Below are 72,089 nucleotides of genomic sequence, written 5' to 3' on the forward strand. Positions count from 1 at the left end.
ATTACCTTCTCTTGAATCAGCATTTCTGTATATGTAGTTTATGTGCATAACAAAGTCATCACAAAAAAGGGTGTTGAAAACAAAATGTTTGCTACATTGTAAGTAATATTTCTAAAGAAAGACAATCCTTAAGATGAAGTAAATGGTCCAATATAGTTACTGATATACCTCAATATAAGTATGATTGATTTGTTATGTATAAGATTTAAAATGATGGAAGCAAAGTCAATCGACCTCCAAGAACTCTAGCATACCTGTGAATTGACATGACTATAAAGCTAAAGTGATCAAGGAGAAATACAGGATGATTGGAGAAAGACATTTAGGTTGCGTTTGGTAGTTGGCAATCTATCCAAATTGCTGGTATTTTAATGTGGCTATCTAGATTGCCACATTTGATACACTTTTTGGGTTGGTAATCCATATTGCCTTGGCAATCCAGATTATCTCTCATGAGATAATCTGGATTACCAAGGGGACGGATGACTATTCAAATTACCACTACTTTGGTAATTTGTAATAAAGTTTCGGGACGAAACTGCCCTCCTCCCCTCCCCCTCCTCCCCGTGCGGTGCCACCCATCGCTCGCCCATGCCTCCTCCCCAACCCAGCCTCCTGCGATCGCGCCGCCCGCCGCTGCTCTGCGCTCTCGACCACTCCTCTGGCGGTAGGGCTACCTCCTACACTGCCTTCATGGCCCTTGCCGTCATCCTTCCCACCACCACCTCCCTCTCCATCCGTCCCCTGCCCTCCACTGCCGCAATCCCCTTGTACCAACTGGTCCAGCTCCCAAAGTCGGGCCTCGCTACCATCTCTTTCCTGACCCTTGCCGCCTTCTTCCGTCGACACAATCTCCGGTGGGATGGGTGAGGGCGGTGGGGCAGGTGGGTGAGGGTGGTGATGGAGGCGGTCGCGAGGGGCGTGGGATGCGGGTTCGTCGGGGGACCGGGGAGCGGTGCCCAAGGCGCGACGGCCTGGGGGCGGTGCCGAACAGTCGGGGGTGGGGGGAGAGGGGAGGGGGGTTCGGAGTGTAGTGTGCAGGGGAAGGAGAAGGAAGGAGAAAAAATTAAATAAAAAAAAATAATAATAATAAGTATTAAAAAATAATAATTTTTTTTCATATAATAATTTTTATTATTAAAAAATTTAAATAAATAGTTTAAAATGCTAAACTAATAATTTGATTTAAGGGTATTTTGAAAATTTGATGTTACATTATCAGTAATCTAATTGTCATACCAAACATGTCAATCAAAATTCTCAATAATTTTACTGCAACATTACCTGCGTGTACTAAATACAGTAATTAATATTACTGGCAATCTATCCTAATTGCAGGTAATCCGGATTAAGATTGCTTGGCAATGCACCAAACACAACCTTAATACTTTTGGCGAATGGATTTATATGGTAGTCACGAAATCCAACATTGCATTTGTGATCGGCATAGCTAGCTGATCCACAAAATCATCTAATGCTATACATCTTGATCCAGCCTTGTGCTATACATGGTACCCTATGAATTCTTCGGAATGTAGAATCTTCAAAATGAAAAAAGCATGCTAAACACATTAAATTGATGCTAAGATGCCATTTGAATGGCTCTCTAGTTCAAAACTTACTACAGTTGCTTGCTGCACATTTATGAGTACGTATATGGATAGCTAAAGCGATGCAGTTGCTAGATATATTGCCAAATGTAAGTATTTTGTTGTAGCTCACCCCACAGGTGACTTGATGTAGTTGAAGTCTCTCATCATAGTAATTAGTTCTTTAACAGAACCAGTGATCCTGCAACATTACAATTATTTTAACTTGGCTCCTTGTATTGCTCTCTACTCATAATGTTACGCCTCCTAGGAATCTTCTTATATAAATACATGCAGGAGCCAGCTCCTTGGGACATGATTCTCTAAGAGGCCAGCCACCGCTCTCTAAGGATTCAGATTTCAGAGAGTGCAGTAATTTCTCTTAACATAGTACTGATTAGGCCTGCAGCGTTCACTTAGAATCTGATTTTAAAGAGATTTTGCAGGAAGCTTTAATTTTGGACTCTGTACAATATATCACATTCTTAGCCTTTATGTGACTTTTGTCTGAATCACAAATTTCAATCTTGTTTGTGATAGTGGTCATCATCATGTACATTTAGTACATTTAAGATTGCTAGTCAGAGTCCCAAATAATATTAAATATGCCACGAAGCAAGTAAATCTAACATGATGACAAGTAAATAGAAACTTTTGTTTGCACATGACAGGGTACTGGTCAAAAAACCATCCAAATTTGATCCTAGTGCATATTAACCCATTAACTAGCTTTCACTTTCAAATATATAACATGCTACAAGAATATTACTTAATGTAGCATCTCAAATAAGAAAATGTCACCTTAGGAAGCCCAGGTTCATCACCCATTAGTTGAAGAAAAAAAAAAATATATAATCGTAACTGATTATCCAACCCTAGAGTCGCTTTCCAATATCTAAATTAGATTCATGCATCAATCAAAGATGACCACTGATTGCTATTTCTCCTGCTAATCATAAATTTGTTTTTGCAAGAAAGGAGAAATACTTCAACCAAATTTTGCATATTTCAGAAGTATGTATGCAAATGCATATATAGTAGTATTTTCAAATGAGACAGACACAGAGAAAAAGCAAATAAAAATAACTTGAAAAACAGCCATTGTTAAGGAATTTGAAAAGCACAATAAATACATCACAATCAACCTTCAGGTTTTCTGTGTTTGATGAACACTCAGAGTTGCTCTGCTTCCTGTTGTCATCTTCCAAATTGGAGCTGTTACAATGTCCAGCTGATACTGATTTGGTTAGCATTAGTGCATCAACAGCATAAAGCACATCAGACCAATTAAAGATTGTTTTGCTAACATAGTTATCACTATAAGAAATGTATGGAAAAAAGCTATTCAAGGAAGAAATAAACAAAATATTTCAGGAGAGTTGATGAAATCAAAAAAAAGAAAGACCATACCAAGTAGTCTTAAATATTTGAATGCTAAGGAGACATCCAGAAATTATAGATTATTTGATAGAAATTCAGGAGGCATCTTAATACAAGGACTTTGCAAAACCCTCTAACTTTCAAGTTCTAGATATGCATTAACAAACACTAGCAGATAACAGACACCCTTGAACCAATAAGAATAAAAACAACCTCAATGCCTTAAATTGTGGTTAGTAATAAATCTCCAATTTAGAAGAATACTAAGTTTTGATCATTTTAGTATATTATTAAGAAGTACTAGGAAGAGTCCTCTGATTTATATTTGCAGTTTTCATATGAAAAATATTTGGTAGCCATCAAAGATAAAAATTTCCAAATTATAGTGTTTAAACTACCACATGCATAATAATAGAAGCAAAAGCACTTACAGATGTAACTATGATCCAACTACCTGTATTCCAAGCATTTAGAATTAACATTTGATACCATCCTTATATTTAGCTTCTACCTCAAGGCACATTAGTTTTAAAGGCTTTTTTAAAACTTTCCCATCAATTTTACCTAGGCAACAATATGTCCTTCTCTCCTCTTTCTCAATTCTTCAATATAAACCCAAGGACCTTATCAAGGCTTAATTGCACATTCACATACCAACTTATCAAATTCTCCATCACTTCAAATTTATGGTCATGACTTCTATTCTACCTAAGTTATATTAGCTCCTTCTATCCTTTTTTAACCATCTAACATACATCCAAGGTCATGGCCTCGTTAAGAGCAACGAAGATCTCCACTACTCATGCACCGACCAGTTAAGTCCTCTTAACCCAGGCAATTGAACCCATCTCTCCCATCAAACGAGGCCTTGAGTGGCATTGGCCAAGACTCAATCAGCGAAGAATGGTTGATTGTGCAAAGAATGCTATATGCAAGACGTTTCACAAACAAAAGGCCCACTTTTAAGCATATGGAAGAATCAACTGGATGCATCTCAATCCACCAACTGCACAACGAATGTGAAGTTCTCCTTGTTGATTCATTATTTGTATCTTATCATAGAAAACTTTTCATTCATGAGGTTGCAAAGAAGGTGCGACAAAACTTCCGATAGGGGAACCAAAAGAAACTATTAAAAAACCAAAAAAGAAAAAGAAGAAAATCATTAAAGAACTCTTGGGAAAGCCAGTGAGCACAGAAACCACAAAAAATCCGGAAGGACAAGAAACTACTCGTACATTGGAACGGTCAGGACCCATCTCTCCTTAGAATAAGCTACACAAAATCAAATTCCTTGCGGCTAAAAAAAGAAAAAAGAAAAACCGGTGGTAGCGAAGAGTAACGAACTAACCTCTACTTCTGGAGCTGCTTCTACCGTTGGGCGTGCGGCGAGAAAAGGCGGGAGGGAGTGCTGACGAGAGGAAGACGGGGCAACTGCTGCCCATCTCTACTCTCTCTCTCTCTCTCTCTTCTGGAAACCGGCCACAAGGAGGTTGCGGGTCGCGACTTCATCCAAAATCTACGAGATATTCCGAACCCATCGTATTAGCTTTTTTCCACCAAACAGCAGCATCGTTTGCTTACGCTCTAGCACGCCGGCACGTGTCCAAGATAAGACTTGGATTTGAGAAAGAAGAGTATCCAATATTTCGCTAGGTTGGCAACTTGTCCGACCAAGTGTTATGCCTAAGCCTTGCTAAATTAATGTTCTTTCGGCTCCATCTCATCTACGTCTGGAGGATCCTGCCAAGAGGCCCAACAAATAAATTGTGATGAGAAGCACATTAGCTTCAAATAGCATAGCTGGCGCGAGTAATTTTTTATATATCATATGCGGTGTATAAAAAATACATCATTTTATTTGATTCGACTATGTAATCATCATTTTCAAATATACATTTAATACCCATAATTTTATTTTTTCATTTAAAATTTGGAATAACGAAAATATTTTTTATCTTCTGAAGAAATTATGACATCCTATGGCCATATTATGACATCCTCTAATCAAATTATGACTTCTTGTTTATAATTTGATCAAAAAATATCATAAAAAAAAAAGAGAAATATTTTTATCATTTAAAAATTTTATAAATTTTTAATAATGAAAATGCTTCTCTCTTTATAACTTTTGAAAAAAATTATGACTTTCTATATACAGGAAGTCATAATTTGACCACAAGATATTATATCATAGGATGTCATAAGTTTTTCGGAACAGAAGAAATATTTTTGTCATTCAAAAATTTAAACAAAAAAATAAAATTGCAGGTATTAAATATACTATTAAATACGCATTAAAAAATAGTAACTACATACTTTAAAGTGATAGGATAATGCGCTCCACATTATTTTTATTGCACTACATATGATGCACAAAGACCTTCTCCCGGCTGGCAATTGATAGAAGCCACAAGCATTACAATAGGTAACTAGCCTCCAAGTCCCCTCAACCCTGAACCAAATGCAAATGAATAAGCTTAAGCTTAAGCCTAGTTAATAAAGCTATGATGAACACGAAAACCCTGGTGGCCTTGACGCATATCACTAGGCACATTGCTCCCAATCAATGTTTTCCCCTTGCCAAACTATTTGTGTATTCCTATGAACGAGAAGATAATTTAAATGTCAAACATAAATCCTATGTTCTCTCTCTCTCTCCGCAATGTTTTTCCCTCTCATTTTGGCCCATAACTGGGTGAAATTGAGATTATGAGCACGGCAAGCAAGCAACTAAGAAGCCCAACAACAACAAGAGGATGTTGTGTAATAACATTTCCAAGCTTACGTGAAATATATATAAATCGGCAATCACACACAAGAATTTACAAACTTCCCTAAAGGCATCATATGCGAAAACCAGTCAGACTTTTAACTGAGGTTATAAAATTATCCAGAAAGTAGCACTCATGGAACCAGAGTTGCTTCCATGAGATAATTTTCTCCCTTCAAATTTACTAAATAAAAGGGCAAAGAAGGACAAGGTAGAGAGGCATGAATATTTTCTCTGAAGTAGACTCCGAGAGAAGAAATTTCAAACTGGTGCATACTCAACACAATCAGAACTACTCACACATCACGTTGCGCCCCAATGTAGTGCGAAGGTTTCGCATAACAAAACCTTAAGAGATATTCACAAAATTCTACATTCTTCTCATCACTCCTTCAGAATTAAGCTAAGCAAAGTATCCTACAAAAATGAGGGCAAAAAACAAAAAAAGAAAAAAAACACTAAGCAAAGTACTAGTAGATTTGTACGTCCAAGAATGTCAGCTTGGAAACGTATTATTACAGCAAATGGCCTCAAAGCAGTGATGCAGCTCCACCTCTCTGGAGTAGGATAGCAGATTAGGAACAATGGATTTCCTTTTTTATTTTACTGCCTGCCCAAGCCCCCCACCCCCCAAAAAAACAATGAAAAGAAGCAAATAGGTTCTCCTGCAGCGGTAAATTTTAAAAGGCGTCTTGACTTAAAATACAAAGCTACACGATAAGATTGCATTCTGTTTAGGTGACCCGCAGGATTTTAAAAAAACATATAACATAGCTTACATCCATAGTCTCAGTAAAGCTACATTTCCTTGTGTACATCATCAGTCAGTCTTTCCATAGAAATTACTTCGGTCACACTCACTCAACACAATACAGCGGGTAGGAGGGCATCATGCCTTTTAACTATTATATGCAACGCAAAGATGTTCCAGGAAACAAAACCAACCAAAGGATGCAAGTTCACTGGGCAGCAGCGACCAGAGCAGAACGAGCATTTGTGAATGTAGAGATGAGCGATCCAAGCTGTAATTTATCATTGCATGCAAAACTTAATCTATACCTGAAACCAAATACAGTATAAATAGTTAAACAATAGGGAACAACCATCAACATTGTCGCATTAGCTAAAGGAATAAGAAAGTAATACTCCTGAACTAAATGCAGTTTCTGAAACTCATAGAGAATGCCAAACATTAAAACTTCAGATTCTAATGTCCAGGAAGCACAGATATTCCCTTTCTTTTGGTCCTAAATGGTAAAAATGCTTCACACAACCAACAACAAGTCAAACTGAAAGGCTTGGTGCGCTTCTTGAGTACTAAGCTAGTTACCTTGATTGCCGCACTTAAAAGTTGTGACTTTTTTATGCAGTGTTCTACCATCCATGTATGAACCTATGGGAATTCGCAAGACAAACCAGGATTGGCCGTTGCTATAAGTTAATTGACAAGATTTCCAAGTAAACCTTTTCAAACATAACTACCTTCAGTTCATCAAGAGAAGCAGTTATTTGAAATATATTGATATAAATATTTGGCTTTAGATTTAGCAGTTACTTCCTGTGCACAAATTTCATGTACTGGCTATTTGGGAAATGATGCGATCTTTAATTGAAACTGATATAAGGAATTATTACTGCATTACAAGTTTTAATAAGGTAATCTCAAGAAGCTTATGGATACCAACAGAAATATCAGTAAAAAATAATGTACCAGCATAGGAGAAGATGGGCACCATGATTAAACTTAAAATATAAAAGCAAAAGAAAGAAGTGTGTATTCATGCATCTACGGCGTACCCCTTGTATCTATATACAGAGCTATCCCCCTTGTCTTGCTGACTGGAGATTGGAGTGTCGATTTTTTAAATTATCTTTAGAAGAGAGATAGAGCACTGCACTTATCTTTGTATTCAGCTTCTTAATCTGAATTTGATTAATATCTCTAGCTCCTCTTTATGGTTTTACAGTTCAGTTGCAGAGACATTTGTGATAAGCTAAAATAACATTTTGACATCAGGTTAAAATGAACAAGATTGGTTTTCCCTCATTGAATTGATTGTAATCCACAATACAATATCCAACTTCGAAAAAATCATGAAGCAAATATGAAGACATACAAGAACTATGAGTATCTAGAACAAAAGCCAGTCCTTTTTCTTTTGGTGTAATCAGGGTAATGCATGCAAATTCTTTCAAGATGCTTGATCATCAACATCCGCATTTATGCATGTAGCCAGGTGCACAGCTTTTCACAGGGTTCACCAAATCAATGGACCACATGCAGATTGGTATCACTTACCTGAAACTTTGCAGGTCCTTTTTTTTTGGCCTTTGCCCATAAAAACTTCTCTTATTGGTAAGTAGTAAAAACTCTTCTTAATTGTGACTATTGTAACAACATCATCAATTGAACCACAAAAATTTTCCAAGGATTTCTGGAATGAAACATGGACCTATTAAACCAAGTGGTTAAGCATGGATTTTATATGTTGGACATAACCTGACTTGACTTATTTAAAAAATGATTCCATCAAAAAAAAAAAAAGATTAATTCCTAATCTGATCAAGCATTAGACCTAATCTAATCCGTTGACCATATCAGTCAGTGCTGGGTACAAATCCTACAAAAAACAAATTGAAGTCACAAATGGCTCAAGCAAGATTTGTGACCTGATTGAAACCACTTGCGACCTCACACCTTATGACGAGAAGGTGTGAAGGACACAAATGCAGGAGTAATATAATGTTAACCACGAAACTGATAAACTTAACTCAGATAAAGGAGGTACATACTCAATATCAGCCAAATCGTTGATTAGCTTAACTCGAACATCTGATGGCATTTGGATCTTGAAAACAAACCTGAGCAAAATTCATGGAATGTGGTTTAGAAAGCACAACAAAAGAAAGGGTAAGGTGAAAAGGAAAAAAAAGACCTCAAGCATGTTTCAACTTACATTGTAACTTCCCTCACAATATCAACCAAGGCCAGTCCTTTCTTCATTTTAATATCAGATATATCTAAAGAAGTTAAGAAGGCAGATCTTGTATGGAATAATAAGTCTCAAATCACAAAATAGTAGTTCATGTCCTAGGATACATCTGAAACTGGCTGTAAATGATTCATTAAGCAGCCAATAGGCTATCTGCTCAATGTCTTTTGGCATTGGGTTTCCAGTGCAGAGGTAGACAGCTTCTTCTGTTACATGCTGAGAAGCCATATGTGTTGACTGTCCACATTAAAGGGGATAAAGTACCTCATTGTCAAATTCAGGGAAAAAAAGGATAACATTTGTAGAAAAGCTAAACATATCAGAAACAAAATTGAAAGCTAATCCAACAACAAATATAAATATTCAATCCAGATATTTTGGTAGACAATCATAGAATAAGTAACACATGCAGTTCTTTCAATGAGATAGGTGACCAAATAAATATGAATTACTTGTAGTCCCAACTCCCAAGAATTCTTTCATCATAGAAACAAAGTCCCAACTTCCGAGAACTCTTTCATCATAGAAATAAACTTAATCATTATCTCCCCTCAGTGTAACACTTATCCCTGGAGGCTTTGGAAATTTGGGAAGATTTACAGTAAAAGAACTTTAAACTTTTCTTTTGCATCATGTGCCTACAGATGTACATGTTAATGATTGTAAAAGCAACTTCATGCTTCTGAATGCAAGTTGCAGTCATTATTACCAAAATTCATTAAACCAATAAGCATAATGTTAAGCCTCATATCATCTACATCTTGGCTCTAATTTATTTTCTTATCATGGCACATTTGTCATACTTCATTACTCCCAATCAGATCTTCTAAAACCTTTGCCTGTTTGAGACCAATCCGGGTTTCCTAGATGGTAAGCTGTTGCTACTCCCTGGTTTCCCTGCCCATCCACCCTCCACCTCCAATGTATGAGAGCATCAGCTGCGAAGTCACATTGAGGTCTGAAGCATTGTGAGTCTAGGTTATAAAATTAATCGCATGCATGCAAACTTGCTTTGATGTATGCACTCCCATTATCAAAGTTCTATATTTCACATAATGATTTTTGACAATATAATGTACAAAGTAAGCCTTTTGTTACATGACCATCTTATAAAATGTCACATAGAGGTCAAGAAAAAGATTAATAACATTTCAGCCAAAGTTCTAAATACCATAGAATGGGACCATCCTGGTTTTTTAATGGAACAAGATGCCCCATATACCAAAACTCAGGATGGTGGAGCTTTGTCCTGTCCCAGTCCAGTTCCTAACACATCCCATCGCGAATCTTGGGACAGTTGGACATGCTGCTGTCCCACTGGAATTTAAAACCTTGATTTCAGCACTCATATGTGATGAAAACAATGGTAAGCCTAGATGCGAAACAAAGTATGGATAAACATGTGTTAACATATGATGCAAAGGAGTTGAGTTCGATTCTGCACAAAAGTTTTTTCTAAATTTTTGTATAACGTGGCTTTTTTATATATTTACTAACAAAATCCATTTCAGTAACTTGCTGGAACATGGTACAAAACCATGCCCATGGTCCCCATTTCACATATCAAAGTTTGGTTAACTGATAAATTTGAGCATGTGACCTCAGAAATCCAAAGAATGAAAAATAGTTAATATCTAAGACTGATTTTAATTGCTTGAGAATCAGCAAGCTCGTAATTTTCTTTTTCCTGATGGGACAAGGATGGTTCCACTTAAGATTCCGTGTAATAATAAGGTCAAACTAGTAGAAAGGAGGGTGACAGAAGGCCACATTCTTAGCCTCTATAAATTAAATTCCGTTATTAAACCAGGCTTTTAGAGAAAGTTTCCTTTTGTTTCCTATCCAATGAGGGTCCTTTGATGTTGGCATACTATGAAGAGTCCAACATCCATAAAATATGTCCTTTCACCTAAGATCTTACGGGAGGGCAACTTTATTGTCTTCAACTTTTGCATAAATGTGGCCTGCATGTTGCGCCTTCTGAAACCATTTAATCCCAGCACTCTGCCTATTTCTAGCTTCCTCTCTGACAGGGGCATATTGTTGTCAAGACCACTTTACCTTTTCTTGTTGAAATTGTGGATAACATAAAGGTCATTTTCTTTTCTTTCAAGGATCTGGAGAATTTTCTATTACAAGTTTTGATATGTTTGTTCAGCACTTTAAACTCTGATGCAAATTCCTCTATGGCTACGCCTTCACTAGAAGCCGCTTCACCAGTTTGACATTCTGACTAAAATGCTAGATGTGTGCCATTGTTGGGAAAAAAATGCAGAGAGCTTCTGATAAATTAATTGATATCAATAAAAAGAAAGAATGGTCTACAAGACAGGTTGGTGAAGACCACCCAACATCTGTTTGTTCAGCACTTTAAACTCTGATGCAAATTCCTCTATGGCTATGCCTTCACTAAAAGCCCCTTCACCAGTTTGACATTCTGACCAAAATGCTAGTTGTGTGCCATAGCTGGGAAAAACTGCAGAGGACTTCTGATAAAATAATTGATTTCAAATGAAAAGCAAGAATGGTCTACAAGACAGGTTGGTGAAGACCACTTAACATCCATTCAGGAAATTAATTAGAATAATCTTGGCCAATAAGGTTTTTCTCCAGTCTAAGACAGCAGATAGTTAATACTGCTATACACCAATCAAACATAACGTGCAAATATTAGTCTGGTCAAATAAACAAGAACATGTTGATAAGCTCCCTCGGAAATTGGAAGACTTGTAAAAAAGTCAAACTGGGAATTTTATGTATAAACTTTGTCATGCAAGGAAAATTAGGTGAAGTTTGTAATGTAAAATGCCAAGTCAACCATGAAAAGGTAACTAAAAGAAAGCATTGTCAATACTTGGAACTAAAGGAGAATGACCTGCAGTATGTTCAGAGCCTTTCTCATGTCACCGTTGCTCAGCCGTACCAGGGCAGTTAAGCCACTCTCAACCACATCAAGCCTAGAAGGACATGACCATAAGTTACCAATTTATAATCATCTGAAGTTTAATAAGTTGGTAGCATGTTAGCAACTGAAAATCATATACTACTAAATGCAGTTGACAGTTGCTGTTATAATTTTAGATTTTATCCGAAAAATATAAGAAGGGGCAAACAGATTTTACAAAATAGAGTGGTAGATTTTGGGAAAGTTGACTGACTTATTTGTTGAAAGCATCTCTTATGCAGATGTGGTCAGAACTTCATACAAATATGTACATAAAACTGAATTTTCATTAAAGTTCCTCTGACAGACTATGTTCATAGATTCTAGAACAAGTTATTTTCCAGAATCTCTCATTGAACATTCATTATTGCATCACTGTTAAGTGCATCATCATCAATTTCAGATAGTTAAAAACATCACAGTTAAGAATGTACCAAAATAAAAACTGTATTTCCTAATAGTGTCATTAAAAGGATATTGTCAAACCATGAAAAACATGATTAGCTACTGTGTGAAAAAAATGTAAATTGTCCATTGGATAGGTGGTCAAGGAAATTCAAAATAGTGCAATGTTATACAAAATACCAAACTATGAAAGAAACGTACAATTTCAAAATGAGATGCAGCATGGTAAAACACCTTATGAAACTTATTTCATGTCAAATTTCTACAGTAAATCAAAATAAAAAGAGAAGCTTACCCTTCAGCCTTTATCACATATTCAAGTCGTTCTCTGATATGAGAAGCATCAAGCGGAGCAAACCGAAACCGAGTGCATCTTGACTGTAATGCTGGAATAATTTTGTTGACATGATTACAGATAAGTGCAAACCTAGTGCTCTTTGTATGTTTCTCAATCACTGCACAAAAAGATAAATCACATGAATAAAGATCGTGAGAATACATAAACCTGTGAATACATAGAAAAGCAAACGGTTGTACACGCAGACCTCTGCGTAATGCAAACTGTGCATCCTTAGTCATAGCATCTGCCTCATCCAGCAGGACCAACTTCACAGAAGACTTTGCACTGCATAAAACATAAATAGTTGACTAGGTATTGCAGCATCCACAAGGTAACCAATGATAAAGTCAAACATCTGCATGTGTGTGTACATACATACGTGTACACTGTATATACATTATAGTCTGTGTTTGCAGACATATATGTACATGTGTTACTTTTCAAAAAGCCAGATATTGAACAACCATGCCCCAGAAATGATGACAGGATCCTGCAGCTGTCACAAGCTCATCAGAACAAAATTTACGTCATCACATGATATTCATCTTATATGATTTGGAGGGTAAAGTATCTTTACTCCCACAACCACACGTTTCCGATCCTAGGGACCGCACCCTGCCACATGCTATGTCCATATTTTGCCACCAAAATGGAAAATTGGTTAGCATATACTTTTGTCAAGCAGTTGTTCCCAATAAACACTATTCTATCTATCCAGTGCTAGCTTTGTAAATCCTAATTTGCTAATACATTCTTACAGAGTTGTCATCTTCTATCTACAAACACATATGCAAAGGAAATAAAATGGGAAAATATGTGAGACATTAAGATCTTCTTTGGTTAGACCTTACCCTTGACTGACATTTCCACTACAATCTGAGCTTCTCTCTCTACTAAGGTCCTCTTCCGTCATCATTAGACATGACAAAAAAGTTACTATTTTCAATCCATTACTTCTTTCGATCTCAGTGAACTCATCTACTTCCTCCGATGTACCCATTTGTAACTTTGGCATTCACAATTTTCCAAAATTCCACCAAAACAACATTAACTTTGATTAGTTTGATACAATCATCTTTGCAGTTGCACATAGTCAAAAGCACACCAATCAAATCGAATCTGCATAGCAATTACTGCCTGGAATATTTCTGCTCAGGAATCTAATACATGACAAAGCTAGTATGAGCAATCGATCCAAGATATCAGCTTTAAATGTACTATTTGTTACATATCATCATAGTTCTGCTAACCATCAACTCTTTAACCTTCTGAGCTTTCCTCCAAATTCCAAACAATTATCATGGACCTGTGAATCAATCTACAAGTATCTTTGATGTGTTTCAATTGTTAACATGGTTGGTGGGAAATCAATTAAAATTCTGTGTCTAAAATCCCAAAATGAACTTTACACTCCGCAAAGGTAGTATACCTATGTGACCTGATCTTACAAAATTCATTGCGAAGATTTCCATGGAAACCTCAAAAATTTTTCTCCTGCAAGGGAACAATAACAACAAATTAAGAATTATATGATACTGGTAGCATCTTTACTATGTTATAACATTTGTTTTCTTTTTGTGACAAGTGGTCTTAGCACATGCTCTCAAACACCTCCCCACCACCACCACTAAGAGAGAGAGGGAGAGGGAGAGAAATCAAGTTGGATTTCTTACATTGAAATATGTAGAGGGCATCCACATCAAATGTGCATGTAACCAAGGAATAAATGCTGCATCCTGATGCCTTGCCACCTAGCACTAGCATGGCATGTGCCCATGTCCCAATGCTTAGCATACACTAGCCCACTGTAGGCATGCAGTCAATTTCACTGGCATGAAAGGGCAAGGGAGATACACATATTTTGGGTTTCTAAAATCAAGACGATCAACAGCTTCTTCATAATGCTTATAGATGTAGCTATTAGAAAAAACAGAAAAGAACTAAAACAAGAAAAAATATCCTACAATCATAACTAAAGATATGTACGGCTGTATTGATTATTAACAGGTACTATCTAAGGTATTATGGCACGGTATTACACCTTAACAGAACATTACCACCAAGAAAAATGCTTGAATATCAATGTGTTATGTCATAAATTACTAAGTGATACCTCAATGACACTAATGACATCATACACTATTAACGTTTCTGAAAACCAACCTGAAAAAATGTCATGTGCTTTTCTTAATAGATTTATATTGTTTTGAGGAGAAGATTTTGGATGGAAGTCACTCCTCCCCAAAATCACTAATTTCCAAGCTGGAGTCATGCTCAAGAGGATGAATTTGGTTATCAACTTTAATCTTGAATATATAAATGTGCATGTGTGGACATATCATTCTATTAACCTTAAAAAGGAAACTGCCATAGTCCAGTTGTGGAAAACGAAAAGAAAAAGGATATAGGTTGAAAATTGCTTATACCAAGTCCAGAGCAAGGATTCAATGTGGATCCTGCTAAATTTTGCAAAAAGGCATCAAATGGGCACTAGGTTACTCCATTGTTCTTTGGAACAAAGAACAAAGTTTCATATCCCTCTCCCATGGACTAATGAGAAAAACAGAAGATAAAAAAGGCTTCTGAGGATGTTTGGTACTAAAACAAGTCATGCTAAACTGTGCCAAACTGGCACAGTTCAATATAGAAAGCACAAGGCAGCTCCCCAGGCTTGCAGGGCACTTAGGCACACACCTCTGCCACGTGCCAGTCTTGACCTATCATGGTAAATGCCGAACAGCACAGACCAGCATATGCTGACCCGGATCCTGGCCTGTATATGGGCCGTGTAAGATGAAGTCTATTGTCTAGGCTTTAACACATATCAAGCCTCACACAAAAAATTTATTATAACTAAAGAAGGTAAAAAGTTCTTTATCACTTTCTGGATACTTGCATGAAGCAAATAAAACATTCTTATGTAGGATTTGCATCCTTTGAAATTTTATGTTTTCTATTCGGAACACATGCTAGGTAGAAATATATCAAAGCTTGATTCATAAGACATCGAGTTTGTACTATGCAAAAAATTTTGTAGTTAAATCTCCACTTCTTTGCTTTAGTTTAATGAAATCATTTATACATGTAATATACGATCCACGAATGCAATGGACAGATAATCGTTTTGCTTCAAATCATCAAGATGCTTAATGTAACATGCAATCAAATTTTGTCTCTTGCTTTCCAATTTTCAAAAGGCTGACCCACACCTCACTTGCATTCTCTAATTAAATTAAGGCACTTATTCTGACATGTCAATGCAAGCTTGAACTAGCTTTATTTCTTTGGAGCAGGATAATGTCAAGAACATTTAAAAAGAGAAGACTAATATGGAAATGACTCTACCGAAGACGTGTGATGTAGAGATCACCTGATGGCCTGATCCTTACCATTAGAAGCTTAGGAAGATAATAAATTTCATAAAGTGTTTCCTTTCCCTCCAATTGTGCCCCTAGTGTATTGTTGCTTCCTTGCCCAAAGAGTTTGTAGATAGGATTTCAGTGTGAAATTGCCAAAAACTTACATCAGTTGAAACTGCCAAAAAGAAAGTTTATAGGCATTGCTGAATCACATTGCCCCATAATGTCATACCTAATAGATGTAACAAGGCTTGATGGTTAAGATATGAATGAGAGAATCAGACACACATACATGGAGAGAGAGAGAGGGGGGGGGTGCACACATGCACATACACAAGCATAAGGTTGAGCTTCAAGTAAAATACAAAATAATTTCATTTAGATCTTACTTTAGTCACAATTGCTAACCTAATAATGCTAATCTCATTTATGCACCTAAAATTTAAAGTTACATTCATAAAACTTGACTTTCACATGGTAATACTTGTTACTACAGCCAATATTTCTCTCATAGGATTTAAGAACCTCGACAAACTTCATAATCCATTCGATTTTAACCTCAACCATACAACAAAAGTGATCTCCAATCCAAGGTTTAAAACAAATCTTCCTGCATTGTATAGCCTGTAAAATGGTATGTGCCGTGCTGTACCGCCCCATATTAGCAAATTAATGAGTAAATACAAGGCTGTACCACAGTACACATCACGCAGGTACATGACTGCTGTGCCCCCTATGCTGTAGCATATCAAACCTTTCTCCTATCACAACCATCACTCCTCCAACTCAAAATCAGAAAGAGGAGTTTATCCATCACTGAGCTAAGTGCATATCCCGTGGTGCCTTAAGGATGCACTAATACCCTTCCCCCTTATCCAAAAATGTTCATTTCCTTTGTAATACACAACATCGACCCTGCAAGTTATAGCTTTCTTATTTGTCTACTCCATTTTCCTTTTTTCGCAATGTCTCCCAATATTTGTCAGACCCTACATATTTTGAACCGATAAATGTCTATCCTTCAAGCATTCGGATCACCAAAACCCAAAAGAACTTTTAAATAAACCCTGTACTTTTGCATATTCAACTACTAGAAATAATAGATGTCAATTCAGCATAAACAAGACAAAATTATAAAGACAACTTCTCTGAAAGAAAACCTCGTACTACATTTTAGCGAAGAGCATATAATCTAATAAATATCAGCAAGAATAGAAATTGATCCCAATTCTTTTTACCCAAAGGAGAGGCTCCGTGCACTGGCGAAATCTTGGATCTGCTGTCGAACGACATCAATCCCCCTATCGTCAGATGCATTGAGCTCCAAAATCATGTTGTGGTACTGCGTCCCATACAGCTTCCGTGCCACTGCCAGAATCGTCGACGTCTTCCCGGTCCCCGGCGGCCCATAAAGAAGCAAATGGGGCAGCCTGTTCTCGTTCGTCAGCCGATCAACTTCCAATCAACAAAATCCAACTTTTAACCACAAATCGAACCCAGCAAGAAGGAAAAGAGATCACAAGGAGAAGATAGGTGGAGGAGAGGGAGGAAGACGAGGTTTACTGGTGTCGACGATGTCGCGATGGGCGGCGACGTCGGCGAGGGACTGGGGACGGTACTTCTCGACCCAGGGGGCGGACTTGCCGTCGGAGCCGAGGGCAGCCTTGCCCTTATTGGGCCTTGCCGGGGGCGCGTCGCCGTCGATCTCCATTGGAGCGGTCGCCTCCACCATCTCTGCTGAAACCCTTCTCTCCCTCGCCCTAGCGCCCTATTCTCCCGTTTCGTGTTTACAGCAGTCGCGGCTATGGCGCCAAAAATCCCGAGTTGGGGTTTTGGCTGGACGACGTCTAGGGTGCTGAAGGGCCGCGCAGAAAAGCCCACCGGTAAGGCTGGCAATTTCAAACACGACGCGCGGACACAACACGCGATACGGCACGACATTTCGGTATTAATGTTGGGTTTATGTAGATTCATGTCGAAATCTTATCAATCCATTTATGAATTTCGTATCAAACGAAAAAATATATAATTTTATAATTTTTTATAAAATCAATAATTATTTTTATTATTTTATTAAAAATATTAAAATAAAATTAAACAAACATGACAGCCTCCACGTATAGCCACCAAATTCAATTCTCTCTCTCATTTTAAAAATATATATTTTATATAAAATAAATTATTTATATTAAATATGTAGTATGAACATATTAATTCGATATGATATATTGAATAATTATATAAAATAGATAATATATTTAATAAATAGATTTGTACATATGTTAAAAAATTCTGACATATTTATTAATCATATCGTATTCATATTTTTTATAATTATATTCATATCGATATGATTACGACATGCAAACATGAATTGCCATCTCTATCCATCAATGGTGTATTGGACTCTGACCTTTAGATGCCAACATACTTCCAAGATCATCTATCATGATTAATCCATCAATATTAATTTAATTAGAGGTGATTCTAAATTGTCATCGAGGTAATTTGATATTGCATATAGGATTCGTTCTTTTATGGAAAAAAGATTTATCCAGAAAATATTATTTTTCTGAAAAAATATTTCATAGATAATATTTAGATAAAAAATAATTTATTTATATTCTTTTATACATTAAAAAATAGTTCAAAAATCTGTTAGCAATGTTCTTTTGTATTATTATTTTTCTGGATAAGTTGCATTAATTTATCCATATTTTTTATAATATCTTTTATTATATAAATATTATTATATATACTATTATATTATGTTATCATATATTATAAAATTATATTATAATATTATACTATAAAATTTTAATATATTATATTATTTTATTATTATATATTATTATAATATAATATATATTATATTATTATATGATTTTATATTATTATAATATTATAATATATTATAGTGTATTATAATATATTATACTATTATTATAATATTCTATAAAAATATATAATATAATATATTATTATATTACTATATTATAATATACTATAATATTTTATATTATTTTATGTTATTATAATATAATATAATATTATATTATGTTATATTATTAAATATATTGTATAATTATTAATATAGTATCATATATTATAAATAATAATATATAATATATTATATTATATATTTTTATATATTATTATATTATTATAATGCATTATAATATATTATATTAATATATTATTTATATTATTATTATATTATATTATAATATGATAATATTATAATATAAAATATTAATACCTTATATTAATATATAATATATTATATTATTATATTATTATATTATAATATATTACATTATATTAATATATGTTATTATAGATAGTAATATATTATATTATTATAGTATTATATTATTATAATATATTATATAAATATTATATTATATTATTATTATAAAATTAAGAATATAATAAGAATGAATTAAAAAAATTATTTTTTTGCTTGATGAAAAAATAATTTAACCACCTTGATAAATTTTTTTTATTTCATAAATAAATATTATTCATAAAAAAATAATTTATTCATCTTAAAAAATATGAGAACATAAACAAATTAATTAATAAAAAATTTATCATAAAATTTATCAACAAAAGAACAGACCAACAGAGGCTGCTAAAGATTCCTAAAAAAAATCATCAGTGAATCTTCTAGTTATTTGCCTTTCATTAGCTTCCACAAAAAAATATGTACTCCTACCCATATACCACATTAAAATGTAAAGCAGCTAGCATAACTGCATCTTAACTTGTTCATCAAGTGGAAATCTATGGACCAGATTCCTTATCTTCTGAAACGTTACGAGGATTGATGCCATAACAAATTATTCAGATCAGCGACAACTTGAAGCAATGATAAAAATTTCTGGCGGGCTGACATCACACAAAGATGCAACATTTCTGCAAAATATGGAGGACAATTCGCACCAGTTAAAAGTCAACGCAACTCGATCAATAATTTGAATGAAAACTGACATATAAAATAGAAACAAATAAGAACAACGCCAATTCACGATACAAAACAAGCTCAATATACAATATTTTTCTTACATACAAAAACCGATATCCCATGGACCAACCAAAACAATAACTCTCACCATCCACTCTTATCTTCGCTTTCCAACCCAATTTCATTTGGCATCTAATTCATCAGGTTCATTTGCTTGAGATTTCTTCAGCTTTGCTACGAGAACCCACATGTTGGCCAGTTCATTTTCTAGGAAGGCTTCCCTCTGTTTGGATTCTTCTACTTTCTTCTGAAGCTCTGCTTCTTTCTGCTCCTTTTCCAGAAGCACAGCTTCAAGTGTCTGCTCTCTTTCATAGCTAGCATTCACTTCTCTCCTGGGTGTTGGTTCATGCCGCTTGAGGTGGTTGTCTCTTTTGGCATTCTTTGGTCCATTGCTCACTCTCCGCTGAGCAGAACTTCTCACTGAAGCTAATTCAGCAGCCAGCCTCTCATTATGGTTCATGAGTTTGGTGACTTCTTCTGACAGTGCCTTCAACTCCACACCTGCAGCGGAAGCCAACCCTTTGGCATATGCACTCTCGTCTGCCAGCTTCTGGTTTCGGGTTTCTAGTTGCGCTTTAGCTTCAGTAAGTTCAGCTACTTTCTGCTTAAGTTCCTCAATCTCGGAAGCCTAAGGGAGTCAATAAAGAATTTTAGTGGACGGTATTGACAGGATGTATTATAAAAAAAGATGCCTCAAAAAGAGAGAGAATATTATCTCAAGAATTACAGTGAATATTACAACCACATGCACTCCAGAAAGTCAACCTGCTTTTGTCAATCATTTATCCATGATATTTTAAACAAATTGTCCATTTATCGAGCCCTTTTATTGGTGGATTCACAAGAATATTCAATGCTCTAGAGCTACATAGATTATCCCCAACTTGCAGTGCATGAAGTTTTCACATTTATAGGACAATGCTAAGTTGTTTTTTTTTTCTCCGCAAAATACTTGACAAGTGATCTTGAACGGTAAGCTTTAACTACATCTCTGAGGATTTAGCTTCATAAACTCCACGATTGCCCATTAAAGTTTGACAATTTTATTACTAGTTCTCAACTTAATGTCAATATTCAAAATTTGTTTCCAAGTCTCAATAAGCAAGACATGGACAAGAGGCATTTGCCAGTAAAATTAGTAGTTCAAATGGTGGGTTGTGAGATCTATCTCATATGTCAGCTTGACTCGTGGAACTGGGAAGCAACCCTGCAATGTTTCCAACTTTGAAATAAATCAAGCACTTTCCAGCCTCCACAAAAGGAGAAGGCTAAGCAGAGAGGATAAAAGTCAAGACTCCATGCTGGAATTGCATTTATATCACATGTAAAAATTATGATCTAAATAGGCAAACTTACATAAATTGCATGCTACAATTGTGGAATGCAAACCAGAATAGAGTTGCTGCTTATGGCCCTGATGTAGGAAGTGAGAAAAAATATGAACACAGATAAATGACGAATAGGATGTCACCTCTTCTAAGTGGATGATTATAAGAGTCACAAAAGAAGGGATGCAAATATTATGTCATTATTAGAGCTAAATTTTACTTTTGTGAACGCAAAAATTTTTGTATGGTAAACAAACAAATGGCACTTCTTTTGAACTTCTTGCATGGAACAAAGAATATAAGTATAGACCATGTCCATAGACAATATGCATATCAGATACCGACACATATTGCATATGGATAGGATATATGCCAGGAAGCTATTTTAAGTTTTTTTTTTTTTTTTTGGAATGGATTTTTCTCCCATATGCTAGAAAATACTTCTCATATACCTCCAAGCATCCGGGATGCTGCTTCTATTTTTCCTTTTTTTCTCTTTTTTTGTGGTTTTTGTGTGCGTGTGTGTTTCGGGGTTTGGGGGGGTGTGATGCGTAGCTACTTTTAGAGATTAGGATGCTGATGTTATCATGGAAGCATGGGTTGAATTATTGGTTCTATATGGGTGTTTTTTTTCCACATATATTAAAAAAAAAAAGTTATTCATTGCCATACCCCAACTTTTTCATATCCGATCCTTTTATGAATTGCTATATTGGCACATCGATATTCATGTGTCAAGTCCATGATTTCTAGGTATAGAGGAATCATATAGGCATAGAACTGACCATATGTGCTTGCTGCAGCAACTCTGTAGTAACATCTCTCAATGGTGCATTTTCTTTGCTTGCAGGGAACTCTGTCTCAAAATTAGTTCCCCCAGAGCAATGTTGTGATTCACAACTTGTTGAAGAGGCAATCGGTTGTTTCAGTGAAGCAATTGTTTCCCGCAATTCTTCACATTCACATATCTAACAAGGAGAATCAATTCAAGTGTTACAACTGGGTGATTTGTATCCAATGGTCATACAACCAAGAGAAGATAAATATAACCTATTATTAAATTTCACCTTTTGTTGCAGCTGATCCTGTATCACTCTGTTATCTGCAGTTTTCACCTGGAATAGATCACCCAACAGCATCTCCAAACTTAGTTTTCAATACAAGCCAAAATATATCCAATTTGATTAGCTTCTTTACATATTCCAAATTTTCCAGTCAAATGATTCACAAAAGCACAGGTGAGGTTTCGTTCGGAGTAATGACAACTTTAAACTAATCCACTTGCCACAAAGTATTTGGAGATGCATCTATGCAAAGATTTACATGAAAGAGTACAATTTAAAGATAACTTAGTTACCTCAAGTTCAAAAGACTTCTCATTGAGTTGTTCTACCAGTTCAGCATAAGACTGCAACAAAAACAAAGGTAAAAAATTGATTATTTATTTATACTTAATCAAAATGAGTAATATATTACATGTTAAAAAAATCACCGGTGAGAGACCCAGTTTGTCCATTTTGTTTTGATTAGCAGAAATTGAATCAGCCATCTGCTGTTCTAAAGAAGCTATGTGCTGGTTTTTGGCTTTGATTTCATTGCTAATCTTCCTTATCTCCATCTGCAAGTTCAAAATATATCAGCAAGACCTACATGCTTTACACATATTGACCGAGAAAAGAATATAGGAAATGATACATTACTTGAATCTGCTCGTTCTTTGGATTATTGTTTGCCTCATCTGACAATCGCTTTAAAACACTAGAATGAAGTGCTACTTCTCCAGACAGAATTTTTAGTTGCTCTCTTAGCAAATCAACATGGTCTATAGTTTTAATGCTGGTCTATCATAAGATAACACATGGAAGTTAATTAAGTTTAAAAAATATTCCAAATAACATTCCTGAAACAGAAGCCACACATATAGCACTTGATATTTGACAATACGTATACTCCAAACAAAAAGGGAAAAAAAAGAACAAGGTATGACATTCTGTCAACTTCATTACTTAAGCAGGCCTAACAATTAACTGCTCAAGAAGAATGAAAATTATTATCCCATCAAACTAGATAAAAATACTGACAACATTAAAGCTTGATCTACATGGGCCAACGTTGTTCCATGGTTCTAAAGCAAATTAAAGCAGATAGGCATGTAGCAGCCCCAAAAGAGGATTAAAGAAAATGTGCTTTTTTCCATTTCTTTTCGGTTTTTATGTTGTCTGCCTCATACATCCACATCAAACGTATAAGATTCTTAAATATTGCATTCTAGACATAATTCAATGATTATCAATCTTTTATCTTAAAAGTATGTCTTTCCCCTTCCATGTTTCTTTTCCCTTTTGGCAGCTAGATCAGGAAAGAAGATAGACCTTTTACACCTAAACATTAAATATTTTTAACAAAACATGTTATGAAGTCACATTACAATTTGAGCATAACTTGCTCCAAAATTTTCCCTAGTCTGTGTTACCATTTCCCTTTCTTAAAAAATAAAGAAAAACAATGGCTAAAAATTGATAATCTTGACTAATCCCATTACACTCAGCCTTGTCATTTGGCAAGCTCACACTAAAAACATCATATACTCTTCACGATTAGTGTTTCAAATGTCACATCTTCACTCTTGTAATTTGTGAACAACAGATCAACTTTTTATTTTCCTTGAATATTCTTTATAATTTCACTCAATGCATGTTTCATGTTCTGAATTGCTTTTCCTGAAACTATCAGAAATGTTTCAAATATGAAAAAGAACTTTTAGTCTGGCTGAATCGCTGTCAAAAACCAAAATTATAAACCTCAACATCTATTGGACTAACAGCCAAATATGTTTACTCTAAACCAAAACACAAGAAAGGTACTCAAATTCTACAATAAGTTGAGTAAACTGTAAAATATGGGAATTCTTTTCTCTAAACAATGATTGCTTGCCTAGTTAGCAAGTGCATGCACACTTAATTTCAGATTCACATAACTTTTAGGGTGAAATTCTCCACATGCTGCACCAAGTGGGAGCATGTTATTGTTCATAATAAATCCTAAACACAAGGTGCACCAAGCTAAAAAATCTACTAAATATCTCTCAAATAACTGTATAGTCTCAAGAAATACTAATCCACATCTAACTTATTCCATGAGCAATCCATTGTAGACTTATATACTTTAATAGCTCCATACCTCTATGGCTGTATCTTCTTTTTAACTTGTTTGGATTTGTATATCTTCCATCATATCGTATGATAGAAGGAACATAAGAACATAGTTTTACCATTTTCATTACTGTCCATGGTTTTCTCCTTTGTTACCTTGTAATCTGCCTAAAAAAATGTTAATAACATAGTTAAAATCATTCTATCTTACTCTTTAATTTTAAAATTTCGAATTTCTTGGAGATGTATAAGCCAAATAATCCTTATTTCAGACAAAGCTTCTAAAGTAAAACTTGATGTGGTAGAATTACATGGAACCATGGTATGCAGGTGAGATATCAATTCAAATGAGATGAGGCCCAAAATTTTACAAAAATCACATAAAACATGATGCTTAGGTAATATTTCATTGTCAAGCAAGCATATCTATGGAAAAAAATTGTGCTAAACTGCTAATGGTGTTCAAACTCCGAATGCAATTAGTGAACAATTTTCACCAAGGAATAAGAATTTATAGCATCAATAAATGCATTCTATAAGAATGGGAAAACTCAGAATGACAGTAAATGGTGATGTTATACCCTCTGATAATCTAAATTTCATAGACTGCACTCAATACTTGAATTTAGTTTCTTTCAGATTTAAATATATGGCATAACCCAATAAGTGAACTTAGTGGTTAAACAAGAAGCCACATGCACATATATATTACATAAACTTCATACCAGAGGTGTGTCCTGCAGAGAAAGATTATCAGCAGGAATATTTTCTGTGATTAAAGAATTTGAATTTCTTGGTTCCACATGAAAGTTTATACTCTCCGCATGAGGAGTTGAAGGTGCAGTGAATGACTTTGTCCCACTTGATTTGTCACCATCAGAACTTGTCAATGTTGTTCCACCACTGTCACGTTTCTGAAGAGAGAATTCTAAATTATACATGAACCAAAAGAGAGAAGCATGTTACAATATAAAAGAAAAAAAAAAAGAGCAGCATTCCAGAGGATTACTAGAATATGAACCTACATTAGACATTCTAACACAAAGTTTGAAGCATGAAGCACCTTTTCAGGTTACATGCTCACATGTACATCAAGTAAACAAGAAGAGGGAAGAACTAAACACAAATCAGCTGTAGAGGAAATCAAACCATTAATATAATGATGAGCCAAATGCTCTGCTGGTCCTTATATGAGAGGGCCCTTTTGCTCTGAAGGAGGATTTTTTATCTTTTGTCCATATCATAGAAACAGTAGAATGCAAGAATCATCCTTTGTTATGATTCCATATAAAGAGACCGTAGTGGTCCTGTTAGAGACAAATGGAAATTGCTGATAAATATTTTCAACTATCCGTGAATTCCTTGTTCAAAGCATCATATCCAATGAACAGTTCTTTCTACAAGTATCTTGGGATTTCTCAAAGATAATTAACATTGTGAACTGAATGATAACAAATTTCTAAGTGAATACCTTCAACTATTTTGTGGATAAGGATGAATACTGTGATCTGGTTCCCTTTTTTTTTGGCAGTGGGATCACGTAAACAAAGGGTAATCTCACTATTAGCTACTTAAAGTTACTAAATGATAAGGCTTGCAGGCTATTTTGGTGATGACTTGTTGCTCAATAATTGATTGCAAATTACATTTTGCTTCTGCGATGGAATATGAAATGGCATATTAATTCCTTTCAAGAGCATTGCCAATCCTTATGTCACTTAGTAAGAGTAAATTTCTTTCTTTGAGGCCCATACATCTGATTGTGGCCTCAGTGCTTTTGCATATTGCCGTGTCCATCAAATGTCTAGTCTCCATGAAGGCTCACATGATACAAGAATGTCTTTCCTTTTTTCTAGAACTACATCACTTGCCCCTAATTGTTAACTTCATAAGGCATTGGTCGTGAGGGAAAAAATGTCTCCTCATCAAAGATGTGTGAGATATAAACTTTCACCATCACCGCTCCTCAACAACAAGGTATCATCAAAACTCACTGCCAGCTTCATCTGTCATCTGACTATAAATCTTTTCATGTTATGCAAAAACAAGCATAGAAACCTAGCCTGGGAAATAGCTTTACTTCAATTCTCACCAGCTTGGCCAAGAACCAGCAAGTTGACAATGTTCATTCATATCATATTTTTTTTGACAACAAATACTATATTTGGTATTTCATTAACCTCTAAAAGTCAGGATTAAGATGAAAAGCATTGTACTTTCACAACTTCACCAAAAATTATCAATAGGCATCGATGGTTTTAAATAACACATTATGCACACCCCCATGAAAACCATTGTTGACAATAATAACAGTTATAATGGCCATTGTTTGCCTCAAAAAGTAGCATTTCAAAATTTTTATATTAATAATCACTGTTATAATGGTTATTATAATGGTGTTATAATAGAAAGAAACAAGTAATAACAGGAATCCATTCACTTTTCATTAGATAAAAAATATTATGTCTTTAGACCATACAATCAAATTTAAAGGGAAATTTGATGCGAAAAAATGAAATTTGAAAAATAGTGCTTTACATAGAGAAAGACACAAGTGAAATAACAGCTGTTATTTATGTTATAACCAACCATTATAATGCTAAAAAATGCAATATCATTACCATTATCTTTTTCTCCTGTTATTACATAAAATCAATATCATAATGGTTATAATACTGTTATTTAGAACCTTGTGTGCATCCAGCATGATGTTGATGCCAGTGGGCAATTATTGATTATAAAAGTTCTTTCACTACAGATCACCAAATAGTGGTAAAGAAGCTTTAAGGTAGAATAGTCACAAACATACAAGAAATCCTGTAGAAATCAGTTATCATGCATGTCTCTTATAAGGAGTAAAAACAAGAAATTAAAGAGAAGATCTTACTGGATAATACTGATGTTTGGAAGTAAAGGAAGGGAAGCAATGGGGTGCAGGATTTCTACCACTCGCTTTGCAAATCTACACCAACGGCCTACGTATCCCTAAAGGACCTAAAAATGCAACTAAATACGCTTTGACCAGTAAAAATAAGTCCATGAACTAGTGATTTTGGCCCAAACAGCACAAATTAGCAAAAGCAAAGTCCATATGCATAAATTATTGCATAAACATTGAAGGGTCCACATGTATTTAATGGAATTTTGAGGAATGTATAGTGTGAACGGTGTAAAAACATGAAGATATATGTACCTGACATTATTCATGAGATGCAATCAAATTTGAAGCAGTCAACAAGTTAAAAGGAAAGGATGGTCTCATCATGGAAAACTGACCTGCACATCTAGTTCGGGGAGTACCATACCAAATTGAAGGAGAACTGGATCGGTTTGCTGGTTCAATACTAGAATTGGGCCAAACTAGGCGGAACCACCTGGTTCCACTCGGTACCAACCCACACCGCCCAGTTTTGGATGGTACCATACTACCATGATAAAAAGTGAAAAAAAAGATTCGGAAGCTATCTCAATATAGGGTGCATACCATACCATAATGATCGTAGCATACCCAGACCATACTGTACTGAAAAAGTAATGTACCAGGACGGTATGAGGCACCGAGATTGCAGACCTTGATATGTCATGCACCTCATATATGCTGTTGAATTAGTAGTGATATGTTTCAGAGTGAATCTATGCAAATATTCACTTTCAGTTGAGTTAAAAGCACAAATAGATGGGACCGGTAGGATCACTAATATATAACTAAACTCTATGTGCTTTAAAGGTCTGTTGCGGCATGGTTTTAGCACTTTTTTGTAACTAGGAAGCACTGATTGATTTTCTTGCCTTTTATACAACAAGTTTCAACATTCCAGGACTGTCACCACCAAATTATTGCAGCACAGAGTATCAACTATGAACTGCAGTGATAGTATAACTGTATAACCAGTTGCCATTGGAAGAATTCAAGCAACCACTTGCTAATTGCCTCCTATCAGTTAAAGAAATATTTGCAAACTGGGAGAAAATTTACAAGCTTATGCACTGTGTATGCAAAAAATTGTATGAGAAGAAAGTATGTACCTAAATGATGAGAACAACATCGACAGTGCTCTGAATGTTACATGGATGATTGATGTTAATTGTAATTGCTGCCATATGAAAAAAACCTAAAATTGTTCAAACATGAAGATGGGGCTGTTTTTGGTTCATACCATGCAGAGACAACAGAGCCTGCAGCTCTAGCTGTCCTTAATGTTCCTTAGACATGATTAATTCTTTACAATTATAGAGATAGTCTAACAGCAATTTTTAGAATGTGAAGGTTGATAAAAGAAAAGAATGAACATCAATTTTGCTTGTTAATGCATACACACAATCAAAATTGATGTTCGTTCTCACAATTTTCTCTTTCTATTTTACTATATGCAGCACTAGTTTTTATACAGCTATCATAACCTTGATGCCCATATCTTGCATAGTGCTATGCATTGTGGATGATGTGCAATTACCAAGAGCAACAACTTCAATGGTCATCATGAAAAGTGTTAAGTATTGGCTCCAAATGAAGCACTGCAATGGAACTAATTGCACTAACAAGCAGAGTTTCTGAAAGAAAAACTAATAGGGCTCTATATACTGGTTATAACAATTTACGCATTATGTTGGGTTAACAGGATGTAACAACAAAAACACAGTAGCTGGGTTCCATAAGGGATCAACAACCTTAAGCCCTTATTATTTTATAGTTTATATCCAGTGAACACATATCTGTATCTAGTTGCAGATAATGTGATGATAAAATGATCACACAACCATAAGGTCAAATTCAAACCAGTACCATGACTAAATCTTTGAAGATATACCTCAACATAAACGAAGTATAGATAATACAATATTCTTATCAAGTGTCGACCATTACTAAATGAGGTCACAGACAAATATAATGGTGAAAAAACATCCTGACAAGATAACATCCATTAGTAAGTTCTACTTTAGATTAGAAAAGAACCAGAACAAATTTATAGACAGAACTCGTAATAAATCAGCAAACTCGGTCTGTGATAAAGTGTTAAATGCATGGATTTCCCTGATACCAAGGATCTTTCCAATAGAGATTTATGCATACCCGAAGCTTGAACCAATTTAGGAGCCCATGCTTTCGGTTTTTCTTCTCCTCCTTGGAAGCATCATCAATAGTTTCACCATATCCTTCCAGTGGAACAAAAAATTCACTGTTTTCGGTATCCAAGATCATCTCTCTCCTCCTATATGGGAGATAAGCAAGCTGCACATTCACATGAATACCAACAATCAGAGTAATTTAAAGTGCTGGGAAGAATAACACCCTAACTGCATGGGAACTGAGACGATATATTTATGGGTCTATGACAATATTCATTAGAAGCTATTAATTAAAATTAGTTATTCAAGAACTTATGTGGATCAATGCTAATCACCATACCTCCTCTTCTCCAAACGAGTGTCTTCGCCTTGGACCAGGACGTTGAGGAAACCTTGGAGATTGGGTGGCTTTTGTAGATACCAAAATTAGTTTTGTTAATCGTTGTATCCTTCCCAGCAAAGCAGCTTTGGCTTCTTCTTCTTGTTCCAGCCTCGATTGTAACTTTACATGACCATCCTCTAGCTTTATACACATCATCATATTTTAATTAAAATCGAAAATTAAAAGAAAAAGGTAAAACAAATTTGTGTTAAAAGGCTGATATTTCTAATAAGTAAAGAAGACATCTAAACATTTACGAAGTATCAATACTGATATTTTTAATTTTTAAAAATACTATAGAGCACTGAGTATGCAAAGTGACTTTTACACAGCAAGTGATGCCTTAATTTCCTTTTTAGTAACGTACTGCAGATAATCAGTCCACACAAGTATTTGATGTGGATAAAACCAATAAGTTCTTTGCTCATCAGATGATCTCATTAGTATAAGGTATAGAGTTCTTCCTTTATATTCAAATCATCCATCTAGGTTGCCTATCCATAACTTCACTGGACATATTCCAGTTGTCAGCCCTCAAGTAATATCATGGGATGGTAATTGCAACTTTCAGAAGCATAGCAAGGGAACAGCATATAGTCAGAGTTTAATGAATGTTCTTGTCAAAGATGATAAAAATTCTTTTACTTCAGTTTTAATGATAAATGTAATGGTGGCACATTATCCTCCTATGTCTAAGATGGCTCAGAAAAAACACCCCAAAATCGAAATCGGAATTAGTTGTCATAAACTCACTCGTTCTCAACCGAGATTTAAGTGCAAGAGATAGTAGAGGAAAAATAATAAATATGCTAATAAAAAACTGATAAAGGACTCTACTGGGGAGTGGGTCTAGATCAATTCTAGACAGCATCAAAAGTGGCAACATTTCTGACATGACAAAAGAAGAAAAAGTTTTGAAACAGAGATGTGCCATTAAAAAGTGTGAAGACCAACATAAGGAGGAACAATTGTGGAAGAATCTAGGATGGGTTCAAAAAACTGCATTATTATTAACATCTAGATGTGAAGAAACTTTTGAATGAGTGAGAATTTATTATTGCACCAACTCAACAAAATAAAGGTTAAGTACAAATTTTCCCATATCCATCAAACCAAACTTCAAAGCGATGCTTTAGCTGAGCCTCTTATGAAGATTTTTATGAAGGTTTTCATCAAAAGTTTTTTTTTGTGCTGTTTCTCATGGCTAAACATTTTATTTGTTCACTTTCTGATGATGGATCTCAAACATCAAGTTTCATAACATTCTTATATAGCTCTATAATATCAATTTGAATAATATTTAGCATTTTAGATAAATTATCAAACGCTCAGCAGATTAACTACATCAACATGAACTGTCAATAAATAGAAGAAAAAGATCATTTTCCACAAATTGCAGAATTAGTAGAAAAGGCACACCTTTTGTTTCAAGAGAACAATATCGTCTTCTCCCATATCTTTTAAGGGAGCAACAGTCACAATGCCCCTTTTTAATTGTTCTAGCTCTTCTTTTAAACTACGAATCTCATTTTGATATTTCTTGATCAAAGATTTTTCATCAATAATCTGCAGAACATAGACAAAGCATGTGAGAAAAAATTACAATAAAGAGAAAAAAGAAATCAAGTGAAAAAGACAAAACATGGAATATAATGCACAAAACATAGGACTGATTTCTAGGAGAAGCAACTCTCTCTTAAGAAAGTTGATCCACAGTTGTTACTAAAGTAAGATTATGTACTAATTCTACAAGATAAAGAAGCATACTTTGTTTTGTGATGCTTGAATCTCAATGTGTTTTGCACGATGAGCAAATTTCAATGTGTTGTGGGTCTCTTCTGCATTGCTTGAGGATGGAGTCACTGTGCAGATGAGCTGTATAACAGAAGACAGGTGAAACTACTGAATACTTTAGGACAATAATATTCTTCTGTTTAATAAACAAGACAACTCTAGCATTACAAACCACTCCTTGATTCCTTGTTCGTGTTAATTGCTTATGTCATAAGTAAAACTAAGTGTATCTTACAGAAACACGCCCTTGACCACTCAAGGAAGACTGGAGGAGTCGAGTCAATTTAGAATCTCGGTATGGAATATGTGTAGCTTTTCCATCAGTTAACTTTGCAATCACCTGAAAAAAAACTGAAGAAGTTCAATGAGTAAACTTGCAAAATCAAATAAATAAAGCAAAATAATGGATTTAAACAATGTAAATATGACTGACAAAACGTTGATATATCCAAAACATGAAGTAGAAATGGTTTAAAGAGATGTATTTTCCCATTTATATGAGTTATCAAAGTCGAAAAACTTTTTTTTTAGAAAGTATGACCCCAAACTGAGTAAAATGGGGAAAAAGGATTCATGTAGCCAACCCAACTAGTTTGGGATTGAGGCTGAGTTGAGTTGATTATTAAAGTCAAATACTTTTAATTATAAAATTTGGTCCCTATAATTATATAAAAATCCATGGGCATGACATTTTTCCATTATTATCGGTAATAAATATGAGATTAAAATATAACAATTTTCAATTTAAACAAATTTCTTTACAAAAATCTGAACTTAAAATATGATTACCTTTAGAGCTCTGTGGGTTGCACATACTCAACAATATTAAGAAGATAAAACTTTTGCATGAACTTAAGTAGCTATAGTTTTGATTTATAAGTTTGGATCAAAGCAAGACAGGGAACATCCATCTAATCTTCCCAACATCGTTCACTCTAGCCATAGATACATGTAATATTCAAAAACAAAAAAAGATCTAACAATGCTCTGCAAAATGGTTTTTAGCAAAAAAAGGACAAATTAGCATTTCATTTAGAAAAGAAAGAAAAAACAAAAGACAGAAATCAAATTTATCTCCTTCAAGAGATGTTCCTCAAATTAATTTTTCTTCAAGAACAGGAATCATACCCATATTAAGGGAAAAGTGGTCTTAGAATGGGATCTGAATAAGATCATATAACAGTCCCGTGACTTCTGTCGAAACAACACTTTGGGTGTTCCAGCTTAAATATAAACAAGTAATGCTACCTCAGAAGTGAATTTCAGTTTCATAGTGTACCTAACCATCCCAATAGTCCAATATTGCATTTGCATCATAAAATTCATGGCATGATACATATGGTATGGCAAACTATGAGTGGCACTATGACAACCTGAACCTTGGGTTGGATCCAAATTGTGGAACTTCTATATAGAACAACTTATCACAATTACATTAACTAAGCCCAACAATGGGGAAGACCAAGGAGTAATTCTGGTCCTAGAAAAAATGGATTTTGTAAATAAAATGCATTGACAAATGATTTGGACAGATTATGACCCTGCTTAATTTTACTATAGCAAGAAATCAGTTTATAGCCTTTTCTTCTCATTTCCTTTTTTTTCCTTTTTTCCTTTTTGTTCTTTGTTTGTGCGTAGGAAAACATATGGATGTCATTACAGATATAGATTAAAGTGCTGCCTCTACAATGTCAAATGGATATTAGAAAGGGAGAAACAAAAAACAAATGCCCAAGAATGGAATTAGTCAAGAAGCTTAAAAACATGATCCATCAAAACAACAAATTAGAGGCTTAGAAAGGCATATCTGATATCCCACACCTTACTTAACTTCCCAAATTTTGCCTTCGACATAAAAGTTATATGAGACTAACTTTCACATCATATGGTAAAACAGAAGCTCTCTCCTAAAGAGCTTTTATTCTCTATATCTCATCAGACCATTTACCAATGAACACATTTATGAAAATTAAAAGTGTGAGAAAATGCAAATAATGTTACATATACAGAAGGAAAACATGAATAAGCGCATCAGTTTTCCCACTACAATGTACAGGCTCACTACATACGCCATCCTCCATTTGGGAATATATGAGTGAACAAATTCGAAGTCATCAAACAAATTTCTAATTCGAACAAGGAGATGCATGACAAAATTATGAATCCCACTATGTCTTCCATACCTGAGTGAGATTTTTTGCAATGTTCTCTCTCATGTCAGTTAATAATCTTAATTAACGCATGAAAAGATACACATCCACAAAATTGATGAAAGCATGAATATGGACCCTCTAGATAAATAGATGTTTCTTAGATCATTCAAAAATTTTCTTTATAGTTTGTATCAAAGATGGGCAGCGAGAAGCTGTCACCAGCAATTACTTAGATTGAGCATACTGGGTGTGCATTCAAGGTTCTATACTACTATCAAGCTCATGGCATCATCAATATTTGAAGGAACAAACAAGGCATACACATATAAGCACAAAAATGATGATATAATTAAAAATTGCAGAAGCTAAACTAGTTTACTGGAGAAACATATTTGACAATTTAAATAAATGTGAACATTTTTGTTTAAGGCCTTACGGTTCCAAGAGTTAATAGGCTTTTGTTGATATAGGATCCCTCTTTTCGACGTACTCCAGTAGTTTCAGCCCTTGAGCTCTCTGAACCTGCCAGATCGATGAGGTTCTGCATATGAGTAAAAGAAATTTATAAGGAATCAACAGATAGTACCATTCTATGAGAGCATACATCAAACATATTCAACATCACTATACACTTTAAATAGAATAAAGATAAATTATTTCCCCCTCACTACATATATAGACTTTAAAGAAGCACCACATATATAGACTTACAAGTTGTGAAAGATGAACTGCTTCCCCTTCACTACATTCACCACAGGGGCTACTCTCTATTGTCTGTCGCAAAGCAGGACAGCAAAACATAAATGCCAATCTGGAATTCAAAAACTAGTATGATGACAGCAAGTGTATGTGAATCATAATTTAAATTTCTATATATGACATGAAAAGCTTGGAGTCCAGCATGCAAAGCTGAACATTGAAGCCTTCTCCAAGCCTTGATACACTGTATAAACAGCACCGCTCTTAAATACAGCACACGAATTGCACATCCCGCATACTGGTCTAGGATAATGATTGCAAGTTTTTGCAAATGACAGGAACCCAGGTTTAAAATGGAGTTAACTAAAAAGATAGTATTTGATGCACAATGGTTATTAAAAGATATTACAAGCCCTGATTTTTAGATAAGCTGATAAGGTGGCAAAAATTTGAATTATATACCTCACCCATTATAAAAATTAGGTTAGGCAGAATTCTTCAATAACGAAAGAGAATATATAAAATGGGACAGAAGAGTTACAAAGCTACGGAACCGTATTAGATCAGCCAAAATTAGGTTAGGCACAAATTCTTCAATAAGGAAATGCAACAACAACAAGACATAACTATGTTTCTAAATTCCAATATAAATTCCAGTAAACTGCAGGCTATTACCAGTGTGAATATTGTATGACTTCTGCTGCTTAGTAAATTGAAGTTATTAGATCCCACATGTCGATGTTCTGTCTCCAAGTCAAAATTATCATCATTAGCAAGATAAAGAAGGCATTAGTATACTGCATGAAGAAAGACAATACAAATGCATCTTTCCGATGCAAACAACTTATTGACCAAGGTTCAAAGTCTCGGTACCAGACAATGTACAAACAGAAGACTAATGCGGTACATTACCAGTACCATAGCAGTACGCCAAAAAAATTTAAAGATAGTCAAAGGTTCCTATCAAGGAACTGCACAATTAGGTCAGTACCATACCACAATGAACATAAACTAGGACGATTTGTTGTCTCGAAATGGGTTTGTACTTGAACCGGTGCAAACCAGTCCCTACTAGGCCAAACCGCCAGAAATCGCTTTGTTCCGTGCAGATTTGGCCCAATTAGGGCCCCGTACTAGTTCAAGACATACCAATTGAGGAAGAAAGGGCCCGACGCACTTTTCTCCTCCCTTAGTTTCAAGGTAAGAGAGGAGAAAGAGAGGGAGCAGAAGGGTTAGCAAGAGTTCCGATCCAGCTATTTCCCCCTTCATTTTTCCTTTTTAAATCCATAGATGGAAAGAAATAGAAAAAAAAAAAAAAAAGAGAATCATGCCAAAACGTTGGCATAATTTCATGATATATCATAAATCTTAGTCAGATTTATGCAATAGTCTAACATTTGATTTTTGATACTATTCCATTTTTAACTAAAGAATATTTTTTAGACAAAATTAATAGAAACATAAATGAGACGTTAGATTCCAAAATTAGCATGAATATTAAGTAATATGAACCTATATTGGCTCTTGCAGAAATGGCATGAGTTGATACCTTGGTATACATAGGGTATCAAAGTGCACCAGTGGCCTGTGCCACCAATAGCATAGCAAAGGCATGAACGACGCAAACTAGCATCTAAAACCATGGTCAAGACAAATTAATATTAAATGCTCCATCATTTATGTTTTTCATTTGATATAGGGTTTGGTCAACTTGATGGAACAATAAGTTCTAGCTAGATCACCCTGGTAAATCAGTCCAAAGTCCAAACAAATGTTCCAATAGCAAAGATGATTCAATTTTCTAGATTCAGTAACTTTTATTTATTCCAAAAGATCTCAAAGGGGGAAGTAGCTCAACTGTGTAATGGTGGTCACAATCAATTTTAGCTCAACAAAGGCACTGTGTAAAGACTGCAGCCAATGTATAACTCCAACACCAAACATTAACACAACCACTCAGCCAAGCATTGCAGCTAAACAAGACATTGCAACAAAAAGAGCAATGATACTCGGGTGAGGTTTTGGGAAGGCCCTCCTGTTTGTATAATTTTAAACCTACTGTAAAGCATGTCGTAAAAATTCCAATATTATATAAATAAGACCCACTGGTTAATTCCAACAAGTAGATAAAAGTCAAAAATTCTTCAGTAATTGCTTGACATCTATTAAACATCAAAGGGCACTATCATCAATATGAAATGATCTATTTGCGAGAACAAAAAGTTTCCTTCAACCCACTCAATTCGAATCTCTCCAGGAAAATAATTAACAATAGAAATTTCAGAAAGTAAGACCCTCAGCATTTTACTTTCATTGACTTCAAGATCCACAAAAATTGTGGTACATATCATGGGTGGAAGTAGAGTCTATGCTCTTTGCTTCCACTCCCTCTACAAAGCTTCTAATGGGTAGAAAGTAAAGTTTATGCTCTTTGCTTTCACAGCCTCTATTCCCCTTATACAAAATCATAGCATATACACTCTATTTATGGTAGTGAGGTCCTCTTTATCCGAGTTGGATTCTTCTCCTACTAGATGAAAAAGAAGGTACAAATTCTTTAGTATTTCATAGAGGTCTACTCTCTTCATTTGAGTCAAGCTCCCCTTATGGTTAGATGAGAATGAAAACTTCTTTTTATATTAATGAAGTCCAGTCGAATTAGATTCCTATCCAGATTAAAAGAGGATATCATTTACAAAAATAATAAAAATATTTTGAAAAATTCTAAATGCCAGCAAAAGCCCAACCTTGGCTTCTACATCAACCTCATCTTTAATCACATCGTCAAATTCTTCCCGAATTAAAAGTATGGCTTCCTGATGTTTCAGAACTCAATTGAATCCTACATCTTGTGGATCTTGCTCTCGAAACTTGTTCATACCAGCCTAAAGTGGCCAAATTGGTCCATGAAAGGTCAATAGCCCACCTGTATCATAACTCCTCTATTTGGAGAATTTAGCTCCTGTCAAATTAAAATTGGAGACCGAAAAATGCTTGCTTCCTATCCCACTGTTGAATCTTTTAGATTTCTGATTTGAATTAAAAATCTGCTATAAAGTATCCATCTCTTTCAGCATCACTAGACCAAGCTTATTTCATCCCCAAACGTTGGAGATAATTTTGTTACTGGAGTTGTAGGTTTTGAAGCTAAAGGCATTAGTTGAAACATGATTTCAATGAGGTAGGCAACCCCCAATTGAGTGTCCTTTCACATCATCACATGTTAAGTAAAAGCAGCAGCAATTCTCATCTTGGTCCTTCGATGTACTTCAAACATTAAAAGTTTTTCTCCCATATGCTTGCAATGCTCGCATGTTTGGATTATAAACTAGAACTCCATGAAGTAGGGATCCTTGGCTCTAATACCAAGTTGAACCAATAGGGAGAAAGAAGGATTTCCATCATCCCACTAACCTGAATCTATCCACCAAAAACAATAGACATTTTACAAAGCAAGACCCTAAAACTTTTACTTTCATTAATTTTTCATGATCCACAAATTATAGTACATATCAAAGGTGGAAAATAGAGTGTATGTCCTTTGCTTTCACTCGTGTTGGGTGAAAAGTGGAGTCCATGTCGTTAGCTTTCACTTGCTCTATTCCCCTTCTACAAAATCACAACATATGCCATCAATTTATACTGGTGAGGTCCTCTTTATTTGAGTCTGATTCCTCTCCTAGCAAAAAGAAGAGAAGGTATGAATTCTATACTATTCCATAGAGTTTCACTTTTTTTTTATTTGAGTCAGATTCCTCTTCTAGTTAGAAGAGGACAAAAACTTCCCTCTTTTTATACTAGTGAAGTCCAACCCAAATCGGATTGAACTCCTCTCCTAATTAAAAGAAGATATCAATTATAAAAAATAATAAAAATATTTTAAAAATTCTAAATATGGGTAGATCTTGACTTATACATCAACATCATCTTCAGTCACATCATCTTCTCGAATTAGAAGTTATGGCTTCCCAAAGTTTTGGTATTTGATTAAATCCTAAATGTTGTGATCTTGCCCCCAAAGTTTGTTTGAACTTACTCAAAGTTACCAGATTAGTCCGCAATGTGTCAGATGATCTCTGGATCATGAGAAGAACTTTCAAGTAACACCATGGGAGATGAATAATAGCAATCAGCCTTTATGACATAAAAAAAAAAAAAGAAACTCCCGATATTTCTTGAGGCCTTTTAAAATCATGTCAAACTATCTCAAATCAATAGATAGTGCATACTCATGACTCTACCAATATTGAACTCAAGAAGAAAGAGGTAGACCTACAACAAATCATTACCTAGGGCAGCATCCCAAATATATACATATAGAATATACTAATAATGTCCACATGCATGATTGAATATTTAAGCACCAACGGACAGCCACATACATATGAGAGGTTAGCTTTTAATAACAATAAATAACAGGTTGACTAAGAAAGATGGCAACATTAATAAATTCACCTTCCCCAGCTGCAATAAGGGACAATGCATGTGCAGGAGATAATACAACTTCTTCCTTAATACCCTCAACGAATGTTCCCTGAAAACATAAAATGAAGTTCAGTATCTGCTAAAATAGTGGTACTCACACAAGATGCAGACAGTGATAATCTGCCAAAAACAAATCGACAAGATGTAATATTTATATATATATTTTATATATGTGTGCATACGTATAAACACACACACACACACACACATATGAGCAATTATCATATGATCAATAACCCACACCTTTACAACTGGATATCATTTCAGCTAGTAAGAAATGAAAGGATTAAACCAACTTGGGATCCATGAATGGCTCAGAGCTTAGTGGCAGATATAAGGCAGCATCCTACATCTCAAAGATGGGAAGGAAGAAAAAATCGAGCATCCTAGGAACACAAATATACTCACCCAGCCTGATTATTTGTTATTAGATCCTATGATCCTTGAATTAGGCATGGCCTAAGTGAGAGAGAGCATTTTGGGGAAGTGGATATTTTAGGAATTAGTGGAAGAGAGTATTTTAAGAAGGGTAATACAAAACTAACTTGTGAAAGTTTTTACACACGAATATTAAAGCTTTGTATAGTAGGAACATGTTACCTTTTAAGTTGTCTCTAGCCTTTTTTCCCCTCTGATGGAGATCTATAGATGGATGAGATGCAGTAAAAATTTAATATCAAAAAAAAACTTTTTGAATCCTCAAAGTCCCCATCTGGCACACCCTGATTCAATCACCTTGAAGAAAAAATTCTAAAGCCTAAAGGCAGATCACAATGGATGGAAGGAGCACAAATACTTAAAAGATCACTTCAGCCACTTGTCAGAGCATGAGAATACACATAAGGTTCCTTTAGCTTGTTGTTGTCAACTATGGATGGAAAATCAGCATGCATCAAAGCTCCAAGCTTCACTCAAATCGCCATATTCTTCTCAGATTTTAAAAAGTGCAGCAGTCCAAGATTTTTGAAGAGTTGATGGATCAATCTTAGTATTTAATTGATAATTTCTGTTTATTTCAGTTTAGGAAGTGGTTAGGAGGTCTAGTTTTACATTTTTCTAGTTTCCCTTAGTTAACAGGCCATAAATAGTTTAGTTGGGATCTTAGTGCTCAACTCACTGTAGCATGTATTGTTGAAGTTACAGTAACCATGGCCAGTGAGTATTTGCTTTCTTTATTATTTTGTAGAGTCCTAACTGGACTCAAATAGGTAATGTAATGTTGTGGCTTGTTGGTAACCAGTTAAAAAGGGTTATTGCCGGCTCTATGGGTGGCTTTTGTTATTGTTTTGAGAAGAAAGAAACCTGAAGCCGGGTACAGATGTTTCCCCCTCATCTCTCGTCTTTTACTTCTCCTGTCTCTATTGATGTCTGTTCTTCAGCTATTTATTACTGGTATTATCTGTAACTGATGGAATTATTGTATTGTGGCCATCGATTCCTATCAGAGTCTTAGAACTTTGCTTGCCATTTAAAATCACTGCATAATTCTGCAATCTTTCCCTGCTCTGAACTCTTGAAGCCATAAATCCTTCTCCCATTAACATTTTAGCCTTAATTATATTTTTCTACTAACATATCACAACCATTACGACCCTTAAACAACTCATCCTGCTTTGCTTTTTCTTCTGAATTGCAAAAAAACAACCAGAACTGTCCTCATATCAGGGTCTGGACGGCAAAGCAAATGGATTGCTTTAAACCCTTATCTCACTACTGTAAGGGCCCACTTACATATTGTGGGGCAGCCAAGGTGGTCCTGCATCACACACTATCCAGCCTCAAATGGTCATTTTGATTTTTGAAGAAGTTTAACACTCATTGATAACTTTGAGCATTACATGTAATCCAACAAAACCTCTTTTTTTTTTCTACACTAGACTACTGTGATGTGTAATGTTTCAAGAAACCAATTATAAACTCAAAGCAAAGAAAAAGGCTTGGAGGAGACAGATGGTTATAGAAAATGGGCAATCAATTAATCCCCTCTTGCAAACAAAAGTAAGAATAAGCGCTCAAACTGAAATCCATGCCCCACTCGGTATAAAAACATCCAACCCACAAAAGTCTCAAGAGTTCACAATTATAAATCACTACGAAATCCATTAACCAAAAAAAGGTGAAGTCCAAAGAACAGAGAGGCTTTCTTTCTCCAACCCACTCTTCTGTCCTTTATTTGAGTGTAAGACCCCAGGCAGAAAATGACCAGCACCTATCGGGGGATGTCAGGCCCTGGCTGGAACCACATTTTCTTCAGCATAGACTCAAAATTGGGTACATTGCGAGCAACACTTTGGCTGGCATTTAGGAGCATTTGGGAGAAGAAGAGAGGAAGGCTACCTGTAAAATGAATAGAGTACAAGAGGGTGTTTGGAAGCATACAGGAGAAAAAAGGAAGAGAGGCAAGAGAGTTTGGGAGAACAAAATAAGGGCAGGCAACTGTTTTGACTCACACAGGTGACAAGGGGAGGCAGGAACAAGCTCTGTTTTCCAAATCCTGCTCCTTCTAGTGAATGTTTTTAAGATCAGCAAGAGTGCCTTAGCTGGTGATTTATAAACAACTTCATAATGATCATTTAAAATGAGTCCTCCATAGGATTTTTATCTGTGGAACTTGGGAAAATGGGAGGATGGGTTGGTAGATCCTAAAAGCAAAACAAGGATTGGGCTAACTGGGATAGAATCCATTTGCTATTTCTATTTTTTGCATGTCTTTCTTTCTTTATTCTTTTTTTTGAGGGGGGAGAGGGGACTATCTTCTTTCTTCAAACTTCCTTTCTGTCTTAAAATATAAGTCATTACTGTATAGAAAAAAAGATTTTAGTTTTATATTTAAATTTTATTTTGTGTGGAAAAACTGAAGAAATTCAAACTCACAATGTTAACACTCGCATAAATATAAGAATAACACAGTTTTAATATAATGACCAGATAAATTAAGCTTCCAGTTCCAAAAGAACGTAAAAAACAAAAGATAAGTTGGCAATAGCAGTGAAAGAGAAATGGAACAGTAGTAACTTTTAAAGAACAGGGAAATCTATCACCTGAAGATCCTCCCTGATTCTTAGATTCTGTCCTGCTGGGTTCAGTAAATCATTAACAACCTGAGACCAAGAAGGTTCAATAAGCACAATATCATCCTCTATATGTATAAAAGAGTCCAGTAATTAGCATCACTATGAAAATGGTCATCTCAGTGCAACCAGTATCCTTAGCAAAAGAAACAGATACGCAATAAACTATCAGAGTTTAGTAGAATAAATCTTTGGAGACTTAGATTCTTGCAAGATCACAAATAAAAAAGTACCAAACAGATAACAAGATGAACAATGGATAACATAATGAGAATCAACTACTATATGAAACAAAAAAATAAAAATATATGCATCTGTTAAATTTACATATAATGAATAGCTGTATTGAGTGGCATGTTTAAAATAATTCTGCATGTGTTTATGTGTCTTGACAGATACAAACACACAAGTTTTGAGTTTTATCTGAGTGTAGTAGCTGTAACGATATAATTATTATTATACATTAGCAATGTTTTAGAACTCTTGCCACTTCCTCAGTTCCTCCAACCATTTTTTAGTGATTTGTTCGCCACCTTCACACAGGCATACATATACACATATATGAGTGTACCTGTCCAGAAAGATGTTCACGTCTGAGTTTTGGGGCTTCATCCTTCTTTCATCACATTTGTCAGATACACACAAATACATATGCAAATATATGAGTGTATCTGTCTAAATACATTCATCAAGGTGTTTGATTCTAAGTTTTGGGGTTTTATCTTCCTTCATCACATGTCAAATATAATCCCATGCTTCTTGCCACAAGGAGTTTTGCAGTTTCTTCACATGCTCTTCAAGTTTTTTGGTCATCCTTTCACTGCTGTGGTCTCAGGTTTCTAAGGATGACTTGTCATTGTTCTCGCCACCAAGTATTCAAGATTTAGTTCATTCAATCATCATTGCCCATCAATTTCAGAATTCCAGCTCACAGCAACTTTAACTAAAGTGCTGTCTGCACGTACCAACCCAATATGGACAAGCTTGTTTTTTCATGGAATTGGATTGTGCTCTCAGTTACAAATGAGTCCATCTTAATGTTAGAGATAGGATAAATGATTATTGGACCTCATCTCATCCTCTATAAACTTGAATTTGCAGGAAGCATGACTAGTTTCTTGGCCTCCATCCACTCAAGGTATAATCAAATCACTTGGTAATGTGGCTCTTCTTGGAGACCTCCATGGATCCTTCTGTCCGTCTGACAGATCGCTTATAGAAACAACTCATTGTCTAAAGCTGCCTCTACCAGATTAATGTTAATCTGCGTCAGATGTATGAGCATTATTGTTGAGTGGTTACCAATCCACTTGACCAAGAGGGAAAATCTCCCTACGGTTGGCAAGAGCTCTAAGCCATGGAGATGATAATTCAGTCATCTTCCAAATCAAATGCCAATACTTTGAAGCCACAAGATTTTGTTCTAAATCCTAATGTGTCTTACAGAGAAACTTGTCACTAAGAACCAGCAATTAACCAAGATCCTTCCTCATCCTGAGGTTTCTTTTAATAAGTTATCTGTGGTAGGCACATCTACCAGTCTGTAGTGCTCCCAAAATGTAGCATCAAGATTTTTCATGTTACTACTTCTCAGTCCGGTTTCAATTTCTTTCTTGCCCTAGCATCATTCTCGTTCTTGATTCTTATCCTGGTATTGTTATGCCTTTTCACATGTACCTCATATTAAAAGAAAGAAAATTAAAATACATAAAAATAAAAAAATCTTACGCCACTGCCTGAAAGATCAAAAGCAGATTTACATATATAGCACACGAAAGTTAGGTGGTGCATTACATACTCCGTACAATGTACTAACTAAATGCGGGGCATTGAAATCGTACAACCATCTAATATTCCTTACTCTTGACTCTACACCTAGTTGTAGTCATTTTTTGTGTTTGTACTTTTTTAATCCATCAATTACATATGGATAGCAATTTCTTCGTAAGCAATTAGACTGACCACTTCAATTTTAGATCTCATCGACCACAAATAAAAACAAACCTTCAAAAGTTTGGTTCAATTAAAATATTTATCAACTCTTCCAATAGAAGAGATGTTCTACAAATCATGTGGATGCCTAATCAAATTAAGTTCCATCACAACCCATTGCAATTTTGATCTGGTTCATCTGGAAAACTGCTCGAGTCAAACAGCACACCCGACAAACCATTTAGATTGTTTAAATCTTCTATTGTTTGGATACAATTAGTCAAGATGCATTATGAAAGTTTGCTTTCTATATATAAAAGAAAATTACCATTGACCACTCACCAAGATTCATTATCAATAAAACATTATCCTGGCCCTTAGCCAACAACCATATAACCAACTCTTTTTTTTTTTTTTTTTTTTTTAGCACAACTTCTTTGTGGATATATCATATTTTCTATAAAGAGAGATCTATGGTGCAAAAAATGTATGAAACAATCTAAATAGTGACTTCCAATTTCCAGAAATGTACGACAAACATATGTTTCTTGTTATTCTACAAAATGAACTTCAAGGTTCAAGCATATAAAAAGAAAAGGAACAAAGATTTCCCATACACTTCGTCCAAGAATATGATAGAAGCAAATAGACAAGGCTATTTATAAGAATGTTATAACTTCTTTCTTTTATAATTCAGGACCTATTCTTCAACAACTAAAACAATGTAGAACTTCCTGGATAGTTAGTCCTCTCAAAGTTGAGTTGCTAAAATTAGATATTTTAATGAACATAAGAAATAAAAAGCCTTGATGTATAATCTCTCTCACGAATGAATTTCCTCATTACTTTCAAATATAATATTACAATAAATAAATACCTCTTTTTTTTTTAGAGGGACAACCTCTTCGTAGATTTTCTATCAATTACTTGTTTTTTACCATTTATCCAAAGAAAATGATATATTGTACAATGGAATTGGCAAATGAAGTTATCAACCACAAATATTTTTTCAATTATTTACGAGGCTTTAAGATGATAATAACACCCACAAAGTTGTAAACTTGCACAACCTTTAACAATGAATGGACCTAGCGTAGTTCTAAGCCAGTTGAAATTAGATGTATCTTGGAAAAACACCAAGAGATAGCAAGTATTTAGTGCTTCACATAAGAAAAAGCATATAGCACAGAACTTCTCAACATATTAACCAGAAGATTGATGTTCAAATTATCAAGGGCAAATTCAATCAAATGCACAAATCTACTCAACGATCTACAACAAGGAAAGAACATGATCTGATGGAGTGATATAAAGAAACAAACCTCATTATAGATTTCCAAATATGATACACGAAGGAGAAATTCACGGTTAGGAGTCTACAAAAATAGAAGTGCTAACATAGTTAACCACTTGTGTAGTTAGGATATTTATATTAAAAATACAATAACTGGAACAACTTGCAACATACCTCTTGTATGATACTAAATGCATCCTTCACAGCCAAAGGTATGATACCAGGGGATCGTTGATCTCCCTACAAGTGATTCAACATCAAAAGATGAATGCTAGATATTTTCATAAATTTCAGACCGTGTTACTTTAGTCACTAATCTTAAGAAACATATTTTCATTGTTACTTAATATAAAAAAAAAAAGATATGCATTTTTCTTGCAAATGCATGAAAACATCGGCATTAGCAGTTGAAACTCTTAGAAGTTTGTTGAAAAGATCAACATTATCACTAGAAATGCCACAATATGATGAAATGCAAAATTTATTATTATAGCATGTTTAAGGCCCAGAAAACATGTGCACAAATGCTACTGTAAAATGTAAATAGTGTATTTCAACTAGAATGCTTCACATTTGCCTAATGGTTGCAATAAAGGGAGTAGAGAAAAGCTTCATCCAACAACCTATACATGAGTTGGGAAAAGAAACAACACGCTGAGGGTCAATCTTATTTTGTTGAGATATAATTATCCGTACCGTGTAGTCTGAGGTACTCACCGCTGCGGATAAGGATTTTAATGCAAGAGCAAGGAAACAGGTCCTTTAAAAATTTTAGAGAGTAATGGAACATAGGTAGCAAATATATGAAAAGTAAAAACAGAAAAGGATATTTTAAAAAAAAATTGTGGTTGTAATTGTATATAGCAAAATAAAAGTATTTGGTTACATCTTATAAAGTACATGATCTAAGTGATGAAGTCTGAGATCACGTGTGCAATTCTTATCATCATGATATGAGACTATGACCAATTAATAAAGGCATATGATGAGCAAGTCACGGTCATCCCTGTTTTAAATACTTCCAATTTGGAGACTCAAAGTTCTCTTGTTTATCAAGGTGTGGTGAGCTTTTTTTCTAAAGCAACCGCTACAGTACCATAGTCTAATAAGGGGACTTTACACGTCCCATAGAGCAAGTTGATAGCTTAGTCTTTAAGAGTCCTTAAGAGACTCAAGTAAAAGGTGGTCGAAAGGGAAAAAAAAAAAATCTAACAAAAGTCTATTAGAGCTGGATTAGAAGCATTGTACTGGAGTTGGTTTTGTTGAGAGAAAGAGGTTTAGGCAAGGTTGACCCTTCCTCATTTTTCTGCACCCCTCCACCCCACCCCCCAAAAAACACACACGACCAAAACCCCTCTAACTCCAGTTCTCTTCTTTTCAATCCATATTTACTCAATCTGCAACTTCTTTTCACTATTTCTGCTGTAATATTTTAAAATTTTTGACATGCAGAAATCATTGGGAGCCTATTTACTTTCAGTTTAATCTAAAAATTCCCTAGTTATGTAAAATGAACAACAAGCTGGATAATTGTTCATAGGACCTTCTATGCATATGTAGGCTAAATGGTCCTATGTCACTAAGTTATCTGAAAATAAAAATAAAAATAAAAATAGAAAACACAAGAGAAATCTAAAAAATAATTGTAATCTGAAAAATTAAATCATAACATACTAAATGAGATGCAGCAAGTCTAACAAAAGTACCAACTAGGCAACCTTCAACTATAATTTCAAATTTTATTTCAACCTCAATCCAACATGATGCAAAATGTTAGGGCTAGCACTAGTTTCATTCTCAAGAAATCCTAACACCAGTCTTTCCTCTCTTTCAAGTTTATGTACATATAGCTTGTTCACTTTTTTTGGTTCACACATTTTAAAAAGTTGTGCTGACTAATAATTCATTTTAGTAGTGTTTTTCACATTGACTATAGATACCAGGAACATAACTTCAACTAATTCATGGTTTGTATGTTTTCTCGGAAAGTTAGGAACACCTAGTATCTCTCTTTTTTTTTGCTAACATTCTACCCAACAGGCATTAAACAAAATAACTCTACGAGTTCAGTTCTGTTATATATAGATGTTTGCACATCTAGAAAAGTAAAGAAGAATTTTTAACTAGATGCCAGACTTTTATGTAGAATCAGATTTGGAGCCTATGATTGCAGAAACAAATGATAGCATGACTACAAGCTACAAAATGCAAAATCCCATATGATTAATCAAATCTAAACCACACATACTTATAATTTCAATACAACATATTGATAAATCAAAACAATAGCAGTTCTTACATGCATCGTATGTGTTTTGCCACTACTGGTGACTCCATAAGCAAAAATAGTGCCTGTGAAGGGAAAGAAACAACAGAGTCCAATATTAGTGATACATAAAGTTTATGCAGTTCGCATGTATAAATTATTTAACACATGTAGTGAATAACACGATAAGAATATTTCCAAATGAACATGTGACACTTCAAGATGCTGAACCCCCACCAATTTCAGGGATCCGCATATACCTTCATTTCCATGCTGCTTCCTTCTATAGATTAAGAGATGCAGCAAAAAGATTCACTCTGCATGAACCATACTAGCATGGATAATTAATTAATAAATTTCAAAAGACAGACATTAAAACACTAGCTGATTGCATGCACATGGATAACTTGTCAAAAATGCAGAATGCTTATGACAGACAATGTTTTTAAACATCATGCATAAACAAGAAGGAAAAAACCACAAAGCCTTAATATCTAGCTGCAATGATCTCGTTAATCATATAATTTATAGAAAGGCTGGCAAACCTTATTCAGCAACAAATAATATATTTAAATGAATTGAATCAGATATCACACCTTGCTTTCAAATGACAAAATTTGATCTATGCATGGTTCCCTCCAAAGCAAATTCAAATAGCTAAAAAGCGTAAAAGATGTAATCATCATATACACAAAAAGCATCTGTTATCTACACATGTATGTAGAACACATTCAAGCATTGAATTGTTGGTATTTCTCTATCCTTCAAAGTTTAAAAATTTGTAAATAAAATATTACAAAAAAATATTAAATCTAATTACCATTTATACCCTCCATTGCACCACTGACAACATGCTGAGCAGCTACATCATAAACATGACGTGTTGTAGTTGTAGGTCCAAAAACTCGATCTGGAGCCATCAGGCACAAATAAGCAGTTAGTCAAAGCCAACCCTCTATGATCTACTGAGGCCTCAAACACCAAAATTTGTATCAACAGAAATGATTGCACATATTATATAAAAAATACACAGAGGTGGAAAAGCTCACTTATAATTTATCGTACGAAAAGAAAAGGAAAGATATCACTCAGCTGCCCACAGTAGAACCATAATATAGTTGCACAGATATAGATACTCCTTAGAGCATCTATAAGTAAAATGTCAACTACATATATGTTAACGCTTCCACTCACTGTGGCATTTCTCTCAATATATCTAAATGTAAAAATACATATTTTCTCTTAAACAAATGAAAAAAGAATCACATATTGCTCAGACTTATTTGGAACAACAAATATTGATATTCTGATAAAATTTCTAAACCACATTTTTAAAGCAAAAAAAAAAAAAAAAAGCAGCAGGGCCACTTTTTCCTAGTTGTCATTACCTATACAATCATAGCTATCATTCCCTTCAAATGACTCTAGAACCAAAAACATAACAATGCAGTTCCTTTTGTCTTCTTGTGGATGTTCCACCTGTGGAAATGAGTCGCAAATGGTTGCCTCTCTTCTCTTTTTTTTTCTCATTGTTTCTCTTTGTGAGATTTTTTTTTTTTTAACAGAAAGCACTCTCGAATTTTTTTACGTCTTTCTCTGGTTCTCATGCAATACCTTCCCTTACACTAATAGAAGGCAACTTTTGTAATGTTTCTGATTCATGTTCTTAATGAACTCAATTGGAGTGGCTCCATTAATTAGAAGACAAGAAGAATAGAAGACAGGCATAATGTGTTAATCATAGGAAGACAGGCATAACACCTCAATCCCTAAAAAGTGGATATTTTGACATTGCTCGTATAGTGGGAATTAAATATAAAAACAGTATCAGTATCAAAATCTCAGGGTTGCAAATAATTGCAGCCAACAGTACAAGGTGTCATTTAATTACAATAACCCTAATATTTTCAATAGGAGCTTGATCAACATTGTCATCAGATCCATAAGATATTTTTAATATACCTAGAGCTAGCAAATGCTGGACCAGGCTAGCTATCTTGCTCCAAAGCACCTGCAAAATCTGAGGTTGATGACCTGCTAAAATAGAGATCAATCCCATTCAAATCCAATCATCACTTGGGTTTGGGTTTGGGTTAGGTGACCTAATTAGGGATGAGTAAGACAGATTTTCTTATTTTACATATCTTAATAAATTAGTTGACCTTTTCTTTATCTCCTAGTTTCTCAAAACTTCTAATTGGGAAGTCAGCAAGTCTTAGATGTATTGAGAACTTTTGGAATCATTTAATATACTAAAAGAAGGATCTATGTCGACCACTGAGAAATGAACCTGCTTCACTTAGAAAGAGTAGTTGACTAATTAGTAAATAAAATCGAGTAAAACACGCACCAAGAAACTATTACTTAGATTTCAGTGACCACCTTCTTCCTCTAAATTGATGAGTATGCCAATTCCTATTTTTTGGACTGAGGAAACCTTCTTTCTGATCTTTATTTTGCATGCCAGTTATTCTAGTGTTATAGCATTGATAAATCTGGATGCAGGTAGGCATGGCAGCCTAAAATATTTTGTTGGAACCACCAAAATTTAACCCGCAATGCCCGACACAAAAAAGGCTTTGCAATTACAGATAATCCAAATTACAATTTAAATGCCACATATACCACGTACCATAAGCATATGCCACTGATGGATTATGCTCGCTCCTCACGATTGTATCCCCATCGGCATACCACGCGATCTCCTCCCCATGCCGAATCTCCCGTGGACTGCATTTGGTATCAGACACCACATGTTAAGAAGGCGCGCATTTCCAAATTTCCACAAAGAAAGGAGACAGCAGGACCGCACGGAAGCCGAACCTGAGCGGCCGGAACCGGACCGTGACAGTGACATTCTCCTTGGATCCCCCCGCATCGAATCCCAGGCCATCCTCGTACAAGTACTGAGGCTTGCTCAGCGCCGACGACGACACCGGCGAGCTCAGCCCATCCAATGACGCCTCCGGCACCTGCCGCGAAGACGACGTCGTGGAAGAGGACGGCGAATTCGTGGCCTTTGAGACCGCCGGAGCCGCTTTCCTCTGCCTCGAAGCCGACCTCGACGCCATGGCGAGCTCCGATCGATCCTCTAGCCCCAAACCACAGGAAAAACCTCCCTATTTGATCGAAGACCGTGAGACGACCGATTTCTCCGTCATTGGAGGTCGAATCGGAGCAGATCGGAGCGGCATTGCACGGAATCCGTAGAGAATATGATCGATAAGGCTAGAAGAGTGAGGTTTTTGGACAGGAGGAGAGGAGATTTCTAGGGTTTTTCTCTCTGCTCCGCTTATCTTTTTCTTGCCTTGGAAGCGATGCAGTCGATCGATTTTTGAAAGCTCGCCTTTTCGTTTATTTTTCTTTTCCTTTTTCCTCTGCCTTTCCCCCTTCCCACTTATTTATTCCGCTGGCGCCCGGACGAGAAAAGCGACGGCCGTTTCCACACTCCAATCCCTTCGATCATATCCTCCCATAAAACTTAGTTACGGTTGACAAGATCTACCATCGATGATTATCTTGGACGGCAGATCTACGTAGTCGCTTAGAAAAATATACACGGACATTGAAAGAAAGTCCAGCTCTATCGAGGTGGGACACACCGTCACATGCCACCCGTGCCGTTGTAACGAGGGTGGATTGTACGTTGAAGGAATCCAATCATTCGAGGACACGTGGCGTCGAGTTTTGGATCCAACTTCACGGCTCCGGGCCCTGCAGGTCGTCGCCTTCGTGCTGCCCTCAGAACATATCCAGGACCACCCATTGTTCTCCTTAACCTACTCCAGCTAATAAAGACAAACGTGACGTACAGTTCGTTGGAATGTATACAGTATTGCTAGGGGTCCTAAGGATGGGAAAGCGGCCCGCAGGAGCAGGGGAAACGATTGCCGAAGGGCACTGGCCATCTTAGTGGAGGAATCGGGGATGCGTCCTTTTCCTGCAGCACCGTGTGCGGTGCCTTCGTTTCATGACCCGTCTTTTGTTGTCGTACGTGTTTTGCTTAGGAGTGCCGGCGGTACACTTTATACCGGAAGCTAGGATGCGATCACGGGGTGGGGCTGAAACGATGATCAATCAGGGCCGTTCCTTCATGATTTCACAAAAAAGACGGTTTGGTTAAGTTGATGTATCATGATGTTTACACTTGTTGAAGCAATCTTGGGGTTGGTGGGTGGTCCATTTGGAGGAAAGGCGTTACTGTGATTAGAATGGCTTGAAATGGAGCGTTAACATCAGTAATGGATTTACCGTCGGTTGTGGATTTGGTGCATGGAATGTGTTGATGTGTGATTAAGAAGAGGACATGATCCTCCTACGTATGGTGGTATGTATAATGTTTGCAACTTGCAAGCAAAACAGGAGCATGTCAACCTTCAATCCAAAAATATTAATGTGACTACTCGAGCAACGCATTTGATGAGAGAGAGAGAGATACAGATGCCATATGTAGGAGATAAATCACATGTCAAATAACGAGAAAGCATGAAACATCTAAACTAATAGATGTTGTTAGGAGTGGGTAAGAATAAGATATTGAAACCAACTTAATCTAGTTTTAATCTCATCGATTTGTTTAACATCTAAACTAATAGAATCGATTATTGATTGTACTAAAGTGGATCTAGTATTTGCATGAAGGATATGATTAAAGGTCCATATCAGATGAAGTTGGCGTAACATAGAAGCCACCTAATATGCAACCATCACTTTGATTATCACCTAATTAATTTTTGATGGTACCTTTGAGTCTAAGCAAACTAGTTGAAAACGGAACTAAGTCCAGCCTGCAAGGTAGGGTCAATCGATCCCAAATTAGACCCTTGACATTTCCAATATGTGGTCATGGTTTGGTTAGCCACGTACTTGTCACCACAATTTATTAAGGGAAATTTAGGAACCATCATAATGAATGGACCACTGGTGGTGCAGCTTGTATTGATTCAAACAGTAGACAAAAACTTGGCTCCAACAACTTTTCATGACTTGTGGAGCTGGATGGTCCTTGGAATCTGTTTTACAAAATATCAAAAGGTAATATGCCACAGTTGATCTATAGAAATTTCAGTCACGTGAACAAAAAAACTTGTGAAGTTATTTGTAAGATTGAGTCTTCTAAAGTTGTTTTTTTACTGCCAGCATAGTTGTAGGGTATAGACGTGGATAGTTGTCCACAGCTTTTCTCTCTCTGTCCATAGGAGACCTTTCAAGCATCGGATAAGTTAGTGTTTGAATTAAATATATTAACTAGCACTCAACTTCTACATTATAGAAATTTAGTTAATAATAATAATAATATTTTATATTAAAGATTATTTTCACCAATTAATCCATGATGAAATCAAAAAGGTCTCTGAAAGTTCTTATTCCAAAGATAGCCTTCCAAATCAGTAAAAATTACTGTATATGATAAATATCCATATATCATTTTATTATTATTATATAGATATAGATAAATTTAAAATATTTTTTATTTTTATCATACTATTTATATTTTTAAATCTTATTTAAATAATATAAAAATAAAAAAATAAAACTTGATATATGGTGCTATGGGAGATTATCTTATAATATTACGTATTAACACGAAATGCTATTAACACCTATATATCGCTTTACTATTATTATATAGATTATATAGATAGATTTAATATTTTTTATTTTTTTATCATATTATTTATATTTATATTTTTTATTTAAAAAATATAAAAATTTCAAAAAATAAAATTTGATAGACATTGCAGAAGATTGTTCTATGATCTTTCGTATCAACATAAAATATCACCTCTAATATCTCTATATTATTTTATTATTATTATGAAGATAGTACAAAAAAATTTATATCTTTTTAGATGTTTGAGATAAATTAGTTATTACAACAATATCCATTTCTCTTGAAAAGTTGCAAGGAGGTAAACCAAAGTAAACATGGGCTGACTCATCGCTGCGTACTGTTTTTGCTTTCCACACAAAAGATTATTCTATATCAGCCACTAGTGCAACCAAAGGATTCCCCTGTCCTACTGATTGGTTATTAGTTGTGTCCATGCCTTCCATTGGAATCTAGGTGCGATGGCCATGAATGCTAGAAAATAATTAAAAAACTCTCAAAAAGGGTACCATGTCACTTTCTTTTTGAGTGTGCATCCCATTTGCCACTAATTCATATACAGCTCCTGTTTTAAATTTGTTCAGTCATAATCTAAGTTGGTGAAATCCTACTTAATAATAATGATTATGTAAATCTAATCATTAAAAACAATCTCTTCTTGTTTTTTTTTTGCCATATATAAGCTTCCCAGTGACCCACACCACCTTCATGCACAGCATGACCAGGACGCAGTGATTTGATCCAATCTCGCACCTGTAGTGTAGTAGGAGATGGTATAAATACAAGTCAACTTGCAATAATAGATCTATATGGGATTAAATAAAAGATGAGTAAAGAGTCCTAAATGCTTTATTTTGAACCTTTCTAGTTAGATCCGGTCTTTTGCCAAATGGCAAACACTGAATGAAAAGCTCATTAAAGTCATGAAAAGATCTAAAAATTTACTTAAAAGTATTAAATAATTAAAATTTATCTAGCAAATATAATGCATGGGGAGGGATGGGGTGATACAAAATTTTTAATATCAAATTAGTTCATAATTAATTAAGCCAAAAGTTGATATAATGATGTGACATGTCAAATTTTACCGTGTAAATCTGAACAAGAACAGCTTAGAACAACAATGGGAATGGCATGTTCATCACTGGCGGAGGTTCTAGTTTCAAATCAGATGGGTTGCATCCCTATCATATTTCTTCCAAAGAAAGACAAAAAACTGTCCCACAAGCACTACAGATATTGCATATAAAATTGTTCAATTTGACACCCCGTACCTCTCTAACATTTAATATATATACTAATTAAAAATTCACATTATCAGGTGGAGTAATGAGATCTATTATCTACCAACCATTTTTCTCCTTTCCCTGTTTTCTTTTTTTATTCCTGGAGCCTGGAGGAAGACAGCCAAAAAAAAAGAAAAGAAAAGAAAGGATGGGTATCATTAGAACTCATGCTGCTTCATTGCTCAATTCTTGATGAACACGTTAATGGATTCAAACTCTAGAGGCATGATGTTTTAGTCCATGTCCTTGAAATAGACTTAAGTAGTATAGTATGAGAACTTAGGTTTTGTGCCTAAAATGAAACAATTGCTAATTGCTAAAATCTAGCTACATTTTTTGAACCCTGGTTTGTTGCCTGATGCGAGTGAACTTGGCTAAAATCTAGAGCAAATGGGGTCATGCTTACACATTAAACTAAGTTTTTATTATCATCCATCTAAACTGATGCATGAACTTTCTTTAAGAGATGCTCTTGGACAGTCTTTGGGATGGAATTCGTATCTTTAGCGCACTGCTCCTTCCACCACCTTAAGGCTGGCACGAGCAGTGAACTAAAATAAAAATACAGGGGTATTGGTGGTGGTTTTGGAATTGGCTCTGTTGAGCTGCTGATCTTTGTTTTTATGTGAATAAGGACGGTTGTAACTAGTGGACATGCAGTGGAAGTGGCAGAGCCAGTATTTTGGAGGAGTGTTATGAATCATTCCATGATGTGTCTGATGACATAAATAGGGGACTGAGAGTATAAGATTGGCATGCAGATTGTTTATTTTTTTTGTTGGCATCTGAGAAGTGTCTGACCCACCATGCAAATGAGAGTTTTGCCTTCATCTGCCACATGTTAAACAAGATTAAAGCTCAATGCAATACCAAACATTTTAATATTGAGACACAAACTAGACTCTTCAATTTGGTGGATGTACTATGGAGTTTAAACAACCCATTGTCATATTCGTACTAGGGATACCACTGCGATCTGCGACAAACCATAAAGGTCTCGAACCTAATTATGATAGAACAATCTACAATTCGGTCTGAAGCAGGCCAAAGTAGGAATGACTTGTTCTTACTTTTATTTTTCACTATTGATTCTAGAGTTTTCATTGTTTCCTTTCCCCTCTTGCTTCCTTGTCTCTTCGACTGGTGAGGGATTGCTCTAAGAAACCATTTACCTTACGTTTAGGAAATGTTGCATCTCCCCGGGTTTCTCTCTTTCACATTGTGATGAAATGAGTGGTGTTTCACTAGCTACATTTTATCTCAAATAAATTGTACTTCCCAAAAAACCTCAAAGACTCCGAATTGTATATACTTTTGTTAAAAATATCCTAGTGCACTAGTTTTCTGAGTTGAGAACGTTACCTTTTCATGCTTAACAAAAACCTAACTTGCTGGATAACAATATAATTCTAGAAAGGAAATTGCTAATTAAATTAGGAACTTCATATGATAACTACGAAAAGAAAGAAAGAAATGAGATTTAAAGAGCTTTTCTCTTGTCAAATACTCTGCGTGTCCTTTTCGCATGACATTAGATGTTGCTTGTACTAAATTTAAATGCTTGCAGCAACAAGATGAGGCTTTACGCTAATAAATCAATGTGTTTGAACGGTGTTCAGTTGACTCGTGATTGCATTTCTTAGTTTCTTCTGAAATTTGTTACATTCTCAGCATGACGCCAATATCAGATACCCTGATATCAGATTAGCTCGTAAAACCATGAGAACTGAAAAATTATGTGAAAAGCCATTATAATCCAATGGGCATCCTATTCAATTGATATTCATGGCTTTTCCATGAAGTACTTTTGCTCAAGGTTGCAACTTATTGGGCCGGAGAACGTTACAACATAAGTTTCGATATTAGTATATGTTGGGGGATACCCACCGACCGACCGACCGACTATCGGAGGGCCCGACCTCGGGGCCCCGACCGACTATCGGAGGGCCCGACCGGCTAGCGGCCCGACCGACTAAACCGACGGCCCGACGAACGACTCTGACTGGCCGATCGTAAGTCGGGCGGCAGGCCAACGGACGCCATCAGCGGCTAACCACGGCCATTCCACGGTCCATTCCCGACCGACTGAACCCAGAGGTCCGGTAGCCGACCCACTTGAAGCTCGCCGACTGACGGAGGAGTCCGACGCCACTCTGCTGGCCACCGACCTTGGGTCGGCCGACTCCACCAACCGCCGTACGGCCGCCAGACGTTGTCAGCTCTGACACGGACATGCGGCACGGTTACCTAGGGGCATTGTCCCGCCGAGAGCCGGGTCAACCCTGGTGATTAGACGGCTACACGGCGACATGATGTTTTCACGGCGGCTCTGACAGCCTACAGTGAGTTGACAGTTCCTCACTTGTCCGCGCCATTAATGACGGCGCGATACCGTGCTCCACTATATATACCGGGGAAGGCAACAGTGCAAGGGGTCGATCCGCCCGTCTCTCCCACATACGCAGGCTCGCTCCTCTCTCTCTCTCCCTCTCAGAGCTCTCTGTCTGCATTTCACTGTTGCCCAGTCACCTCTCTGACTTGACCGTCGGAGGGTCCCCGCCGGAGCCGCCTCCGGTCAGTGCGGACTTCCTTTTGCAGGTGCACGCTTCCCGGCGATCGGACGACGAGGCGATTGGCCGCAACAGATTGGCGCGCCAGGAAGGGGACAGCATGACAAAGACAAGAGCTCAACGATCGAGAATCACTGGGTCGGCAAGGCGTTCTTCCCGCCGGGAAGAGGCCTCTCCACCATCACCGGCGGCGGAGCCTAGCTCTCCGCGCCCTGCAGTGACTACGGAGGCGCAGATTGCGGCCATTGTACGGCAGATGACCGTACTGACCGACGCAGTCAAAAGCCTCCAGCAACAACCGGCGGCCCGACCTATGCCTTCCAGGAGCAGCCGCCGACGGTCGCGCCGACCCTGCCGCCTCCAGGCGAGCACTCCCAACAGCGCTCCCACGGGGAGGAGGAGGGTCGACCTCGGCGCGACGACCGACGGTCCCAGCGGCCCTCTCCTTCCCCGTTGGAACGGGCGAGGAAGGAAAAGCGGCCGCGCACACCGTCGGCCTCTCCTTCAGAGTCTTCCGGAGGCTCCACTCCTGGGGTCTCCCAGCATCGACGAGCGGACGACTACGAGCGACGGTTCGAGGAGATCGACCGCCGGCTCGCCCGACTGCAGATGGACGGCCAGAAGTCTTCGAACGACGTCGACTTTCAGACCGCCCAGCCTCTCTCTCGACTGGTCCTCGATGAGCCGATTCCCAGTCGGTTCAAAATGCCGAACGTAGAGCCATACGACGGCTCCGCCGACCCAGTCGACCACCTCGAGAGCTACAAAGCTCTCATGACGATTCAAGGGGCAACCGACGCTCTGTTTTGCATCGGCTTCCCCGCCACACTTCGCAAGGCTGCCAGGGCTTGGTACTCCGGTCTTCGATCGGGCAGTATCCACTCCTTCGCGCAGCTCGAGCACTCGTTCGTGGCCCATTTCAGCACTAGCCGAAAGCCGCCGCGAACGTCGGATAGCCTTTTCTCCCTCAAGCAGGGGGAAAACGAGGCGCTCCGGCACTTCGTGGCGCGATTCAACGCGGCCACGCTCGAGGTCCGGGACCTCAACGAAGACATGGCGGTTTCAACCATGAAGCGGGGCCTGAGGTCGTCCCGATTTACTTATTCTTTGGACAAGACCTCCCCCGAACATACGCCGAGCTACTGGAGCGCGCATACAAGTACATGCGCGCGGACGAAGGAGCGTCCGACCGACGCCTGGTCGAGCCCAGGGGTCCGAAGGAGAAGCGAAGAAAAGGTCGGGAGCCCGCCGAACCAAGCAGGCCCACGGCCGGTAGTCGGCTTTCTCCACCCCGACAGATCCAAAAATCACCCCGCCGACAGACTCCGAGGTCGGTGCGCCCCAGGTATGACTCCTACACTCCTCTCTCCGCTCCCCGTGCGCAGATCTTGATGGAGATCGAGGGGAAAGAATACCTGCGACGGCCTCCGCCTCTGAAGGCAAAGGGCCTCGACCATCGGAAGTACTGCCGGTTTCATCGGAGCCACGGCCACGACACCGAGCGATGCATCCAGTTGAAGGATGAGATCGAAAATCTCATCCGCCGAGGGTATCTCGGCAAGTTTCGAAAGGGTCCGCCGACCCGACCGACTGCCGATCGACGCCCCAGCCGACCGAAGAGGCACCGACTAACCAGCCGACGGCTGGAGTCATCAACATGATCTCCAAGCGGCTGGGCCTGGGGACGTCTGCAGGAGGAGAGCCGACGAAAAAGCCGCGCCCGGACGACGTGATTACCTTCTCGGAAGACGACGTTCAGGGCATCCAGACTCCCCACGACGACGCTGTTGTTGTGTCGGCGACAATAGCCAATTATGATGTAAAACGAATTTTTGTTGATAATGGAAGTTCGACAAATGTTTTGTTTTACTCGACCTTCTCCCGAATGCGACTACCGACTGATCGACTTAGTAGGGTTTCCACGCCCTTGATCGGCTTTGCCGGAGACACCGTCACGACAGAAGGAGAAATCACCCTGCCCATGACGGTCGGTACCGAACCACGGCAAAGAACGGCCTCCCTCATTTTCGCGGTCGTCCAAGTTCCTTCGGCCTACAACGCCATACTCGGGCGACCCGGACTGAACGCCCTCAAGGCGATCGTCTCGACGTACCATCTTCTTGTTCGATTCTCGACCAAAAATGGAGTCGGGGAGATGCACGGGGATCAACAGCTCGCCCGACGATGCTTTCAAATCTCCGCCCAAAGCGACGAGACAAAGGATCCCCTGACAATTGACAAACTGGATCAGCGGGAGGAGGAAGAGCGGGGTTCGCCGGCCGAGCAGCTCGAGGCGATCCCGATAGAAGAAAATCCCGACAGAAAAGTTTGGATCGGGTCTCATTTGCCCGACACCGAGCGACATCGACTGGCAGAATTGCTGACGGCCAATGCCGACGTATTCGCATGGTCGGCAGCGGATATGTCGGGCATCCCTCCGAAAACAATGACTCACCGACTCAACATCGACCCGACGGTGAAACCGGTGAGGCAGAAGAAAAGGTCCTTCGCCCCAGAAAGGCAGAAGGCCATCGACGAGGAAGTGGACAAGCTGCTCGAGGCGGGCTTCATTCGGGAATCCACGTATCCCGATTGGCTCGCCAATGTCGTCATGGTCAAGAAAGCCAATGGGAAGTGGAGGATCTGCATCGACTACACCAACCTCAACCGAGCATGCCCGAAGGATAGCTTTCCACTCCCGAAGATCGACCAGCTGGTGGATGCGACGTCCGGATTTCGACTGCTCAGCTTCATGGACGCCTTCGCCGGGTACAATCAGATCCGGATGGCGCCTGAAGACGAGGAGCACACCGCGTTCGTGACCCCCAAGGGCCTCTACTGCTATCGGGTGATGCCCTTTGGATTGAAGAACGCCGGCGCCACCTACCAGCGACTCGTCAACAAGGTCTTCAAAGACCAGATCGGGCGTAACATGGAGGTATACGTGGACGACATGCTGGTAAAGAGCACGCGGATCCCGGACCATGTTCAGGATCTCGAGGAGACCTTCCGCATCCTTCGGCGACACCGAATGAAGCTCAACCCGACCAAATGCGCCTTCGGGGTGACCTCGGGGAAGTTCCTCGGATTCCTCGTTTCTCAGAGAGGGATCGAGGCAAACCCTGAGAAGATAAAGGCGATCCTCGACATGCATCATCCGAACACCAAGAAGGAGGTCCAACAGCTGAACGGGAGAATCGTCGCTCTTAGCCGATTCATTTCCCGATCAGCTGAAAGGTGCCTCCCGTTCTTCAAAACCCTGCGCCAGGCGAACGGTTTCTCTTGGTCGGATGAATGCGAACAGGCCTTTGAAGACCTGAAGAGGTACTTGGCTTCCCCGCCGCTGGTCGTAAAGCCGCAGATCGGGGAGACCTTGTATCTCTACTTGGCCACATCTTCTGAGGCGATCAGTTCGGTGCTCGTTCGGGAAAACGAGTGCCGAACCCATCAGCCCATCTACTACATCAGCAAAGTGCTCCACGGCGCCGAAGCCAGATACTCGGAGATGGAAAAGATGGTCTTCGCCCTGACCGTATCCGCGCAACGGCTCCGACCATACTTCCAGGCCCACGCCATCGTGGTACTCACCAACCAGCCCCTGAGGGCCGTACTGCGCCGACCCGACACATCCGGACGGCTCGCTAAGTGGGCAATGAAGCTTAGCGAGTTCGACATTCAGTACCGACCGAGGCCTGCCTTGAAGGCTCAGGTCTTGGCCAACTTCATCGCCGAATGCCCGACGACCGACCAAGGTCGGGAGCTGAAGGCCCGGGACGAGATTCGGTCTCTGAGCCGGACCCGATCTCCACCTGGGTACTTCACATCGACGGAGCCTCCAACGCTCAGGGAAGCGGGGCCGGGCTCCTGCTCACGAATTCGGATGGGGTAGTCACCGAATACGCCCTCCGGTTCGACTTCAAGGCCTCCAACAATCAAGCCGAATACGAGGCACTCCTCGTGGGCTTGAGGATGGCGAAGGAATGGGCGTCGACAGCCTCCGGGCATTCTCCGACTCTCAGCTGATCGTGGGGCAGGTCAAGGGCGACTTCGAGGCGCGAGATCCGACCATGATCAAGTATCTTCAGAAGGTAAAGGATCTCGTGGCCCGCCTCGAGTATTTCGAGATCTCCCACATCCCCAGGACGGAGAACGCCCGTGCCGATGCTCTCTCCAGATTGGCAACGTCGGCCTATGATTCTTTGGGTCGGACGTTCGTCGAAAATCTCCAACAGCCGAGCATGATCGGGTCGAAGAATGCAGCAGCTAACGTCCGAACCAAGTTGGATGGACCCGATCGTCCGGTACCTTCCGACGGGACCAGTCCCGAAGATCCCGCGGAGGCCAAGCGACTCCGATGGTCGGCATCGCAATATGTGATCATGGACGGCCGACTCTACAAGAGGTCGTTCTCCCTCCCTCTGCTCAGGTGCTTGGGACCGACCGACGCTGACTACGCCCTCCGAGAGGTTCACGAAGGAATTTGTGGGAATCACTTGGGGGGCAAGTCCTTAGCCTTCAAGGTCTTGCGACAGGGCTACTACTGGCCGACCATGAGGAAGGATGCGGCAGAGTTGGTCCGAAGGTGCGAGCCATGCCAGAAGTATGCCAATATTCAGCACCAACCGGCCAGCCAAATCACTCCCATTGTCGCTCCATGGCCCTTCGCTCAGTGGGGAGTCGATATTCTCGGCCCCTTCCCACCGGCGTCAGGCCAGAGGAAGTTCATCGTTGTCGCCATCGACTACTTCACGAAGTGGGTCGAGGCCGAGCCCTTGGCGCAGATCACCGAGCGGAAGATGGAGGACTTCGTCCAAAAGTCCATCATCTTCAGGTTCGGATTGCCGCACACCATCATCACCGACAACGGACGGCAATTCGACAACCAAGACTTCAAGGACTTCTGCGCCAGGTTCCACATCCGTCATCGACTAACTTCAGTCGGGCACCCACAGTCCAATGGTGAGGTTGAGGTGACGAACCGAACCTTGCTCCATGGACTCAAGACCCGACTGAACGAAGCCAAGGGCTCTGGGTCGACGAGCTGGGCTCCGTCCTATGGGCTTACCGAACGACCCCCCGTGTCCCGACCGGAGGAGTCACCGTTCAGTTTGGCCTACGGGACAGAGGCTATGATCCCGCTCGAGATTGGCCTGCCATCTTCAAGGGTCGAGCAGTACCACGAGCCGGACAACTCCGAAAGCCGGAGGGCCGACCTAGACCTTCTCCCCGAACTGCGAAATGAGGCTCAAATCCGAATGGCCTCATACCGACAGAGGGTCGCCCGGTACTACAACGCTAAGGTCAGACCAAAGCTCTTCAGCCTGGCGACCTAGTCTTGAGGAAGGCGGAGGTGTCGAAGCCCTTGGACCAAGGGAAGTTGGCTCCCAACTGGGAAGGACCCTACAAGGTTGCTGACACCTTCGGGCCGAGGGCCTACCGGCTGGAGACCCTTGAGGGGAAGCCCATTCCCCGGACTTGGAACGCCGACAACTTGAAGCTGTATTACCAGTGAATTTTGTGGTTGGAATACAAGTTCAGTTTTAAATTTCGGAGTTCTGATCCTTCGACGTTCAACGATCCATCGGCCCCTTACCAGGACCGATGCACCTACGGGAGTCGATACTCCTTCGACGTTCAACGATCCATCGGCCCCTTACCAGGACCGATGCACCTACGGGAGTCGATACTCCTTCGACGTTCAACGATCCATCGGCCCCTTACCAGGACCGATGCACCTACGGGAGTCGATACTCCTTCGACGTTCAACGATCCATCGGCCCTTACCAGGACCGATGCACCTACGGGAGTCGATACTCCTTCGACGTTCAACGATCCATCGGCCCCTTACCAGGACCGATGCACCTACGGGAGTCGACAGCCCGCGATTGTTGTCGCGACTTCCGACCAGGCTGCGGCCGGTCGAGGGATATTCGGCTTACCACCGTTTCACACAACGCGACCTTAGTCGCACCCACAGCTTCCCGACCGATTGACGGTCGGTCGAACGACATCCGGCTTGCTACCATATGTCGGACGACACAGAACCCGACGCAAGAGCTTGGGGATCCGACTTACTATCGCTCCCCCGACACTGCGCCGGTCGATGTTCGACTGAACGCATCTACGGAAGTCCGACTACCGAACCTTTACCAGGTTCGGTCGGCTCCCGACTTAACAGATGCGCCCGACCGGCGACTTCAACTATTGGAAGCCGACCTAAAGTCGGACACAAGCTACTTCGGAGCTGTGCAAGTCGGTTAAGTCCTACCGACTTACCCGAGTTGGCGACTTCTCTAAGTTGGTAACTAGGGTTCGACATTACAGCAATAAGAGACATTTCAAACAAAAGACACAAGAAAAGACAATTCATTCATTGATCGAAGGAAATTACAAAGTCGGGCCGAAGCCCGATTACACGTATTTTCAAAAAGAAACAAAAGAAGACGGTCGGCTGGACCGATCATTCGTCCTGGTTGATCTCTTCGACCGACGGAGGATCGGGAAGGATCGGCGTCTCGACGTGAGCGGCGCTGGGTCAACGGCAGAAGGATGTCCTTCAGTCGGCAAGGGACCTTCGGTCGGCTCCTGCTCCGGGACGGCTTCCTCCGCTGGGATGACGCCTCCCGACAGCTGGTCGGCCTCCTCTTCGGTTCCCTCCTCTTCGGCGAGTAGCGGGACGACTCGGCTGACGTCCACCTCCGGGTACAAGCATGGACGGCATCCCGACCGTCCTCGAACCCGACCCGGTAGGAGGCGAAGCCCGACTCGAGCATCTCCTCCTTGTACCGGTCGGAGGCCCGGAAGTCCTCAACCGCAGATCGGCCGACTCCCTCGCCAACCGTAGCCTCGTCCTCAGTGTGGCCAGCTCCTCCCTCGCCAACTCCGCCTCGGCCCTAGCAATTTCGGCGTCGATCTGGGCGATGGACAACTCCTCTTCGGCTTCCGCGAGCTTCCCCAGGCTGACCCGAAGTTGCTCGCGTTCCCTTGGAGTTCGGAGGTGGCACCATCCCGTTCGCGTCGAAGACGACGCACGCCCGACCTTTGTGCTTGGCCTCCTTCTTGGCCGACTTCAGTTCGGCCATAAGCCGGGAGACCTCGTCCGTCAACTTGGCCTCCCGGTCGACCGACTCCTGCAGTTGGTCGACCAGCCTCGCTCTTTCGGCCTCGGCCGCCGCCGACCTTTCCTTAAAGGCTGCCCGAACGTCGCCGAACCTTCGGTATCCGGCCTCCAACTCGGACATGGTGAAGATCAGCTGCCGACGGAAAAAAGCTTCGTCAGAATTATGTGGCAAGCAAAATTCTTCTAAGGAAAAAGGTGACGCGAAGCTTACCTCCACCATTGTCGGGTAGACCGCGACAGCATCTCGGTCACCTGCCGAGACCGCAACGACTGCACGTCGGTAGGGAGGAGGATCCCCTGGCACAACCTCCTCGCAAGGTTGTGGTCGGCCAAGGCCGATGCACCCTCAGGGTAGTATGCGCTGGGGGGCATTGATCTCTCCTCCTCCGAGGGCTCCATCGGGGCTTTCCCCCGATCAGCTGCCCCGACCGATGGGGCTGGCAGATGGGACGCTGGAGTTCGACCCGGCGCCCCCCGTTGCGCCAGCGGACGCCTCCGGACGATGTTCGGCTTCCCGAACGACATCCGGCTCCACCCGCGGCGGCGAAGCCGCCGACACTCCTTCGGCCACTTCCTCGGTCGGCCTCTCTTCGACTTGGACAGTCGGAGCCGCGAGGGCTATGATCGGCTCCGACCCCTCGGTCGCCGACGCTTCCACGGTCGGCGGGACTGGGGCTGGTCTCTTGGAAGGGCGCGAAGGGCCAGCCCCCGACGCTGGCCTCTTCCTCGCGGCGGCAAACTGACGAATCTCGGCATCGGTCGGCCTCATCCTCGGGTGTCCCTGCAAAACCGACCAGTGTCAAAGGCCGGACCAGAACTACCCTAAAGCCGAACAAAAAGAAAAGCTGGGGGATCGGGCGATACCTATTCGGGGGACCAGACTCAGGCCGGCATCATAGAGAGCTTGCTCGGTAACAAGCTCCCTCTGCTTCGGGACCGACATGTCTTTGAGTCGGTGGAAGTCCTCCCGGTCGTCCGCGTCGACCCGACTGTTGTCGTTGGCCTCAGTTCGGGGTACACCCCAGCGGGAAGGAAAGCCCCAAGAAGAAGAAGAAGAAATGAAAAAGAACTGGTTCTTCCATCCATGAATGGACGATGGAAGACCGGTTATGAAAGCAAGACCCTTCCGGGGGTTGAAGAGCCACCACCCTCGGGCCTTAGGGTGGGGTCGGAGCACAAAAAATGCCCGGAAGAGGGAAACGCGAGGGTTGGTCGGCAAAAGCTGACACAACAACGCGAAGGAGATTATCAGACGAACAGAGTTCGGCGCCAGCTGCGCCGGACAGAGTCCGTAGTAATCAAGCAGATTCCGGACGAACTCCGGAATCGGGAGCCGAAGACCCGCGCGAAGGTCTTCGACATATAGCGCCAGGTCGCCAGGCGGAGGGTTGTTGACCCGACCGCCGGCCCCTGGAGCGGAGAGCCGAAACTGCTCCGGGATGCGATAGTGCTCCCGAAGCTGATCGACATTCGGCCCCGAAAGCGAGGAAGCCTCATCTTCCGGAGCCGATCGAGAGTCGTCGGTCGGGTTCCCCGACCGAGCTCCCTGGGTCGGTTTCCTGGTCATTATGCAGGAACCAAAAGAGCAGAAAGGGAAGAAGAAGGAGAAGAGGGGACCACGAACCCGATGGACCCTCCGGAAGTAGAGAAGAGCTCTGCCCGCGACGACCAAGAAATCGCCCGGACAGAGTTTCCCCCAGCAAATGGCGAGTGTGGGTCCTGGGTCCGGGAGGTCCTATATATATAGGGCCGACCGACGGCCGAGATGCTCCCGCGCCGACCAAAGACCTCCAGATGCGCGACGCGTGGCGCCCGCCGGTTGGCTGAGGATTCGGCGCGCTTCGTCCCGGGACGCCCGCACCGCCCTCATTAAATGCCGGAGCGGACGCCGGCCAACCACCATGACACGCGGCGCGCGGGGTTGGCTCCGCAGTCGGCCGCCCGCGCCGGTCCGCGTTCCCGATGGGACGCCTCACCCGATCGGCGCCGAATATCCGATCGACTGACGCCGTATCGTCCGGCGCCCGATCTTCTGACACCGACGTGACGACTGACGACGACAAGACGTGGCGTCTGACACCTGACGCCGGCGCGACTTCTGGCATCGACTAGACGTTCGGATCACTTGGGATTCGTGAGGTGTCTGACAACGGATCAGCCGGCGGTACGGTCGGATCTGCACATGCGACAAATCCACTCCCAGTCGTCCGGTCTTGCTACCCGAATGAAGGCATCGGCCAGCTCTCCACCCGACTTAGGAGTGGAGGGGGCAACTGTTGGGGGATACCCACCGACCGACCGACCGACTATCGGAGGGCCCGACCGGCTGGCGGCCCGACCGACCGACCGACTATCGGAGGGCCCGACCGGCTGGCAGCCCGACCGACTAACCAACGGCCCGACGGACGACTCTGACTGGCCGATCGTAGGTCGGGCGACAGGCCGACGGACGCCATCAGCGGCTAACTACGGCCATTCCACGGTCCGTTCCCGACCGACTAAACCCAGAGGTCTGGTAGCCGACCCACATGAAGCTCGCCGACGACGGAGGAGTCCGACGCCACTCTGCTGGCCACCGACCTGGGTCGGCCGACTCCACCAACCACCGTACGGTCGCCAGACGTTGTCAGCCCTGACACGGACATGCGGCACAATTACCTAGGGGCATTGTCCCGCCCGGGCCGGGTCAACCCTGGCGATTAGACGGCTACACGGCGACATGACATTTTCACGGCGGCTCTGACAGTCTACAGTGAGTTGACAGTTCCTCACTTGTCCGCGCCATTAATGATGGCGCCATACCGTGCTCCACTATATATACCGGGGAAGGCAACAGTGCAAGAGGTCGATCCGCCCGTCTCTCCCACATACGCAGGCTCGCTCCTCTCTCTCTCTCCCTCTCTCTTTCTCAGAGCTCTCTGTCTGCATTTCACTGTTGCCCAGTCACCTCTCTGACTTGACCGTCGGAGGGTCCCCCGCCGGAGCCGCCTCCGGTCAGTGCGGACTTCCTTTTGCAGGTGCACGCTTCCCGGCGATCGGGCGACGAGGCGATTGGCCGCAACACCATCCAATTTGAATCAGTTCGACAAGATATTGTCCATAAGACCCTTTTGTTCTCGGTATAGCTATGTTCCTTCAAAGCATTTTGTTCTTTGAGCATCTATGGACTCGGAAACTACATATAGCAGGAGGTTTTTCTGTATTAACAGTCAAGTTGGTTCCATGGCACTATAGAATGTGATATTTGATGACTATAAGAAGGTTAAATCCATGCGGGTGGCGTGAAGTTTAAGTCTCGCAACGTAGAAGTCTTGGTGGTTGCAACGTGTCAAATGTGATCATACGACCGGATTCTTCTTCTTGACACTCGTGACTCAGTTTTGTTTCACGTAGACAAGCTGTAGCCATTGGTCAATGCAGACAAAAAAAATCGCCTTCAAGTAGAAGAGTTGCGGCCATTTCTTATCATGCAAAAAGAGGCGAATCAAATGAGAGTTTGCAAGGATTAAAAAATAAAGGTATAAAGAGCCCTGCATGATCCATCCATCATGTAATTAATTGGTTAAATTAGCACTACCTGCATTTGTTATTCCACCGTCCTCCATCTCCGGTCGCCATCAGATGAGCAAGGATCATATTTACTCCATATATTATAATATATTTGAGATGTCAAGCAAGACCAACAGCAATGGGAATTGGTGATAGAGGGGGACCCGCGAGCATGGATTTGTTTCCATCTTCTTTCAACTTGGTCTTGCGGCGGCTAAAAAGCACCGACATCGGGATCATAAACAAATGATGCCTTGTGGGGACTGATGAGTTTGCGAGAAGCCAATGTCATCTAATAATACTCACATGGCTCTGTCTCGTACTCTTCCTTGCATAACAAAGCACCCGATAGCTTTTTTTTACGGGGTTCTTAGCAGTATCTGGCTTCAAAAGTGCGGAGGGAATTGAAGCGTGGCCCCGGGTTGTCCTGCATCCACTGGGCATCTCCATCACCACCTCATGCCTGCTGTCCCGACCGCGATGGCTTCCAAATCTTTGAAGATGAGTAGAAAAGGGAGGAGGCTCCGCCTAAGCCTCTCCAGTTCTTCGTTCCGTGGCAACTAAGAAAGTCGGGCATTCGAGATGGGAAAAGGATCATGCGTTGTCGTCACCCTCGTTTTCTTGGTTTGGTTCTTGCAGCAGCTGCCTTGGTGCAGTCCCAAGGTTTGATCACTCCAAACTCTGAATTTACTTCACTGCATTTTGAGCCTCTCTGTAACTTTGTCAGCCTGGATGCTTGAATTTTTACAATCCGACAGCAAGAAGGAAAGATTCTCTTTCTTTCTTTTATTTTTTTTTATTAATTTCTCCAAAGAAGGAATGAAAAAAGGGATAGATACATAAGGTTGTTCCATCCCTGGTCGACGAGCTCACTCTTTTAGCCACATCTTTTTAGCAAGATGATTGTCTCAGCTTCCTGGATAGAAAGTGCTCCCCTTTTTTAAGACTAGGCTGATCAGAACAGCTTGATTTGAAACTAGCTAGTACTGAAGCCCGGACTTGGTAAACTGAGTAGTAACCATTATTGACATGAAAATAGAATTAAACAGGCTACCATTTTGTTGATGTTGGATTTTTTGCGTTTGCAGAAGACGAAATACAGCATATGAGCAGACCAGAGATGTACGAGATTGACTACCGAGGCCCAGAGACCCATTCTTCCTTACCCCCTCCACAATCTTTGGGAGGTACTGCTACCATCCGCTTGCTCTGACAATAAACTTTAAACTTTAGCTAAAGGTGCTATTCATCTTAAATCATACATGCAGGTCCAAAGGCCAAGCCGTCAAGAAAAAGAGACGTGGGTGGTAATGTAAGATTGATTTTTTGCATCAAATTTCCGTTTTAGTTCTTACTTGCAGCTGAATTTGTGACGCTTCGATTGTTATTTTGCTCTCAGAGAAAAGCTACTCATGGATAAGAAACGAAGGCGAAAGAATGGTTCTCGTGTTTATGGATGTAGTAGATAAAACTTTAGCCTTGATTGTGTGCAATTATTAATCTGAGGGACGGTGACGTAATCTGGTTGTGGGATCTCTCTCTGTGATCTGTTAAACACTTTCAAATATATGATAGTTAATAAATATAACTATATCAATGCATCTCCATAGTATCCCACAAGCTAGAAGATTAAAAGGGACAGCAAATTCAAGCTTGTCAGGCCAAAAGCCAGCACTGTGAATGGACTAATTTTGGCCATAAAATTAGAGATTGGAGAGGACTGGTTTGAAGTTTGCATTCCAACTGCCAATATAGCAAAGTTTGGGTTCCCAGTAAACATAAATGAATATAATAACAAACAATAACTGGACATGTTACCCCAAAAAACAATAACTTGATATGTGAACCCAAGGGCAGTTCTTAAATGTGGGCCACAAAGTTTAATTATTGTAAGAATGTGTTTGCCTACTCTGAATGTCACGTCTTAAATAAAACATAAATCAAAGTAGTTTGAACTACCAGTGATAAGACCCTGGAATGTAGACATCTATCTGCAGCTCTCCTCTGCATGCCTCCAAATAGCCGGTGTGTGTAGCTTAGTGCCTGGATTGCTGCATGATTAGATCATTCTCCTTAGGACAAATGAATATTTCATCAGATAAAGTAACCTGCATCAAAGTAGGAAAAACAGTTGAATTCCAGATAGATGCTATATTTTCAATGATTAACTTATCAATGATTTGTAGGAATAGATACTGATATATTTAAAAAAGTATATTAAACACTAGAACTGCTAATATCTTCCAATCCTCCCAAAATGAAACACCGATCTAACAAATAGCAACATGATTAGACAACAATTTTCCTTCATATAATGTTGTCTTCAACGATTTGTCTGATTAGAATATACACACAACACATTAGCGCTTTCAGAATACGCCCGACGTCCAATATCCATTGGTCCCCGTATCTGAAGCTTATAACTCCAAATATTGATACCCTGGAATTATAACTTGTTTTTCCCAATGTCTTGAACTTTCAGACTTTGTTTGCCCTCTGTTTTTTTTTTATTTTTTGAAAAAAAAAAAAAGTGGATGAATCCAGTCCTCTTCTTAATTTGATAGAAGAAAACTCATCTTTTGGATCCGAAAATCAAAAGGTATATTAGACCTATCTAGGATTAAATCTAGTTAATGAGGACCTTTCTGTGAAATAAACAGACAGCAACAGCTAGGTAGACGATCTGGCACTGCAATTTTGTGAGAGTTCCATATTTTGAAGGGAGGGAGTTAATAATTGCTGCAAGTTCATCTGTCCAACTCATAGGGCAGGAACTAATTGGTTGGATTGGATGCACATATATACCCATAACCAATTTGAGTTTCGAGCAAGCCCAGGTAATGTAGCCAGAGACAACTGTGACTATGGACGGACTAACACCAAATCTCTCTCTCTCTCTCTCTCTCTCTCTCTCTCTGTGCCTAAAAAGTGTTTTTGCAGCATGTGCTTGCCAAACATGTGAGAAGTACACTTTAGATTTACCATTATTCTCAAAGCCTGCTCCATGCAGGCAAAATCAAGCATGCCCTTAGATTAGGTTCATTTGACATATGCACTGCTGCTACAGCCAGTAAAGTAATCAAATGCTAACCAATTTAAGGACCGGAAGCATGGTCTTCAAACAAATAGAAGCATCATAGTTTTACAGGATAACGTTCCACCTGCAGAGTGCAGAAAATTAGCCTTAAGGACCAACCACTATTCCAAGTGCCAGCACCCTCCCAACTTAGGTGTTCATCCCGCAATCTCCAGTCAGACATATTTAAATTCAATTATATTAGCAACTACAGTAAAGCAGCTTCCAAATCATCATCATCACTCGGTTCCCATTTTGTGTTTAAATGTAATCATAGAATAATTGAGATCTGTAAAAACCAAATTCAATGTAAGGAAATGAAGTTCTAATTAGTCATAGGGTCTTTGCGAAGAAGTTGACCACTATTACTATCATTGGAAGCACTTCACCCAGCTTCCGGTTCCCTCAACCTACTCTGATGTGAGCAATCAGTTGCGTTTGCAATGTGTGTTGATATTTTCTTCAAGAAACCATATATATTCATTCTGATCATTTCTAATTCTAAGGCTCCCTTAAAGGCATGACCCTTCCAGGAAAAATCACCTTCTGCAGACAGAAACACCAGTTCAGTGCACTAAAATGACTCGTTAGGTTTTTCAGAGAATAACCAGTATTTCAGCATCTGGCAATGTCTATTCTCTCTTTGGAGGTCTCTCCATAATGTTTCTAGTAAACATCATGGCCACTTTCATTTTAAAAACCTCTTTCATTTTTCACAAGCAAATTAATGTTCCAAAGTACAGCATGTGATTTGAAATAAATTAATGCTAAAGAACCACATCAGCCAGAATCTTACTGTACCTAGATTAAGCATGAAAACTAAGCAAGCATATTAATAGTCCCTCCACTACAAATTTGATGTCATTAGTTTGAAAGTTCTGAAAGCGAATAACTTGCACTAACTTGGCTTGAAATATTTCTGAAATTGAAAATCAACTGATGGGGTACCAAAAATAATCATTCTACCACCATAAGTTATGAGCCGCATCATTCAAACACCTAGACCCCTTAGATGCTCTTTTTGGACTATAATCCCCCAACCACATCACTATAAAAGTTGGAAGATATTCTTTCACCAGAGATTACAGCAGTAAGGCCCGGGGCAAACCATAGATGAGAAACTCCCAACACCATAGAACTTTCCCTTCTCTTGCCAGGAGTTGACCTAAAGTTTTCCCTAGTAAACAGGTGCACATTAACATGACACATGCACATATCCTCAAATAATATATAAGGACGGCCAGACAGAAGTTTTGCTGTGACTCATAGGCTCATAAATAGCACACATGATTTTTCATGAATTATTTAATCAATAAGCATACTACAGGTGAAAAAGAATGCATTCACAGTTGATGGGCATTATTTTGTTAGGTCAAGGAAGGATTCCTTGTAATTTAATTTACTTTGTTAGGTCTAGTTATGGTAGGCCAGAAAGAAAGCAAGT

At 39.2% G+C, this 72,089-nt stretch overlaps 3 protein-coding genes and 2 pseudogenes across 4 annotated transcripts in view; 1 reads left to right on the forward strand and 4 right to left on the reverse strand.

Annotated features, from left to right (window-relative positions):
- The window catches only part of LOC105053123 (protein PHOTOSYSTEM I ASSEMBLY 2, chloroplastic), a 10,213-nt gene extending 5,732 nt beyond the window's left edge, over positions 1-4,481 (reverse strand). Inside the window, exons 1-2 of one of the 2 annotated variants that reach the window (XM_010934168.4) lie at positions 4,321-4,481; positions 2,735-2,820 (exon numbers count right to left, since the gene is read on the reverse strand). In XM_010934168.4, coding sequence (XP_010932470.2) covers positions 2,735-2,820; positions 4,321-4,414 — 180 coding nt within the window. In that variant the 5' untranslated portion in view covers positions 4,415-4,481. Of the gene's footprint in view, positions 1-2,734; positions 2,827-4,320 lie in introns of both variants that reach the window. The other variant, XM_010934167.4, reaches the window with a different exon arrangement.
- Positions 4,482-6,439: 1,958 nt separating this feature from the next.
- LOC140852096 (replication factor C subunit 3) lies at positions 6,440-17,687 on the reverse strand. The gene is made up of 9 exons (XM_073244905.1): positions 17,347-17,687; positions 17,022-17,238; positions 12,630-12,709; positions 12,380-12,539; positions 11,611-11,692; positions 8,843-8,972; positions 8,700-8,763; positions 8,536-8,604; positions 6,440-6,801 (listed from the first exon to the last, which is right to left on the reverse strand). Exons 1-9 carry the CDS (start codon positions 17,513-17,515, stop codon positions 6,702-6,704), a joined length of 1,071 nt encoding a protein of 356 aa, XP_073101006.1. The 5' UTR covers positions 17,516-17,687; the 3' UTR covers positions 6,440-6,701.
- Positions 17,688-19,731: 2,044 nt separating this feature from the next.
- On the reverse strand, positions 19,732-50,796 carry LOC105053121 (kinesin-like protein KIN-7D, chloroplastic). Its single transcript, XM_010934163.4, has 23 exons — positions 50,257-50,796; positions 50,066-50,163; positions 48,254-48,343; positions 47,467-47,519; positions 45,342-45,407; positions 45,196-45,249; positions 41,912-41,971; positions 38,841-38,919; positions 35,061-35,128; positions 34,398-34,460; positions 34,123-34,227; positions 31,769-31,873; positions 31,507-31,614; positions 31,159-31,305; positions 29,698-29,880; positions 29,362-29,520; positions 25,016-25,204; positions 22,839-22,979; positions 22,631-22,756; positions 22,496-22,546; positions 22,206-22,253; positions 21,924-22,106; positions 19,732-20,438 (listed from the first exon to the last, which is right to left on the reverse strand). The coding sequence occupies exons 1-23, from the start codon at positions 50,502-50,504 to the stop codon at positions 19,932-19,934; spliced, it is 2,931 nt and encodes a 976-aa protein (XP_010932465.1). The 5' UTR covers positions 50,505-50,796; the 3' UTR covers positions 19,732-19,931.
- A 16,963-nt stretch (positions 50,797-67,759) lies between these two features.
- Positions 67,760-69,166, forward strand: LOC140852146 (uncharacterized; annotated as a pseudogene).
- Positions 69,167-69,279: 113 nt separating this feature from the next.
- LOC140851987 (lipid phosphate phosphatase gamma-like) overlaps positions 69,280-72,089 on the reverse strand; it is an 8,793-nt pseudogene continuing 5,983 nt past the window's right edge.

Source organism: Elaeis guineensis, chromosome 10 (genome assembly GCF_000442705.2).
Source record: "Elaeis guineensis isolate ETL-2024a chromosome 10, EG11, whole genome shotgun sequence".
Lineage (NCBI taxonomy): Eukaryota > Viridiplantae > Streptophyta > Magnoliopsida > Arecales > Arecaceae > Elaeis > Elaeis guineensis.

Bases quoted from the DNA above. Each gene is read 5' to 3' on its own strand.
- LOC140852096 (XM_073244905.1), bottom strand. From the start codon at position 17,515: ATGGTGGAGGCGACCGCTCCAATGGAGATCGACGGCGACGCGCCCCCG. The intron at 17,239-17,346 runs GTAAACCTCGTC...GTTGATTGGAAG, and splicing joins TCGCGACATCGTCGACACCA to TTGATCGGCTGACGAACGAG. The intron at 12,540-12,629 runs GTCTGCGTGTAC...CTTTTTGTGCAG, and splicing joins ACAGTTTGCATTACGCAGAG to TGATTGAGAAACATACAAAG.
- LOC105053121 (XM_010934163.4), bottom strand. From the start codon at position 50,504: ATGGCGTCGAGGTCGGCTTCGAGGCAGAGGAAAGCGGCTCCGGCGGTC. The intron at 47,520-48,253 runs GTAATTAGATTT...TTCCCTTCACAG, and splicing joins TGCAATGGAGGGTATAAATG to GCACTATTTTTGCTTATGGA. The intron at 22,107-22,205 runs GTGAAATTTAAT...TCTCCTTGTTAG, and splicing joins AGGATCAGCTGCAACAAAAG to ATATGTGAATGTGAAGAATT.